Genomic DNA, 51315 nt, shown 5'->3' with positions numbered 1-51315 from the left:
TGAGGTACAAGTAGTATCTAAAGTAATATTTAGTTATTTTTTTAAACAGCTTTTTTCATGTTAATAGAAAAATTCATCTAACCAGGGCAAAACCATGACATTTAAAAGCGCTTTACTTTCATTAGAAATTTGATCAAAACTTTTAATTACCTATTTTTAAATATCTTGAAGTTTAGTGTTCTGCATTTACAATATTTACATAAACTATTTTATTATTACAATTATTTGAACAGTAAGCAGTAATTGTACCAAAAAAGATGCCAATATGTTAAATGGCTTAATTTACCTATTTAAAATAAAAAGTCAGTAATTAATGTATACTTGTTTTATTAAATTATGGATGCAAATTATTTAAAATAAAAATGTTTTGATGATGCCTTTGTTGCTTTCCATGTACACTACACGATCAACATAAAGTATTTTAATTGGGTATCTAAATTGGTTTCACTCACAAATTCTAACCAAAAACTATGTAAGACGAATTTGCCGCTCTTGGAGATGATCTCTCCCTGCTTAGTAGTGACAGCTTCAGTATGTGGCAGAAAGGTTATTGATTGCTTGATTAGTACAACAAACATGAACATGCTATTGAACCACTGTATAAATATAAATCAACTCAAGGAGTTGGCAATGAAAAGCTTGTTTATTTCAAGTAATATAATAATGGAAAGGAAGGTGTTTTTAGTCCTGAAAGTGAATAGGCTCAACAAATGACAGAATACTGTAAAGAATTTTTAAACCTTATATTTAGTGAAATTCCACTTTTGACCTGATGAAGTTTCTTGACCACAGCCTTTTTAAGGATTGTAGCGGTCAACACAATTCCAAGCAGCCTTTACTTTTCCTACAGCAAGTCAAGTACCCATCAGAGATGGGAGTCCAACAAACTGAGATACAACTTGAGACTTTTGGATCAGCCATCTTATTTAATTAAGTAGGTTAATGGAAAAATTAAACCTAAAATTGTGGAAGTGATTTATCATTTTCATATAGCAGCATATTTTAACTTAAGTGTTGTCATTACTTTTTTTTTCTCTTTTTTAAAATGTTGTAGTTGGTAAGAAAGCAATTGAAAAACAACTTCTAATAGCTGAATAACCTTTTTAAAAAAAAGGCTCACAAAATAATTATTTTTACTCATTTGACATCACAAATATAAACAGAAACATACAAAGCAGGCAAATATGATTTCACTAAGTTTAGTATTAGTAAGTCTTTTACTACACATAATATATTACATGACTGTACAAAATGTCTTAGAGCAAATATCAAGTAGGTACTTCTACAATAGCCAGTAAACCTTGTACTGAAAATAGCATTGCATCCAATTTATTGTCAGTTGCATTTATCAGAGCCATAGAAATAAACTATGTGGTTCTTAAAGTACCAGTACTGATTCTTTCTTAGTTTAATTGAACTTGTTACAGATCTGTAAAAATATAAGACAAGACTGTTAAATAATACTTAATTGATACTACTATGAAAACTTTTGAAATGCTAAAACATGGGGGGGGAGAGTGCAGACAACACTTGTTGAAGTATATAAATTCTGTCGAAGGAGGGGCAATGAAGAGAAGTCAGCTAGAAACATCAAGTTGACAGAGGTTGATATCAGAAAAAGATATAAGATTATTTTTAAAAGTCTTAATTACAAGCACTTAAAAATTGAATGATGATATATTTTTAAAAATCCTTTATAATGTAAAATTAAATATAAATGGTCAAAAACTCACACTTAAAAATTGTAATTCTTAATGTCCCTTCATGCTTGTCTGGCTGCTACTTTGATCAGAGTCCATTTTGACTGGTTTATGCAGCTGAAAACAGTTATCATAAGACTATATTGTACCTACGCTATGAGAAATTTTTTAATCTACATCATTGTTATTTATTAAAAAAGTAATAATGTTTCCTTACAGCGGAGGAGATGTCAACCCATTGCAAGGCCCTTTGTATCAAATCATCAGAAGTTGGTTGTTTGTCTAAATTCCAGTGTGTAAATTTATCAAATGAGTGTGTAGCTATCAATTTTCTCTCTTCATCTTCTGTTGTTCTTTTGTGATGTTCTTTTAATACTAAACCTACAAATAGAATTTATAAAAGCTGAAAACTTTTTTTTTTAATAATGATCTATTAAGAAACAAAATAATCATTCTTGCTACACATTTCAAGAGGAGAATCATGAGGTCTTGCAAATTTTTCAAGATGCCTGTATTTTTACTTTTTCAGTTACATCATTGTAGAATGGACGTTTAATAACTTAAAGAAACTGTTAAAAGAGAAGAAAAGCAATTGAGGCTGAATTGAAGCAAAAATTAATAAAGTTTCTCAACTCACTGACTGATTACAGTCAAATTTTATGGGTTGTTTTGAATTGTTCTACTGTATTGTAAGCTAAGAAAATATTTTTCTTATTGTATTTTTAATGAATTTTTTTTTTTTTGCTATTGGGTGCATGTCAAACAATGAACCACCTGCAAAAACAATTTATAAAATCAAAACTTACATACTAAACTCAATTCTACTTTGCCAACCCGTATATGTAGCCTATATATAATAGCCTTACAAAATTAGAACCATCCATGATAGTTCATTACAGAGAAATGTTCTACAGTGTATAATTTTTTTACTAAAAAAGACAAAAATGATAAAGAAAAACAATAGCAAAATCAATTGTATAAATAAATTCATATTTAATAATATTAATTAATTTAATAATAAGGATAACATTTGAATCAACGGTGTCCAGTGGTAGATATAAAAACCAGTAAATTAACAAACTGCTTTCAAGAAAGACAACAAGGGGTCAAATTACAAATGTGTACCCTAAGAAAATTAAGGCCGATGCTAGCCGGAATAAGATACGCATGCTATACGCATGCGCAATGGAAAGAAACTACAACTTGACTGCGCGGCGATGTTTTTGATGGTACTGCGCTTGCGTGTTTTTACAACAGCAGAACCCTAACACCAACCCTAACCCTAATCCTACCCCTAACCCTCATTCTAGCTCTAACCCTAGCCATAGGCCATCAGAGATGGGAGTCCCACAAACTGAGATACAACTTGAGATTTTTGGATCAGCCATCTTATTTAAGTAGGTTAATGGAAAAATTAAACCTAAAATTGTGGAAGTGATTTATCATTTTCATATAGCAGCATATTTTAACTTAAGTGTTGTCATTACTTTTTTTTTCTCTTTTTTAAAATGTTGTAGTTGGTAAGAAAGCAATTGAAAAACAACTTCTAATAGCTGAATATACTTTTAAAAAAAGGCTCACAAAACCTGCAGCTTTTAAATAATTATTTTTACTCATTTGACATCACAAATATAAACAGAAACATACAAAGCAGGCACCCTATATTATCTCTAACCCTATCCCTAATCCTAACCCTAGCCATAGGTCACTGCACATGCGCAGAACTAGATCTATCTTTTGTTGACTAAGTGTGGAGACTTTGGGGAGAAAAATCCTTTTTCGAGTAGTCACTTCGTAAATTTAAATTACCAACCCGTAAATCCAGATGGCAAGTTTACTTCTACCCCATTTAAAGGTCGTCCTCTGAATGTGGCAGCAAGTTCTTTATTTCCTAAAATAAATTTAAAGAAAGTGTTGATTTTTTTAAAAATAAAATTGGTAATCTATCGTTTTGGGTACGTAAAATCGCCCGCGGCTATTAATGTACGAAAAAGTTACCTCATTGTCAAGGCTTTAGTAGAAGTATATTGTGATATATTTGTGTCAAATATTATAGATAAATGAATAATAAACCTAAATCAATGGCTAAATATATCAATATATGCCAGAAATTAACTTTAAACAGCAGTGTTTGCGAGCAAGATTTGCTATATAAACAGCAGCCATTTGTAAAATAGAGTGACTTCCGCCTGTCTCGCGCTATATCCGCTATAAAAAAAAAACTTAAACAAGATGGCTGCTATAGTAAATGAGCATGGTTGCATCTGTTGGAAACATCGCTAGTCTTCATTTATTACTGAAAAGTTTTAATTCAATTGTTTAAAAACAGGTACATAAATGAAAGAAGGAAACATTTTTGTATTTTTCAAAACATAAATCCTCCTCAAAATGTGAAATAATTATTAAAATTTAAGGAGTCACCTGTTTTTCACATTACTAGTCGCGGGCGATTTTACGTACCCAAAACGATAGATTACCATAAAATTAAAATATGTTACCCACAAAACAATGAGAACAGGTGAACATGAAGCGGCGAATAAAATACGCTCAACTAAACGAAAATGGAGTTTTGTCACTTTTTTTTAGGCCTAGATCTAGAGTAAAGTTCCGCGTGTGGTCACACATCGCGAAAAATTCCGAACTCCCGATTTTCATCGGGTGCTATTTTGTAACCGTTTCACACAGAAACAAACCGAAAGTACTTTATTACTCCACTGCCATTCTACTCTAATATGCATGAGTTATTTTGTATTCATACGCATAGTATTTGAGATATTCATGTTTTACTGACGAACCTCCTTGTGATCTACTTTTCCCCCTTTTTTTTTTGCTTGTGATCACCTGTCCCTGCTTGTGGTCACTAGCGTATTTTTTCGTTTTTATCCAATTTTAATAATTGAAATAAACATTTTACTCATTTAAACGTGTTGTTGATTGTATAATTAATTAATAGATTTGCAAAACCAAATAATAACACGTTAATTAAATTTATTAACTACAAATTACGGATGACCCAGTGATGACTCAAGGGACGCAACCAGAATAATCATAACAAAGGGACATAACAATCACTAACAAGACAAAACTTAACATTTGCTTCGATTGGATTGTATGTAGAGACACAAACTAGATTTAGAAGAAGTAGATGATTGAAATAATTTAAAACAACAGAAAAAACTAGAAATTATATAGGTTCTAGACTTAGCTTGAAATATAGAGCATCTAGATCTAGGCTAGTCTAGCTCAAGTCGTTGGTGACCACAGCGAGGGTAAAACACAAAAATCGTAACCCCAGCTGTGGTCACCCCCATTTCACCACTAAGATTCTTTTAATAGCCTTAACTACAGTATTTTCAGTGTCCCGCACATAAATAGACCTATTTATAGTTAACCTAGTTATAAAAAGCTTTGATTGGTTGGTTTTATTCATCTCATCCGGGACATAGTGCTTTTCATACGGGGGAACTAGAATCGCCTACGACGTCATACCTCGAAACTTGAAAATTTAAAAACTCATCTTCCAGAAGGAGGGAAACAAAAGAATTTGACCTGGATATATTTAGAAATGGACATGTTTACAGCAGATATTGGTAGTTTCGTATAAAACATCCAAACAAATATTATACGAAGCCATAAACATGAATGTGACTACACCGTGGTTTTGACCACACGCGGAACTTTACTCTAGATCTAATCTAGATCTACTGTAGTACTTAGATCTAGGGCCTACTTGTTAATTTTAATTGTTTGGACTCAGAAAGGCGTTTACCCGACCGGCTTCTTCTGCTAAAAAAATCCCAATTTAATAATTTTAATTGTTCTTACCATTTGATGATTCGTCACATATTGTTTTTTGGAAGAAATCAGATACCCTTGCTTTTCCATCAAAGTGTATTTCACACGGTATATAATGACAATTTCCTTTAGATGTGTCAGAAAGAGAGAGTGTGCTGTTTACATCTATCGTAGTAGCCATTTTTACCCGCGTAAAATTGCCTCCCCTTAATTTGAAATAAGTTAAATAACTTTTTAATCACCATCCCAAACAGCTGGGGCCTTAATCGCTTAATGTCGGGGAAAAGTAACCGCGCGAAGTTATAGACATAATTATAGATCTATATAATATTATTGTATAAGTATGAGTTATTTACTTAAATCTAGGCATAGAATCTATATCGGATAGACCAATGCACAAACTCTGCAACTGTGAATAGAATTTTTTTTAAATTATATTAAATTATTTTTAAAAGCCTATGAGGAACAACATGTAGCCTCTTGCTGTAGTAAAAAAAAATTAATGTAGCCTAAAGAACAAAAAAAAAAAAAAACTTAAACCAGCATCCCCTCTCAGAAAATTGTTAGTATACGCCCCCACCTCCTCCCAATAGTTGTACGTGATCCCCCCCCCCCTCTCCCAAGAGAGAAATGCCTGATAAAAAGAACCCAGGAAAAATATTAATTCATCGAGGCCTACCTGGTGACTAATCTCCAACTCTTAGTTGATTTGGGAGCATGGAGGTGCAAGGTAGCGCACCATTTGTTATAAATAACTAGGCCTAAATTGGCATATAGCGTATCCGTCGTAAATTGACGCAACTTTATATGAGGGAGGGTACATTGATACGATAGCCCTTGCCGTAAATAGTGATGTAGATCACCCCTCGGTGACCTCCCTTGAATCACGGGCGTCACGCGGCACTTTCGATGGCCGCCTATTTTACTCAATCGGAGTAGCGGCTCACCGTGTACATAGTGTAGGGTGCTCTTTAAAAGGTATGTAGGCGCTATATAGCTAACAGGGGAGCCCGAGGTCACACTACCGCCCGGGCGTTTGTGTATGCCTACTTTTGCATTTTGACCATTGAATAAAGTAGTACACATGACCACAGTGCAGGACGCTCAATTAGCGGACCACGGATGCTAAGATAGCCGCCGTGGCACTGCCCCTCCAACAGTTAATTTTGATTTTTTAAATAACAGAAAGCTTTTTATGAGCATTCTCAGCAACTTCCAAAAGTTTCATTGCGATCGGATGAATGGTGTACAAGAACCCGTCCCACGCGTTGCTGCAGTATTAGAAGATAGGTTGAATGGGCAGCATTGGACGCCACTTCGCCAGAGGCAGGGGCGGATACTATTTTTAAAGAATCATGGATTGTTTTAACTTATAGGAACATTTGACACCAATATTTACAAAACTGCTAATTTAAAAAGCAGTCAATTATGTTCAGAGTTTCTTTCAGGCATCTCTTCGGGGATTGCCCCCCCCCCTCCCCGAAGAAAGTCTACCGCCCCCCCCCCCCCCCGAACGAAATGGAATTTATATAGAAAATATATACTTTTGACAGTGTCAGGCCCCTCCCCCGGAAATTGTTGTCCGCCCCCCCCCCCCCCAAGTACACCCCCGGAGAAAAAAGTCTGGATGAAACACTGAGGACGACGTCCCCCGGCTGGTGGTGAGGGAAGTAAAGCCTGAATAGAGCCTACGGATGAATAAGCGACCAACATGTAGTGTTTCAAACCAACACCTTCGTGGGACTGATTCAGTCCACTATTTGTCAGTTTGTTGGAATTGACCTCCCTGGCTAATGGGAGTCAAACTCAGCCGGTATATCCGTGTCACGATAGTTAGTGAACAGTCATTCACGAATTTATATTGGGCGTGAGAAAGCTGGAAATGCACACTAACATTGAACAAATATAAATATTCATGAGAATATTATAATGTCGTTATAGAACAGACGATAAAGACTTTTGGCACTTGTTTGCATGCAATCGCGAAAATAAAAAAGAGAATTTCAAACCACTCTATGTAAGAAATTATTAATAACATACAGAGGTTAAACTAGGCCCAAATAAAACTATTAAGCACGGCATAAGCGTCAAAAAACCACACCTCGAACCTCTTAGGTGTTATCCATTTATAAGGCATACAAGAAAGTTGAATTTCCACAGTCGCCCTTTAAAGAACGCCATCCCTGGCCTGTTTCTGTCTAGGCCTAATTTAAGCCTAATTGTCAGTTACCTTATTATAGGGCCTAAATAGGTTTGCCGCGACATAACTGCCCATTGAGTTGGGTTAAAATAACACGGTTACTGCCGTATTTGTTTTTAGGACTACAATGTTTATTCAGCTTTGTTTTTGTTATAAACAATACAGAGTATAATTCATTGATTGTGATGTCCACATAGCCTCCCCACCTCCACCTATACCCCGTCCACACTTTTCCACAATTGTCTAAAGTTTTAGATCCATAATATAATAGATTGACGATAGAAGCATGTGGTTGTATATAACGTTTATTGGGTCTAACTACATGATGGTACCACACAGAGAGAGACGGAAGGAAGTACAATGCACAAGGGACATCACTCAAGATAACAATATAAATATAATACTAATACAGAAGAGTGAGTTCCCTTGACCTCACAATTATCTCAATCTATTACATCCCTTTACCCTTAGAACACAACAACACATCTCTCAATAGAACAATTGATAGTATCCTAAAATCACCAATTATATTGTAACATGAACACAATGGTAGATTACATCCTTCAAACAATGCACAATATGCTACAACATAATCAAGATACAAAACAATGATGTCAAAGTCCTTTTGACCTTTAGAATCATAGGTCTAACTTATTTGGGACTTTGATTGTCCTGCTTGACCTTCTCAGTGGCTTTTGATTTGGTGACTCAATATTCTGACCATTTGGATTCTCTATCTCAGGAGGTCTAGGATTTAAATCATTAACTCCAGAATTTACATTTTCTGACTCCAGACAACTTGGTTCACTCATATCAACAGAACTTGGTTGTGGAACAAACTGAGTTGGTGTGAACTGATCAGATTTGGTGGGATTGACAGATTCACACTTATTATCTGCACAAGTTATTTTTAACTTTATAAGACACAGGTCCTGTACATTGAACAATTTGACCTGGTATCCATTTTTCCTTTCTCCCATAATTTCTCAGATACACATTCTCCTTAACACCAAATTCTCTTTCAATGAATGTTTGTCATGATTTAATGGAACTATTTTTGAATTGGCATCTGAAAGTATTATGCTGTTATTCAGATCCTTGACTGACATAGATTTCTTTGATTGATCAATTTCCTCAGGTAATCTGATAGTGCTTTTTGGTAACCAAAAATACTGTTTAAAAGTAATATCCTGGACCATATCACTTTGCAACTGTGATCCAGTATTTGAAGTGGGTGTATTAAATGGCAAAAATCTTTTTTCTTTTCTTTTGATGTTACCCTTTTAGTTTCTGTAAGTGCTAATGATGTTAGCAAGGTTGTTTGATGATCACATTCCTTCTTACTTATGTATTCTCTTTTAAAACATTTAAAATTGCCATATCACCATAATCATTTATTAAGTTACAAATACTTTGTTTAGGCAACTCTAACTGATAATGGACTGCATCTTCTCCATCTTTTATATTATCTTCACAAAGGTTTTTATTTCTTATTTTATATGGCCTTAAGACATTATTCACAGACTCTTCTTACAGTACTCATATACTTTTATTAAGCACTCATCTTTGTATTTCTCTTTTAATATCATTCACATTTATATTGGAGTTATCCATGATAGTGAAGAGAACAAATACATCTTCTGGTACATAGCTAAGGCTTTGGTTTTTTAAAGGTAATCTACTAAGACTATCTGCACTATTCTCAGATCCAGGTTTGTATTTCAATTCATAATTGTATGCAGTTAGTGTGATAGCCCATCTTTGAATTCTTGGTGAGGCATGCTCAGGTAGGGTTTTGTTTTCTCCAAATAAACCTAGCAATGGTTTATGATCTGTAAAGATGGTGAACTTCCTACCAAACAGAAACTTATGAAATTTCTTAACACCAAAAATGATGCCTAAGCCTTCCCTATCTAACTGAGAATAATTTTTCTCAGCCTGGTTCAAAGATCTACTGGCAAAGCAATGGGTCTGTCACCCTTCTCATCCATGTGGGACAAGACTGCTCCTACACCATCTGGTGAAGCATCACATGTTAATATAAGTCTTTTCCCTGGGTCATAGTGAGTTAGTAAGGTGTCAGAAGACAAAGCCTCTTTTGCTGTATTAAAAGCAGTATCTTGTTGTTTACCCCAGTGCCAAGTTGCATTTTTCTGTAGCAGCTTGTACAGTGGTGATAGTTTACCAGACAGATTTCCTATGAACTTTGCATAGTAATTTATTAAGCCCAAAAAAGCTCTTAGTTGTTGGGTATTTTCAGGTTTGGGTGCTTCTTTAATGGCTTTTGTTTTCTCAGGTTGAGGTCTGATACCTTGCTTGCTTAATATATAACCAAGAAAACTAATTTCTGTCAGCATGAATTGACATTTATCTTTGTTTATCTTTAAACCTTTTTCACCAACAATTTTCAATACTTTATCAAGTGTTTTAAGATGTTCAGTGTCATTCCTACCAGTTATGTACACATTGTCAAAGTACACACAAACATTTGGAATATCCTTAAAAATACTGTCCATGACAGCTTGGAAAATTCCAGGGCTAGATGATATGCCAAAACATAGTCTTTCATATTGGTAGAGTCCTTTATGTGTGTTTATTGTCGTATAGACTTTTGAATCTGGATGCAGTTCTAGTTGAATGTAAGCATGACTAAAGTCTAATTCAGTGAATTTGTCTCCTCCTGCCAAATTCAAAGAAATTTCCTCCATGTTAGGTATAGGGTACCTATTTAGCTCTATTTGCTTATTCAGTGTAGTTTTATAATCTCCACAAATTCTTATAGAACCATCCTTCTTTAACACTGGCACAATGGGCGTTGCCCAATCGGAATAGTCTACCTTCTTTATGATGCCATTAGATTCCAATCTACTTAGCTCATTTTCAATTTTATTCCTCATTGCATAAGGTGGAACTCTAGCTTTGCAGTATCTTGGATTTGTGTCTTTAATGCTTAACTTCACTGTTCTATCATTTAGTAATCCAGAGTTACCAAAAACACATTTATTTTCAGATATAACTCTATCTAGTGAAGTAAGACTAGATTCTTTTACATTCTTCAATGAACAAATACTCTCCCAATTTAACTTAAGATTACTTAACCAGTTCCTACCTAGTAATGGTGGTCCATTTCCTTCAACCACAAGAAGAGGAAGTTTAACACTTTGACCATTATAACTTACATGAACCATACACTCTCCTATTACCGGAACATTGTCACCAGTGTATGTTGTTAGACACTTGTGACATGGCTGTAGAGACACTGATCCTCCTGTGACAGCGTCAAAATCCTTCTTTGTGATGACTGTTAGAGATGCTCCAGTGTCAAGTTGGAAGCTGATGCTCTTACCGTTGATATTAACTTGTACACTGATGGGAGCATGACTTATTGATTTCACAGAGAATAGGTTGAAATCCGGCTGCGAATCAGTTTGAGCATTTTCACAGGTAGAGTGGTTCATTGGTTGGGTTAGGTAGTCTTGGTGAGAGTTAACATAGTGCTGCCTTTGGTTGCGGTACTGTCTTGACTGGCTAGATTTAGCAACAGACGAAGACTTTGCAAAGCAGGCCTTGGCAATGTGACCTTGCTTACTGCACTTATAACAAGTTGCAGACTTGAACTTGCACCGATGAGATGCATGGGGACCTTTGCATCGATGACATTTTTGATAATTATTACTAGATTTAGATCTAGGATTTGAACGAGCAGGCTGTTTAGCATAAGTTGGAATGCTCTGATGGGGTTGATGTTTATTGACTAACCTGCTGTTTACTGCATGGATCTCTGAAGGTGCTAAAGATCTCGCCGCATCTGATGACTGCTGGAATGACATTGCAAGTTGTATTGCTTTTTCCAATTTTAGATCTGACTCGAGCAGCAACTTTCTTTGAATATCAGGGCTGTTTACACCTGTCACAAACTTTTCACATAATCTGTCAGACAGCATGTCTCCGAATTCACAAAATTCACTTAAATGACGTAAAGCAGCAACATATTCTGATATTGACTCGTTTGGTTGACGAGTCCTTCTGTCAAATCTAGCTCGACATAGAAACTTTGATGGGGTAGGCGCATGGTGGTCTGTTAGCAATTTGCTCAGCTCGTTAAAGCTCTTGGTAGTTAGACTAGCTGGTGCGCATAAGTCTTTTAGTAGCCTAAATTGTTGAGGCCCTATGACTGTTAACAAAATAGCTCTCTTTTTGGCTTCTATCGTCACGTTGTTAGCTTCTAGGTAAAAGCTTAACCTATCTAGGTAATCCTGAATGATTTCATCATTCGAATCAAATTGTTTTATTTGGCCATACAGCGCCATTATTCTAGAAATACTTAGCCAATAAGCTCTAGCAAACCTCTTTTTTTGCGTAAGTAGGTGCTCTTTCTAGTAGATTTTCATCCTCGTCGCCAGATATAATAGATTGACGATAGAAGCATGTGGTTGTATATAACGTTTATTGGGTCTAACTACATGATGGTACCACACAGAGAGAGACGGAAGGAAGTACAATGCACAAGGGACATCACTCAAGATAACATTAACAATATAAATATAATACTAATACAGAAGAGTGAGTTCCCTTGACCTCACAATTATCTCAATCTATTACACATAAGTTGATGATTTCTTATATTCTTACGATACATCTGTCTTGACGCCAAGGGAATTACAAGCTAATTAAATAGGCCTAACTCTTTTTGGCATATTATGATTTTTTTTTAAAAATTAAAAGTTTCGAGTTTACAATAGGGGTAGAACGCACGACTCCTGGCCCAAAAGTCCTGAGCTCTAATCCCAGGTTCATATCCAGAACACCAAACACAGATGGGTACCTAGATCAATCTCAAATTTTAAAACTACTAAAGGAAGCTAGGCATAAATCTAGAACTGAACAGAATGTCTCATTTGCTGAGAACAACTAAATATGTGAACTCTACCTAATATTCCCAATGCTCACCAGGTCCTGATGGGCAACTAAGATATTAATCTAAAGAGTTTTAATCCAAATAACTAGATCTGGATATCCTGTACCTAAAAAAAAATAATATCCAAAACATCATTTCTAATGACAAAAATGCAAAGCATCTTTCATACATTTCTTAGTAGTGTAGTGGGTAAGCAAAAACGGCCATGCAGTTTTTCATTGATTGCTAAGGCTGGTCAATAATGTTGCTTGTCTGGATGCTTGCTAGTGAGACCTAATTCAGCATGTAGACCCTATGCCTAACATTTGTAATATTTTAATGTTTGCTACCACCTCGCTACACAATCTGAAGATATCTGACTAAATAACTTTCAAGTGCTGTGCATTTTTCAAAAGGCGTAAATCATAAACTCATGTGTCAGAACTCGACCGCTATTTAAACTAAAGTGTGTTCTCGAATATTAATACATTGGCTTTTATAGTAAAAATTTAAATTAAAAAAAAACAACAATTTAGCTTTAAAGGGAAATCTACTATGATTTAAAAAGGAAATTTGGGGGCCCCTAAAAATCAGGGGCCCCTGGCTGCAGCCCTCTCAGCACCCTCTTAATCCGCCACTGGCTAGAGGACTTGCCTGATTCAATCCAGTGAATGATTATAGTAGCCCATCGCATTCATTTTGCACCCTGGGCTCCCCCGTGAGCATTGTGGCACCTGCAGCCGTTCATAGAGTGCGATACACTATGGTTGCGGTTGCACACCCTCCCCACGCAGAAAATAGAAAAAATATTTTTTTAAATTTATACAGAAAATATATGATTTCTTTTAAACCTTCCAGAGTAATTTGAGCGCCTTCGAAACAATATCTTACTATAATTGAATTATAAAGTCGGTACAAAGATTACTAAATTCAATAACAAAAGGGGGAGATAACAGGAATAATATGAGCCGACGGCAATGAATGATGGTTGGTTTCACGCATTAGAGCCTACCACAGTTTTAGAAGGGGCAGATAATTGTATTCTAAATATCTCTAGCTACTTGATCGCCAATTTGTATTTAAATACTTTTTAACTTTAATTAATCATTAATTGAATTGGCAAAAATAATTTTTGTTCAGTAAATGGTGTCACACGGTCAGAGTTTCTTTCTACCGCCCCCCCCCCCCCCCCGAACGAAATAAAATTTATATAATTTATATAGAAAATATATACTTTAACAGTGTCCGCCCCCCCCCCCGAAGAAATTCTACCGCCCCCCCCCCCCGAAAATTTCAAGTGCCCCCCCCCCGGAGAAAAAAGTCTGGAAGAAACACTGCACACGGTTCGGTCCGCACTGCACCCTCGCGGCTCCTCTGAGTTGTATATTATTTTTATAAAAACGTAAAGATTCCTCTTTAGATCTAGAGATTCATATGCCAGATGAAGCAGAGTTGGTATGTTTCTTGACCAAGGTCTATGAATGTATGTGGTCAGCACTTGATATACACAGCCGCCCAATGTTTCTTCCAGACTTTTTTCTCCGGGGGAGGGGGGGGTACTTGAAATTTTCGGGGGGGGGGGGGTGGGGGCGGTAGACTTTCTTCGGGGGGGGGGCGGACACTGTTAAAAGTATATATTTTCTATATAAATTTCATTTCGTTCGGGGGGGGGGACGGTAGACTTTCCTCGCCGCGTTTACTAATCTCTTTCTCTAATGTGAGTTAGGTATCCATCTAGAGCTGTGTGGACTCAGGAACGTACCACTGACTTGAACCCTGATTTGAACTCAGGGTTGTAGGGCCTATATTATATTACGATAAGGTCTATATTTTATCGAAATCCTTAATTTGTATTATATTAAATTTATATATATAGTATAAATTATATTATATAGTGTTTATGATGACTATATTATTAATATTATGTAGATTATCACTTTGTCATCTAACATAATATTTGCAAAGGAATCTTTTTTTTATCACGAGCTGTTTATTGTTTGTTTGTTAAAGAAATAGCATTGTAATCCTCTGCTTAAAAATAAAATTATCTCTTATTTAAACAACGTTCTAGATCTATACTGTAGATGTAGAATCTAGATCTAAGTGAGGCCATTTATTTATTTTTTCATTATTTTTCTGCACTTAATTTTAAGTAGGCCTAGGCTAACTTGATACGACCCACAGATTAAAAACATAACAATGAGAAATAAAAGAAACGAAACAGAAACAACATGTAATGTAGTCTAGTGTTGTGTAGTAGATGCAGTAGTTTATGACATTGACGCTTGAACAGTGAGTATGGACTACTAAATTAGTAGTTAGGTCTAATTTATAATTAATAATATTAATATAGCCTATTTCTGAAGCCACGATGCGCCACTACATGTGATGACTTAACCAATAACCAAACCACTGCGACTTTGATTGAAGTGTAACTCCCCGCCGGGGAGTCCCCGGCGTAACTCAACTTTGAACTTACTCAGTGGGTGTAACTTACAGTACTTAGAGAATCTAGATCTAGATAACTTACTTAAAATTGTTAAAAATACTAATTTGTATATAAGAATCTAGTATATAGTATAATATATTATAGATCTAGGTAAAACTCCATTTTAGCGTATTTTATTCCCCGCTTCACGTTCACCTCCAGTTGACAGTTGAGCGTATTTTATTATAAACTAGGCCTATAAACTATAATAAACTATAAACTAAACACAACCGAAACACACAAAAACATTAGGAAAACATTTGGCTTATTTCTTTATGAAGTTCTGATTTAGTTTTGATAATTTACTTTGTCAAAACTTGAGAAAAATCCAAATATGGAATATTTAATGCTAAAACTATAGGCTAACTTTAAATAAACTTTTATGAACTCACGATGACCCCAAAACTGAGAATATCTATTTCCCAAGCTATGTCGTATGCTGAACTCACGGTGAACCCTCGACTGTGTAGGGATTTTTCTCCCGCTGATCACACACTATTTAATTGGAAATGTCCTAATGGTTTTTTATGTTACTTTTTGTTATCTTTTCTAATTAAAACTCACATTCATTCATTTGAATGTGAAGCGGCGAATAAAATACGCTAAAATCGAGTTTTATCTAGATCTAGAGATCTACTGATCTCTGGTGTATATAAAATTGTATAGGCCTATAGATCTACCTAGTATTAGTATTTAGTAGTATATTACTAACTAACAAGTACTACTAACAACTAAAATTACTATTACTAAATGTAAAAGGAAATCTGACCCGAAATCACCTTGAGTTTTTTTTTTAATAATTAAAAAATTATTAATTATAGGGGCTAATATGATGATTTTTAGAATTTTAAGGGATTGCATTATGTTTTAATCTAGAATTATTTATTTGGGGTAGCTTAGCTCAAGACCAGGACAATTTTTGGTAATCTATAATTTTAAGCACGTAAAATCTGCAGAGGCTAGTAATGTGAATAAAGGTGACTCATTAAATTATAGCACTTATTTCACATTTTTAGGGAGGATCTATGTTTGAAATTTACAAAAAATGTTTCAAAGATTCATTCATATACCTCTTTTTAAACAGTCATTTTGTATTAAAACTTTTCAGGTATAAATAAAGACTAGAGATGTTTTTATCAGATGCAGCCAAGCTCATTTACTTTAGTATTTTTGGTATAATTATAGTTAGAGATTCAGGGGGAACCACTCTAATTTACAGATAGATTACCAAAATTGCACCAATAAGCGTTAGAAATTGAGCAGAGAACAAAGTGTCATCAGTCTCTTGGGGTTAGGGTATATAATTCGTAAAGTCTACTTTCATGCGCACTACACCTGCGTTTTTTGTTGAGGAAAAGATACTATGCTCTTCCCATTGCCTAATTAAGATTTATGACAATCATCATCCTTAATGGGATCAAAATGGTTAAAGGAAAACATTACAATATTGGAGTCTGTGTGGTCTTTGTAGTTTGTTCTTGGGTAGACATAGGCTAAGAAAGAAAATCTAAAAAGAAAATCAGGCAGAAATTGGGAGTCAATTGGCACATAACAGGTTGACTCGTAATTCTTTATCTTGTTGGAGGAAATCGCATCCAACATCACAATTAAGAACAAAGAAGAAGAATTACAATAATTGGCTTATGTCTTATACTTATATACTGACTACATTTAATTATATTTTAGATTAATTCTTTATTTATAGAATCTAGTTAAAGTTAAGTATTTATTAAGCTTCAGAAAGTTTCCAATTTAAAAATAATATAAAATTAGGTTTAGCTCCTAAAATAGTAATATTAAAGTGGACCCCCAAACATTTTCAGTATGATATTTTTTCTTGTATGCATATGTTGTTCTTGAATTTAAAATATGATAATAATTTGCTTTAATATGTTCAAGATTTTCAGCAGTAGAGATTTCAAATCAATAAATATTAAAGTAATAAAACAAATAGAGTCTATAAATTGGTATAATTTATCCTTTTGCTTGTGCAATTGTTGATATTTTGCCATTGCTTTTTTTGAGAACTGATTTAACTTCAGTCATGCTAGATCTTATAGTGTTGTTGATGTTTTAGCAAATTGTTTCTTTTCAGGCACAATAGACAATGAAAAGATTTAGATATGATGATCCCTCTACTGGGTCATTTTTCAAACGCTACAGGAACTACATTTCAGCATTTATTGGTTGGAATTTGTTTGGGTATGTCATATGGTCTTACATGACTAAACATGCAGCAGCCAGAGACCCAGACTGGGACAAAAAAACACAAAGTAAGAATTACCTTTCAGTTTAATGGTTAGGGATCCTGCACATTTTATGTTAGAGGTCATTTATTTATAATGTTTAGAACAAAATGGCCTTTCTTAATGGAAATGTCTGTTAATTAGCCATACTATAAAAATTGTTTAGAAAAATTAAATATTTTAATACTTTTAAATGTTAACTGACCATTTTTACATTTGTCTGGGTGCAATCTTGCAATTTTTATTAGAAACAATTGCAAAGCCATATATTTTGTGATCTCACATGATGATAAAATCATCCACTTACCTCCATTGTGTTTACAATATGTACACAATTTGATTTTTAAAATTAACACCAGTGGTAAGTTAAGTATCTGAATTGTGATTAAGTTCTGGGTCAACATCCAAAGCACCAAAATTAAAAACGTTTTATTTACTTTAAAAAAATGTGTTACTTTAAGTTTATAATCGTGTTTTTGAAAACCAGTTTTAAAATCATATTAATAGTGTTAATACTGTAATTCTGAAAAAGTAACAAATAATATCTTTGTTTTTCAGATGAGAAAATAGCTTATATGGCAGGGGTAAGACCGGAAAACACTATTTACCTCAAGTACACCTTATTTAACTTCAACAAAGAAAAGGAGAATGAAAAAGCATCTGAGAAATAATGTAACTGTTGATGTATGGGGAATGAAATGCATCAGACTATAATTAAAGTGGGTGATAAGCTGGGATTGCAGTACCATTTTTCACTGCCACTTCTGACCTGGTCCTCAAGAAGTCACAGAAAATCTAGAAAGTCACTTCACAGACATTGAACAGTTGAAAGTAGTATAGAATTTTCTTAAAATAAAATACATAAAACAAACTAGGTTTTAATCAAGATAATAAAAAGATCAGCTGTAAAAACAAGCTTTAAAAAGTTCTTTAAAATATATGTTGTATCACTTCGTAAACAAAAACTTGCCTAAATCACTTGATCATTTAAACCATAATGTTGCAGTAATTGATTGTAAATGATCTAGAGTTGCACAACAGTAGTTGAACTATGTAAAGAAAACAAACTATTTTGATTAGTAATTCAAATATTTAATGAGTGCTGTGTTGTTATCATATCTACTTGATATATCTTGGTAGTTTTGAATCATGTGTAATATTTTGACTGTAAATGTTGTGTCATAATGGCGATTGGATGTGAATGCTGTAAATCTGATTGTTTTGCAATATTTGTGTGAGAAGAGTCACCTAACAGATATTCGCTAAATTTGTATGAACGTTTTCTTTTTCCTTTAAAATTATATATAGGGATACAAATGCTGTTTAGCACAAAATAAAATGCTTAAGAAATGTTATATGTAAAAATAAAATTGAAAATAAAAGCATTAATAGAACACTAGTGCTGCATTGCTTTTACTTTTTAAAAATCTTTTATGGGATATACTGGCAGGAAGTCTTGTTTGTGTGTTAATTAATAGAATTGATGCCCATATCTTATCTAATATCAGTGACCAAAAAAATTAACTTCCTTGGACAATCTTACTACTGAAAGTAATGGGATAAAAGGTTGGTTGTGTTGTTAATTTTAGTTGCAAAGCTGGCATAGTGTATACAGGGTCTCAATCTACAACTAATCCAGATTACTGACAAAAAAAATATTGCTCAGAGTAACATTCTAACAAGCTGCCCTGTGGTTGTCTAAATTGTGTCTTAGCTGCCTCTAAAGCATTAAAAACAACATCAGTTTTCTTGTATTAATTTTGTATTGAATATCAGCTTTTAAAGTATAAATATTGTATGTTGTTTCAATGGTAATTTACTAATGAATGTTTCAGTAGCATAGAAAGTGGAGGACCTTACTAAAGACAAACATCCAAGCCAAAGTAGAGCAGTGTATGAAGATATTGCTCATCAGATATCATTAATCATCATAAATTAAATGAGAATGTCTGACTACAGTTTGTAAATAATAATAAAACTTAAGTACTCTATTATAGCCGATGGTCCGTAAAGTAGTACTAACTACTAGTGCTGGGTTTACTGCCGCAACTGCAAGAACCTAAGAATACATTTGCAGTAAACCACAAAAAAATTATTTGAGTGTCATCATTAAGGTGAGACATTCTCTTTCTTAAGACACCAGAACTCAAAACATTGAACTAGACCTTACTTTACCCATTGTTTAAATCCAAATAAATACAACCCTAATTTAATTATCAGATTTGGTAGCCATTACTAAATTTAGATATAGAGAAAAATATTAACAATATTGCCTCCCTTTATATGGATATTTCAATATTAGGTTTCATTAATACATTTTATGTGCACAAATAATTGAATTTTAGACCACTCTGTTCCCTTTCGATGAATGCCATCAACTGATTGATGTTGACATCAACGCAAATGTAATAGTCCTCTCAAAACGTACCTCTATTATAGGCTACTAATTCAACATGTTGGCAAATTCTGTATGTGTAGGTTACCCCAAAATGATTATCTTTAATCTATGTATAAAGAAATGAAATGTGGGTCAAATATCATTACTACTATGTCCATACGATAGCCATAAAACTTTGGGAAGTTGTAGAGAATACTTTTGGAAAAAGAAATTAAACATCCCGCCTGCCCCCTTTGGATATTAAAAATAAAACAATAACAAAGCTTAAATTATTTTGCAAAAAATAATAACTTGGTTACTTCCCGTAGTCCATAAAAATTGCTTGCATGAAACACCTAAAGACATTCATGGGATGGCCCGCAACATGCGGACCTTTTTCTCCGGGATGGGGGAGGGTACTTAAACTTTCGGAGCGGGGCTGCAATTAAAATGTAGGGTGGGGCGCGGACGCTGGTTAAAGTATATATTTTCTATGTAAATTAAACATTTCCATTTCGTCGCGACTCCAGTTTGGGAACCCATGATCTCGAATCTAGTCTAGGCCTAGTCTAAGTCTACTCTCCTGTGAATAAATCAGATTTAGTTAAAATGGCGCTTACCTTTCGATTACTTAAATTACATTAGGCCCGATATGAGGTCTAGATCTAGGTCTATATAATACATTAAAAAAAAACTATTAATCTGTTATGAAAACACTAGTCTAGCAGAAAGCTTCAGCCATGCATTACCAAAACGAAGAAATATATAAATTTAATCTTGATTTAAACCCTAAAATTATTACTGCCCTGAAGAAAGGTACACCACTCCAGTTTAGTTTCCAAGACTTAGACTCACTTAGACTCGTTAGAGTGTAGATCTAGATCTAGAGACTAACAGGAAGAATAAATTTATTTTAGAATTACTCGGAAATTATTAGATCATTAAATCTATAAATTAACATTACAGTTATAAAAATGATGATATTAGTTAGAATATAGATTTATATTTAATTATATTTAATTATATTATAGGCCTAATAAAGATCTAGAATCTAATTCTTAAATCTTCTAAGTTCTTAGTCGACTAATAAAAATTATTTTAAGTTATATTTATATATAGCAGATGGGATGGAAGGGGGGGATATATGTCCCCGGGCACCGACCCTAGGGGCGCCAAAATGGGATGGAAAAAGTAATTGAAAGTTTGAGGAGGGGGGGTGCAAATCGAAAGTTTGTCCCCGGGTGCCGGGAAGGGTCGCGAAGCCTATGATATAGATCTATATTATTATTATATAATAAGTTATAATTATAAATATTCTCTTTAACTTTCTCACAACACCAGACATAGAGTATAATAGAGGAAGTATTGTAATGAAATTTTGACAGTTTTCACTGTCTTACACCTAAGCACATCATATAGATCTTCAGAGTATAGGGAACTTTTTTTTAATCAGGCTAAAATTCTAAATTCAGTCTTATAAAAATGTAGGTGTTTTACGCGCAATCGAGTCGGAAATGTGATCCTGAACTGCCCAAACTCCCCCATGAGCACTCTGGTGCCTGCAGTAATTTAAAGAGAACAAATAATTAGGGACATGGTAGGCTACTAAAATAGATGAATAAATTGAAAAAGGGTCATCATCTGGTGTCCGGAAATATAGTATGGCTGGGCACCCCCAGTTTCCCAGCGGCTACCTGAGCTCATGGGGTCCATTGGGCGTCCTGAATGGGGAGTTGGGGATAGTACTTGATTTAGCTGTTAAACCAAAATAGGGGTGGCCACGGCACAATGCACCCCTACGGTAGTGTAACCGGTGGGCTACAGAGAGTGTCCCTGATACCAGGGAGGTCGTTGTGGGATGTTCATCCTTACATTTACAGAGTGTGATTAACGTAAACTGAAAGTCTGGCTTTCTTCCTGATGAAATGTGCATATTGCAACAACAGTGTACACTAGTATAATAATATATATCATAATTGGTTCATGACTATGATAATAATGATATATATATATATATATATATATATATATATATATATATATATATGTATGTATATATATATATATAAGGTGATGTGAATTGTTTAAAAATAGTGAATCTACTTCAGTTTTTTCGTATTCTCTTGTACTAAAGATTAATTATTAGAGTAAAAAAAATTAATTTGTCTCGACAGGGTCTAGTGGGCCAATGTCTACAGATTTATACAAACATAGAAGAACTCAACTTCGTTATTACCTTAATACGAAGATCAAGATAATTTCCTTTAAAAATGCTTTTTTAAAGTAAATTTAAAAAAATAAATCCTGTCAAGTTTACCACTTGTTATACTATCAGTACATAAAGCATGTGAAATCAAATGTTTTCTTTGTTTTCCAGCCATGCTAACAGACTGCAGATTGATACTAAGTTTATCAAATCCAGACATCCAGCGCCTCACTAGTCTTTCACTTACAGAAGTCTCTGCACTAAAAGACTCATTAGCAGAAAAGTATATACTTAAACCATTCAATGGTAAATTTCAGTTTTAAAATGACCTCCACAAAAAAATCATTTAATAAAGTTTATTTGATTCATTAGATACAAGACACAGGTACTCATTGTAAATAGTGTTTTATCCACTTCTTGTTTACCTATATTTACGCACTTAATTGTATTCTGTGACATCCTCTAGAGCAGGGGTCTCCAAACTATGGCCCGTGGGCCGGATGCTGCCCACAATGTCCTCTCATTCGGCCCGCGGAGATCTTTTTGTCCACGGAAAAAACGTTTGTTGGTGATGGCAGAGGAACTTTGCCCAGAAAAATCAAAGACATGCCTGGAAGAAACTGGCCCCCGAACTGAAATTTGATAGTTTATGCGTCCCTCGGACTGAAAAGTTTGGAGACCCCTGCTCTAGAGTAAATAAATAAAAGTGCAAAGTATTACTCGACAGCTTCTCCCATCAGGTTGTTTAGTCTGTGCATAATATACACGTTTAATTCTAAATTAAAAACGTTTTTCTTTTTCCATTAATCCATAGGCCTTGATGGCGTGGGCCAATGATAGAGTATTTGACTACTAACCCATGTCTCAAGTTGCGATCCCTGGCTAGAGTCGTAGCATACCTGACTTACATTTGGGAAAGTAAAGGTGGCTGTGCATAGTGCTGACCAAACTATCCTGTGGTCACAGACACAGGTGAACTCTACTCCTGCCCCTTGGTCATTAGGTTCAGAGGAGAACTTCACTTTCTTTACTTACAATAGGCCTTACTAACAAAAATCTCTCCAAAAAATATTAAAATTGCTGTTTTATAATTTGCTGATCACATAACAGCTTGTTATTCTGTGTGTTATTGCAGTGTATAACTTACAAGGCTCAGAAAAACAGTTACTGTATTTTAACTATTACTCATGGAGCAGTCCTTTTATTTTAAAGGAACACCAGTATTTTTTCAAATATTGTATACTATAATGAGGTCAGCATGGTCGAGTCGTTAAAGCTGAACCGAAAAGTCTTGAGTTCGAACCTCTAGGTAGATGACACTCAACAGCTGGGGGCAGCAACTCTTCTAGGAATGACAACTCCAAAATCAAACAACTGTTGCCTTGTAGTTTGTTCTTGGTTGGACAAAGGCTATGGAAGCAAATCCAAAAAAAAAGCAGGCTGAAATCATAGTCAATGGCCTATATGGCCATTAAATGTAAATGTAATGCTTAATTGTGTTGGAGGGAATCCCTTCGAACACTAAAATTAAGAACGAAGAAGAAGTATAAGTATAAGAAAAAAATGCCACACGACTCCAGGCTTTAAAAAATTGTTATTTGGCAACTAACTTGATAAATAAAAAATACAAGTGTTAAGCCCTTTTGTTTTTTTGTTTGGCAGTTTTAGATATTCTCAACAACAAAGCTGACAGTTCCTTGCAACATTGGAAGCTGTCATCATTTTGCAAAGTAATTGATATATCTTTGAGAGGTTAGTTTTTAAAGGCCTTTAAAAAATGATGATTATGTTCTATAACAGAAACAATGATGCTGAAATACTTTTTATTCTTAAATAGGTATTTCTTATGTAATTTTGTTTGGAAATATACTATGTTTATCTTGCCTGTGTAAATATCTTTTAAAGTGGACTAGTTAACTGGATACATTTGACTGTTTATTTCTGGTCAGTGTGGTTGGGTTGGTAACGCTCATAGTTGCTAACCGAAAAGTCTCAATTTTGAACCCCAGGGCAGATAAGGTTTTATAGAAGAGGGCAACCCATCCCCAAAATCAAACAAACTGCTGCCTAGTAGTATGTTCTTGAATGGTCAAAGGCTATAGAAACAAATCCAGACTATTTTAACATGCAAAGTTACAAGATTTTTTAAAATGCTTTTTATTAAGTTTTGATTATTAGTTTGTGTTGTAGGTTGTTTGTACATTAAATTTATACTTTTTAAAAGTTTACTTATTTCTGTATAAGAAATCAGCTTTTAAGACATATACATTTACTCTCTAAGTAATAGCTTCAACAGATTTTCTTTAATGTGTATCTAAAAATATAGTTAACAATAACAGAAATTGCTTATAATTAAATTTAGCTTTATTGTTTTTACAACTTTTTTTTCAATCTCCATAGGTGGTTTTCTATCTGGGTTAATTACAGAAATTTCTGGTGAAAGTGCGTGTGGAAAAACACAACTTTGTCTTCAGCTATGTATTAGCGTTCAGTTGAATAACGAACATCCTGGAGGTAAAAAATAGAAATGTCCAAACCATCAAACAATGAAGTGCCTTTTTAGATTATAAAGACCTACAATTTTATAGGGTATATAAATCAGCGCATCTGTTTACAATATCAGAGTAGATATTTTTTTTTACTTTAGGGCAAGTGCCAGGAATATTAAGCAAACTTTTTGTACTGGCCAAAACACTATGAAGATTTACTGAAAAGCATAGGCACAAAAATTAAGATATTCATTAGTTATGTTTCCTCCCATTTTGTCTTGAGCATTCACCAGTCTACTAATAGTTGTGGTTTTCTGAAGTCCATACACCTAAAAAAAATACAAACACCCTTCTCAAAAGCTAACTCTAATATTTCAGGGGCTGTTTACATTTGTACGGAAGATGCATTTCCAAGCAAGCGTCTCCAGCAATTGATTCAGTGCCACTCTTCTAAATTACCGTCTTGTAACTTGGGAGATAATATATTTATAGAACATGTAGCAGACTTTGTGAGTACACATTTAATGATTCTAGACACTACCTGATGATCATACTATAAATAAGTAGCAACCTTGTAAACTATTTTAGGAAACGCTGGAGTTTTGTGTAAATAAGAAATTACCTACCCTCCTTAAAAGAGGATTGGTGCAACTGATCGTGATAGATTCAGTGGCTGCTCTATTTCGCTGTCACTATGATCACACACAGACTGTAGAAAGGGCAAAACACCTAACCAAGTTTGCGTCTGTATTACGGCACCTTGCATTTCAATACAATATCCCTGTGATTTGTGTGAATCAGGTGGGTACCCTAAGGTTTTTATTGAATTCTGTATAATTTAAAATACAACGTATTTTTACTGTTATCATTCATGCACTTTTTCTGTTATTATTTAAACCTTCCAACTTTATTACCTATTTTTACGTGATTTAAATATAAAATATTGATATTATATGTATACATACACATAACAATGATAGCTTGTTTATATTATGATTAAATGTCCTACTTTGAGATATTATTGCTAATATATCTTCTAATTAAAGGTCGTTAATTTTCAGGTTTCTGCTAATTTGAGTCCACCTTCTGGACAGAGCTTAGTCATTCCTGCATTAGGTCTAACATGGTCCAATCAAATCACAAGCAGAATAATGCTTTGCAAACCATATTTTACTCAAGGTTTAGAACATCTAGACACAAAGTCTTTGAAGAACAATGAACCAACACATAGAAAACTCAGAGTAATATTTGCTCCACATGCACCAGAAAGTGAAATTGATGTGTATATTGATAATACTGGAATTCATGGAATATCAAGAAAAGTTGTTTAAAAGATGTAGTGTTCCAAATGTAAATTGATTTGTTCTAGAGTCTTATGACTATTTTAATTCTAAATATTGGTGGCTGAGAATGTTTAAATATCATTAAATGTACGTAAGTACATGTAGTGACTTGAAATAAAAAAGTGTAAACAAACTAGTAGTCTTTTAAAAATTGGTTTTCATTTTTAACAAATGCATGATAACTGATGAATGGTAGAGTGCTCAAAACTTCTAAATGAAGAAGCTGAATAGAAATATTTCAGCCAATATTACAAAAACGAAAAACCACAAAATAAAAATAAAAAATCTAGACATTTTCCATGAAATTTACTGGGTTTCAATGTTAGTGGACAACACTACAAGTGGCCATATGGAAATGTCAAAACTTACACACAATGTAAAACATTCTTAAAATTACTTTCAGCCCACAAGTAAGTTTTTTTTTAATGAAAAAAAAAATGTATCACATGACCAGTTCAAGCAAACTAAACTTTTTGACACTTTCAACTTTTCAATCACACAACTGATATATTATTTATATTAATTTAAGTGCAATTAAATTGGAAAAACAGTTTGATAATCCCCAGGTTAAGGATTTTTGCAAACCATAGACAATGAACTGACATACAGGTTATTTTAATGCAGAAGAAAGCCCTTTGCTGGCAAACAACACACAATTTGAATTCTACCACAGTAACTCAATACATCACAGAGTTGCCAATATAGGTATATCTTTTTACAGTTTTAATACCAATATTGTCATCTGAATTCTGCTATAGAAAATTGTGCTTGTTAGTACCATGATTCATCAACACTTCTAAAAATTTGATGTCAATATGTATAAATGTTATTATTGCCTAGTTCTATTTTCATAATTGTGATCTAAATTAGATTTTGTTTTCAAAATATTTTAATTTCATAAATTTTTATTTAAGACATGAAATCTCTGATGAGTAATTACTAAGGCAGACAACTTTTTTCCAGCCAAGTATTACACACGTGTAAAGCAACTTAAAATCCTAAAGGCCTATTATTTCTCAACAGTTTGATAATAAATCTTTTAAAGTCTGTATTAACTTCCAGCTCAAAGTAATATACAATGATCCAATTCTTTTCTTTAAAATAACTGTACTTGTTCTTTCAGCATTCCAACAATCAATAGGTAAAGAAATAGGTCTACACACAACTTCTCACATTCTAATATTTAACAATGAAATGATAGATGTAAATTCTTTTTAAAGAAATAAAAACAATCAATTATCTGGAATTGGAATCTTTTTCATTTAAAAACTTCAGGTATAAGGAAACATGAAAAATATGACGACCAAAACCGACCACACAATTTGATCCAGAGAAAGTTTTAACAAAAATATTCTCTAGGTAACCAAGAACTTAAAACAAATTAAAAATTTTGCAGTACATTTTCATGTGGACTTTAATACTCAGAGTGCCAGTTTAAAGGCATTGAAAGTACAACTATATTTAAAAACTGCTTGATTCCAAGCTAAAAATGAATTTTTAAAAATCTTGGTACATATGCCCAAAATGACAAAAAAAAAAAAGCAAAGAATCTATTTTGCATAGGAGGGGAAAGAAAACAGTGCTGGAGTTAGTTCAGCTACAAATAAAAATGTTTTAATTAATGACTTGGAATTTCAGTCAGCAATACAATTTACCATTAAATCTACTTTCATTAGAAGTGGAAATGTGAGCTTGATTTGCACACACTAATTTAAAACAACCAGTGACAATACTTTAAAATGTGCTCATCCATACAAAACTAATCATAAATAACAGGCTACTTAGAACAAGCTAAAATATTTTTTACAGCTCTACAGCTTGGTCAGCCATAGTAAGGGTACAGATTTTCTTGGCATACATACCTATACACATTCACTCAGCAATTAGTATGAGTATTTACAACATCTGACAAGAAATGTTCTAACCCTAAATGTTGAAATAATTCAATTAGCTTTTTTTTAATGAAAAAAGTATCAGCCTCCTGGTAAATGCACTATACAAGACTGGGAATAAATCACATAAAAGAACTGTCACATCACAAAAAAGCAACCATACATAAAATATAATGCAAAACCCAGCTGGGTAACTACAAAATAGTTTGAACCTAAAAGGAACTTTTGAATTTAAAAACCCAGTAAGAATTTGTACATGAAAAATGTAATAACTTGCCAAATAGGTATGTTGTACAAGAACTACACTTGTTTTTATTTTAAAAAGGTGTCTTAGTTTTTTTAAATGATGTAACTGTGGACAATTTTATTTTGTTTATTATTCTCTCTAAATTTTGATATTTTAAAGTTTTAATGGTGAATTGAATTTTCCATTAACTAAAAAAAAAGGACTTGCATAAAAGAATAATGAAGTCACACTGACCACCATCAGCCAATCTTGTTTACCAAAAAGACAAATATTTGCTAAAAGCAAAATAGGTGCATTTAATATAAAATCTAAATTCTCATTTTTCTAGTACTTTTCTTTAAATACAAGTACATGAAAAGACCAGAAACAAACCAAGAAATTAACTTCATACATTGCAACCAATCCAAACTTTTATAGTGCTGTACAATGTGAAATAATAGATTTTTCTTTATACAAAATTTACATAGGTCCAAGTGTATCAAAGTACAAAATGTCAAATAAACAGATGCTTGAAGGAAAAAAAACTAAATTTTTCCATTTGAATGAACCAGAAACATCCGTTAAAAATACCTACTTATTCAAAATTCATAAGTTATTTTTAATCAACTTTAAGAAGTAGAAGTTCAAGTGCATAACTACAAGTATTACTATTGTCTTTCAGAATTGGTTAGTCAAAATTGCAAATCTCCACAAAGTTGTGGCAGGCTATTTAAATTATTTCTTTTATTACCATGTGACCAATCAATTGTGAGTCATCTCAACCTGAATTCACACTTATAATGTAAAAAAACTTATTAAAATACTAAAACTAGCTTATACCATTAAATTAAAGAAGCACAAACTGGACAAATTGATAAGCAAAGTAAAACTTTTACCAGTGTAAAATATTTTAAGTGCAAGATTTTGACATCTAAAAACAAACATTACCAAAATGAAATTACTGAATGCAATTAAAAATATAATCAAGTTAATTTTCAACTGTAGTATAAGTAGTACTCTATAGCTAAACTATTCAAGAATATTTTTTTTCATTCTTAAATTTAAAAAAACAAACAAACATTACTAGTGCACTAAAAAAAATATAACTGTCAAGAAATATAATGTTGTGAGCTGTTAAACACAACTGTTTTTGTTAGCAGTTTAAACAATATTGAAATTAAATGCTACCTTAACAATGCAATTAATGTATAAAAAATAACATCACTGTTATAAAAAAGTGTTTGTCTAATAAATACCATAACATTCTAAAACCAGTTTTGTGTTTTTATACATTTATTTGTATGTGTGTGCACATCATTATAAAACTTTCTTTCTCTTCACATAATCTAAACATTTAATTTCAAATTGTATAGTTTTTTTTCCTTCAACCTCTACCAATCAGATTAATATGCATAAGGAAGTTTTTTAAACACTTTTTAGTCGTGATAGTCCAACAAAATATGCACTATGTTATTGTTCACAGCCGTAAAAGGTTTGTAAGATGGTACACAGTTTGTGATTATCAGTTCTATGATTGAAGACAGAAATGAAGTCCATCAGCTTGTATTGTTCTTTAATAAAATAAAAAATGTTAAACTGATGCACCCCACAGTAGACAGTTTGGTAGTTTCCATCAGAGGCCACTGATTTCTTCATCTCAAGCCACATCATTAAAGCCATCTAATCTAGAAGAAGAAAAGATGACAAATAATGTAGCTTTTTGTGATGAAATGAAAATAAGGTGACCTTGGAAACTAATATTGGTCGACATAATAGAAATTAAAATTTGCCATATAAATCACCATTTGTTCAACAAGCAGATTTAGATTACATTTATTTGTACATGTATATTAAAATAATTATACACTGTAGCACAACTATTTAGAGAAAAACTAATCACTTGATAGTCAACCCCCACCCACCCAAATCAAATTTAAAACTAGTACAGGTGGTATAGTCCATTAACAATAAAAATGTAGAAAAAAGTCTACAGAAAGAATTATAAATATAAAATATTTTCACCCTCACTTTAACAAGGAGTAGCAAATGATCCTTAATGGACCAAACCTGAGAAGTCATCTAAGGGGCACTATTGATTCTTACACACACACAAAAAAAAAACAACATACAACAAAAAAGAAACATCCTCATTATGTGGGAACCACAGACATAAAGACAACAATAAATAATTGCTAAAAGAATGATTGCTAAAGTTTTAACTCGTTTGCTATCTTGGATGCAATGTTCTTGAATCCTATTGATGTTCCAGATATGCGCTTGAAACGAACACCATTAAGTGACAAGCGTGGCAGCTTGCAAACTTCCATTTCCCATTGAACAAGGCTATCTGTGTTGGGGTCTCCATGTACACATAACAAAAGGTAACGTTCCCTTTGCTCATAGTCACAGTTATTAGCATCCAGAACCTGCAGAAAGTATACTTGTTACCTTGCTTTTTAACATGTATTAAAATATGAATGAAATTATAAATGATTAAAGATAACAAATGATAGGAATATTTTTAAAAACAAAATTTTAATTTCAGTCATATGTAATGATGCTAAGGTTTCCTTCAACCAACCAACAAACTGTGTAGTAATAATAATATACCAGTAATGTAATAATGATAACTGATAAATATATAGCATTTTTTTGCATTCATATTTAATTATTCAATAAATAATTCAAATTGTTTCAATCTTATAAAATTCTTATGGCGATTACAATTACAACAAATAATAAACAAGAGGGGAGGGGAGATAACTGCTTTTTAAAAGAATTTTTAGAAAATTCGATGGAAGTTCATTTCAGTGTTCTAAAAAGATGCATTAACCAACCTTTCTGATTTCTTTCATCATATCATTGGGATCCATTGCACTTGTGGTTTTCATGCTCCATGTAAAACGGAGTGATCTGGGTTTGACACCCTCTGGGTCCCGTGTTTCCCCAGACATAGACCTGCGAAAAACGTGGCTGCAAATTAGAAACAAAAACAGCTATTGGCAGTGACACCCGAACCAAGCATGAAGCTGAAGCGTGGGTAAAAATACTTTAGAAAAACCATACTGAAAAAGAATAGTTCTATGTACAGAGTAATAGAAGGAATATAAATCAATTAGTAATAGATTTTGGGATGAGACAAAATGAAACAACATCTACAAAACAATATGCAATTATGGATTATTTGCAAAAGCAGGTGTTCAAGACTAAAATTGTAGTGCCTTAAGATTTTTTTTAAACAAAATACTAGTACTTTGCATAAACACAACTACCCCTCTTTCCATACAAAATTTTACAATTTTAAGCATTCGATAAGTTTTCATTTTATTTCCTGCTTTGACATTTTTAACCCTTATTACATGTGTAAATCATGAGAATGGAGGTTGTAAAACCCACAATGTTTTGGAACCATCTGAATCTTCTTTTGTAAAATTGGTAATATGGAACTGATTTCAAACATCAGGAACATAAAAACAGTAGGTCATGTACTAAAGAAGTAGCATTATCCATACCTCAAAACAATTCCATATACTAAAAATGTCAAAATGAGTTGTTGGTATCTAAACACCAATATATACTGAAGTAGTTTATATAAATTTGGAAGCGTTAGATTTCATGGCACAAATATTTAGGATTTAGCTATGCACACAAATCTAGGTGGAAAAAAAAATACAAGACATTGTGAAAAATTTCAATTTAACATAGGAAGGGTATTCATGCACTAATAAAAATAAAATAAAATTAGTATATTTAGCAAAAAAGCAGTTAAAAAATGAGTGTCACTGCACAGAAAATGTTATATGTATATTACATAAAATTACAAACTATTTTTATTAGAATTATAATTGATTACAATAAATTACATTCTTAAAAGTATGCATAAGCATGACAATGCAAGGATACATATATGCTTTTGGGGCCCCCACACTAACTTCAATCATAGAATACTAATTTTTAAACTAAGTGCTTGACATAATCTAAATTAACGTTATGGGTATAAAGAAAGACATTTAATCTACTCCACAGGCTGTAATAAAATAACATGAGAGCTGATCAACAGCACCCAAATAGTCTATGTGCATTCATGTGACTGGGATAAGTTGGACTGCATATCTTCTGGGAAGAATCTTTTCTGAATTTATTGTGTTGATGTACTCACGGTGACAGGGCGGGAGCCCTCCCGCTGGCATATGCATGGGGAGAGGAGCTCTGCAATCCACCTTCAGGTCTGAAATTTAGTAGTTGGCATTGGGGGAAGAGAAAGACATCAAGTCAATGGAGGTAGAGAAGCAACAATGACATTTTTTTTTCTATTCTGTTAAAAAAACAGCAATTAAAGAACAAAACCATGCTAGCCACAAAGTTATATCTGTTGCTGTGAAAATAGAAGAGGGGTAGTAAAGTTAATGATTATGAGAGCACAGCTTTTCATGCTAGTAAGGATGCACAAATTATCTTAAAATGATTAACATTTTGAAACAGTCTTGGGTGGGTTTTTTTAAATAACAAGGAGTGAACAGAATTACCTTGTATCAATAGCTTTTGAGGATAAATAAGCTATTTAAAAAATATAATTTAACTATTTTGAGGATGGATAAGCTTTTTAAAATAAAGCATCTTTAACAAATCAGTAGCAACACATGCAAGCCTCATATAATACTAATCATATTCAATCATGATGCAACATGAACTTTTTTAAAAGCTTAGGTCAAATAATTTAAAAACTGATAGGAAATGGCAGTGGTAAAAAACATTTTAAAAAACAATTTCATACACATGTACAAAATGCTTTTAGTTTTGGGAAAACATTTCACAGTCGATTCTCATGTCTGAAAAAGTTACTTGGCCAAGTTTATTAATAGAATAACAATAAGCACTCAAAGAAAATGGTCACAGTTTGCTAAGAAATTTCAAGAATTATCAAAGCCCAAATAATTTTTTTGAGGATATTTGATCAGAATTATTTTTGTGTAAAAAAAAAAAACACCTTAAATATTAAATTTCAAAACCAAAATAAATTATAGAAAGAACCAACTGAAATTTTGATAATACATAAACAGTGTTTAAAAAAAAAGAGCAGCCCCAGTTAGTTAAAAAATGATATAACTAGCCAATAAAGATACAAATTATTATTTTGTTAGTTTTTTACTCTACAAGAAGGTGCTTAGACGCTAAACACCCAGATTTCTTTTTATAAAAGTTGCAACAACTTAGTTTTTAAACATGTTTCTTATGAGAAAAGTTAAACAATATTTAACATATTACAACTCTTTATGTGAATGGGGGAGGATGAATAAGACTGGTTGAAGTTTGATAGTGTTTATGGTTTGGCACACATCTACTAAAATTTCTTATCTAGGAAAAGGTAAACAATTTTTACAGGAACAATCTGATCATTTTTTTATATATCAAAATTGCAAATGACATTAAAGAATTTGTCGATTTACATTTTATTTTAAAAATGCATCACTAAATAAAGGATGTATGATTAAAATTGAGTGGGAAATACATAATACTTTTGAGAATGTAGCTTCAAAATTTATTTTATTTAATAAAATAACCTTAAATTAAGTAGAATATTTTTTTTAAATGTACTTTTTTAAAGCTCACTGGATAGTTGGGTAAAGCATTATTGACTGAGACGGTGAAATGAGCTATCAGGCTCTCTGATAAACTTATTATAATTGGTACCTAATGTCTAAGCAATTTATAAATATGTGGATAAATATGCACAAAATTTGAAAATATCCATGATAGTTTATCCTACTCATTTTTATATTAAAGAAAATTTCATAATAATCACACTGACACACAGTAAACAACAAAAAAGTTTACTGATAATCAGACAATCAGTAAGATGTGGACATATAGTATACTAAATTGAGGAATATAAGCAAAATATACATTTTAGTATGGTGTATCTGAATTAAATGGGTTTCATGGATCATATTATATTTATCATGTAATCAATTTCATCGTTCCTCTAACTATACAAAAAAAAACGGTGTTCACAAAAAGCTAGTTTACACTTGGATTGAAAGTGCAAACAAACAACATGTCAAAGCAAAGAAATCAGACATAAATACCTCATTCCAGGACTGAATAAGATAATAAAGAAATGAGAGTTTGAGAGAATTGTTTTTAATAAATTTCAGTTTAAAAACTTCATGATAAACATTTACATGGGTTTCTTTTGCTGGTGAAAATGAATGCTTCAAGAAGTTTTTTAAAAATTGAAACTGATTTGACAGAATGAATATTCAACCTTTTCTGTTAAATTAAACAAAAACAAAAAATAGAAATACTGAATGAACAACTAATAAGCAAAGATATCTTATTTACATACTCACCTTCGACTGAACTTTGAAGTTATCCTATTGAAAAAGGATGGCCTTTGTCCAGCCATGTTTGATGAGTCTGCAGGATGTTGAGTTACTCCACCAGGTCCATTATAAGGATTTACCACTTGTTTACGTGCATCGCGGCCATGGAATGTGTTTCTTGCCTGTGTACCTCTTGTTAAATTAGGCTTTACACCAGGGGATATGGCAGGCGTTTTTCCAGGAGCAGTCCTAAATATGAGTAACCATTTTAACATAAGCAAAAACATAATCAGGTATGAGTGTACTTCAAAATATCTTTAAAGAAAACTTAAAAAAGAACTTACGTAGGTCTTTGATCACCATCACTTATAGTTGAAGGCAATTCACTGGCTCGAGCCGATTGGGACATGCTGTTAGATTTTGCATGTCCTTTCGGTCTAGCTGATGATGGCGTGGGAGTTGAACTTGTACTACTTGGGGGTTCTGGTGGTGTTGAACTTGCGTTGCTAGAATAGGTTTATAAAAAGTGAAAATTTGTGGTACAAGTATATTTTAAAGCAATAGAATGGCTTTTTAAAAACTGTAATAAATTTACAATTAGCACAATAAAACAATAGTACAGACATTTAAGTTATTTCAAAGTTTTTATTAATTCAACATAATTTTTAAAAATGCCAAAATTATTAAAATTTGGGATTTATTGGAATCCATATCAAAGAATCATATTATGAATTTATGCAGATTTCCCATTACTGCGAAAGCTTTTTAACAGAATAAAATACCTGCGTGTATCTTGTCCATTAGTTGGCCTTGGCTTTTCACCAGGTGTAACTGCCCTGTTATCTCCTGGACTAAATGTACTACGCCGAGGAATGCTTGTACTGTGACTATGGCTCATTATAGTTTTTGGAGTTGCAGATGATGTAGCAGATGCTGAATGATTGCTCTTCCTAGTGGGCATTGTTGCTCGTATTGCAGTCTGACCAGTGATCTAATTTTAATTAGAGTTAACATTTTTTTTTATTTTTTTTTTTTAAATATTAGAAAGAATAAAAAAAAAAAAACAACAACTGATACCAAATCAAATTTTTTCAAATGTATAATTATGCCAATTTTTGCGGGTTAAAGAAGCTAGATGTGGCAACAAGTATGATGCACAACACACCCATCTTCTTTTTTATTTTAAACAAGTCGTGATAGTGTTATTGAGTGTTTTGTAGTTTTTTAAGGCCTTTTGCCACTTAATTTTTTAAAAGATAATTATTCTTTGCATCAATGAAAATACAGCATCTTAGCCAGAAAAATGCCACTTAATTTAATGTAATTTTGTAATTAATGTGAATAGAGAAAAATAAAATTAAACAGCTGATTAAATATTATGCTGCATTGTTAAAAATGTTTCAAAGCTAGTTTTAAATCATTTTAAAAATAATTTGAACAGAAGCTAAAAATTGAATTTCTAGGAACTATAAAATACATTTAGGAAATAAATTAATTAAAATCAGTTACTTTTATTAAGATAAATATGATCTACCAAAATTTAAAAAAATAAATGTCTTTATTCTACTTTTAAAAAGCATTTATAAAAACTTTATACAGGTTTCTGTTACCAAATGCTATTACAGTTACAGCATCGATAATTTTTAAAAGGCTTGATGAAAATAAAATATTATGTTAGTAGAAAAATAAGCATAATAAATTAGCATGCAAGCATCAAATTAATTAAGGCTTCCATTCCTTAAACATGCAAAGTTTTACTGAAAATTTTAAATAAAAGGGTTGCAGTATTATAAATAGGCTTTAATTTAAGTATATTATTATATAATTATAGTATAAGTACTATAAGCTAAATGTTCAGCTGCAAATATTTGAACTTTTTAAAAAACTAATAATGATTTCCAAATACATACTGATTAGATCTTGAGTTACGTCTAAACAAAGCTAAATATTATTTTTTTGTTGTGAATATAAATAATAGTTAATTACACAAAGGGTTGGGCCATCAGACTAATTTAGATTTTAAATAAGGAGATTGCATTTTTTTTTAGCTTGACTACCTAAAAAGAAATTAGTCAAACTGGATAACTGACAAATTATGAGCCAAGAACCAGCTTTCTTGACCCCATACCTTCATGCCCTCCGTTGAGCCCCTAGGAGTCTTAGGACGCGAAGATGGGACTGTGTTCTCTTTAGATGATGAAGTGGAATGATTTGAACCTTTTCTGGCATGCATCTAATAGAAAATATATATATAAATGACTCTACTAATCACTACTAGAGTTGCCTTTATAAGTTGCAGAGCTACAGTTGTAATATTTCTTTACATATATGTATTGTATGAAGATGACCATCAGCTCATTTGTTAAAGAATGAATTTTTTTTTTGTGTGGAAATATAAGGTACCTTGAGTATTTATTATAAAATGATTTCTGGATAAATTGTTTAAAATTAGCTGGGAAAGTGCCAAATTTGTTAATATAATGTTGATTATGGCAGGATTGGTGCAAAAGGACTAATACATAAAAAAAAAAGATTTCTTGAATACTCATTAAATTAGTTGTATATTTTCAGAATAATAAGCTAATAAGGAGAAACTTGTTTTTCCAGGCAGGGCCATACTAAAATTGTTGGTATGCTCTCCTCATTCGGTCTTAACCCTAACCCCCTTCCATCTGTATTGTATTGCATAGATGTCAGGGCTGCAGCACCCCCACTTAATTTTCAGTAACAGAAGCATTTATTTTCCATTGTAATGCACTTTAACTGTATTCTATCAATTTTTTTTACACAGATCATATGAACATTATCTGCTTATTTAAATTACCATTTACAAGATAATTATTGCCAAATTTATCATCTGTAAACAAACAAGCAGACTATAAGCCACCAGGCACAGGAAACAAAAGTTGATAAATATTTCAAAATTTAAAAGCAAAAGGCTTGTTGCCTTTTAAATATACTTTTACTCATTTTTACTAATTTTCCGAAAACTAGATTTTTACTTTATGACAAATACATAAAAGTTTCAACCTAATAACACAGTAACATAGTCTACACTGTGAAACTACAGAATAAATGGTGAAAGTAGGCAGCCCTAGCATTACATAATATAAATTTAATTGCAATTTTTAAAAACTTAAATTATATGTATATCTTTTACACCCTTTTAAAATCTAATTAGATGCAAATTAACTTAAAATTACAATAAGAATTTCGCTGCCTCTCCAAATTTATCTGTAAGCTTAAATATTTATCAATCTGTATTTTGGCTGTTTTAAGTGATGTTTCCCAACCCGTGATCCACATTAAAGAAGATATTAGTAAAAGGAGTGTCTTGTATAATATTATTAATGTTATCACACACAGATTGAAATAAATAGGCGGTCAAGTACTAGGGTTTTATTTTTAAAACTTATTTTAATATTTCATATTTGAAAGTAATGTTTTTGAAAAATATGTTTATAGCTAACTAAATACTTTGTATGGTTTAAGTGCATGACCAGTAGATTAATAAATGTAGATATATATATAAATATGTATATATCATATAATACACACACATTTTGCTAGTAGATAGTGTAATTTATAATAGTCAACCACACCCCAATAAAAGCATAAAACAAAGCAGAAAGATATGATCATTTCACAGTACTTTCCCCATACCTTAGGAGAATCTATGGAGTTTTTTGAAGGACTCTTTGGCTTATTGCTGAGTGAACTAACAACTTCTGTACTGTCTGAATGATTTGCTGTGCTCTTGCCTGTTTGAATCTGAGAGACGTACAGGCCGTGTAAAGGCATGCATACTCAACAGTTGTTTCTATAGCTGAACATATAGCATTCACTCAAATGTTTTTTTTTACAATTTTATACAGTTATTTTAAATAATTTCAGCTGTATTCCATGGTGTTAGTGGCTAAACAAAAATTTTTAAAGCTTTTTTCAAGAACTAAAACTGATTCCAGAATAAAAGTGTATTTAATATAATACTCAAATTTCACTGGTTGTATTAAAAACTAACATCTTGAAAAGCTGAAAAGCTAAAATGATTTTTATGGGAAACTAAGCAAAAAACGTTTCAGGAGTTATTTAGTGGCCACTTTAAACTTTATTCAAAAAGAAAAAAGGGACATGCAATGATCACCTGAAAATCCAGAGCATCATATTTATTATTGAATAGTGTAGAGGCTTTTTTATATTTTTAGTATGATGCATGTTTAAATGGCTGTAACTGTACTTCAATGTAGTGAAATTTTGACAATTATTCAACAAAAGTATTACCAGCTGCCATGGGTTTGTAGATAGTGTGATTAAATTTATAAAACTATCTATTGATAAAGAAATTGGCAGAGATAAACTATAAGCTGATTTTGGAACTTATTAAAATTTTTTAGGTTTTGCAAGCTGGCATTCATGCATTTGGAGAATCAGAAATTATAAACAGAGCATTCGAACGTGTAGTACAATAAAAAAAATAATTAAAACAAAGATGTTTTTGAAAATGTGCAGTTACTGGTTGTTATTTACACATCAAGCCATAAATAGTACCTTTATTTAAATAAAGAGGGATTTTTCAAGTTTTAACCCCTTGCTAATACAAAAACAAAAGGTCAATTTAAAAAACGGGGTGGAAAAAATAATTGTACAACAAACATTCTAAAATTCACATGACAACCAAATACTGTTACCTTTGGAGAATCTGAAGAAACTACAGGAACACCACTGTTACTATTTCCACCCCCAACTGAAACTTTGCCCATTCTTTCTTCTAAAGTACTCTGTTTGGTGGCAGCAGATTCTGTAGTTGGTCTCCGGGATGAATTTGATTGTGTCTGGGATGCACTAACACTCCCCGAACCTTTAAAGGCAAGCACATAGTATAACTTTATTATAATTTAAATAATTAAGTTTTCAGAAATTATTTTGCTTAATGACTTTAATGTTTTTATCAAAGAATACATGCAGGACTGATGTATAAAAAGCTAAAGGAATTTTAAAAACATTTAAGAAATATATATTCCCATTATATCTTTTTTATTTTACAAAAAACAAATTACCATTGCCATTATTTTCTCCACCCTGACTGTAACGACGTGGCTTCTGATTATTTGAGCTGCTGGTGGCTGACTGGCTTCGAGGCACCTTGTTTGGAGATTGGCTAGAACTATTATTATCATGAGGTCGTGATGATGGAACCCGTATCTGCTGGAGAGATAAGTTGCTACCTGATCTATCACTGCCTTCCAACTGAAAGGTAGATCAGACATAACATGCTGTTAATACATATTTAATTTCTAAGATTAGCCACCAATGTCTTCATGTATAACTATATATTATCGGTTTCTGAACTAGATAATGCGTCAAGATATATTAATGCACTGAACAGTACATAAATATATTTTCAAACCTGAATCATGCCAACTAACACAATTAAGGCTAGAAGGGAAAAAAAACAGTAATGTTCTTGCTATACATATGTGTTATTTGTACCATGGAAAAATTCATTGAAAAAATAAAACGTTTGTTCAGCAGTTATGGCACATACTATCTTCAGCTAATAAATATGACAAACTTGATTGAAAAGGAGGCTGCATTCCATGAATTCAATTTAACTAAGAAGATTGACACTTACTAAACTACTTACGTCTGTTGTACGTCTGCCAAGAAGCAGATATGTAGCATGGATATCATCATACTTTTGCATTTTAAGAGACTCTTCAATATCCTTGCGATTGTAACCCATGTTGATCATAAGTTCTACAATAAAAAAATCAAGTCATAAAACAAGTCTAAATTTTAAAAATGTTTTATCAATTATTTAATTATATTAATGAAAAATATCTAATTAAATTTGTATTAAGTCCACACACAGCCCTTTTACATAGAGAAGAAGAATTAAGATAGAGCACAAAAGAAAATTATTTTTGTCGCAGGTTATTGAGGACCGTGCAATGCTGAATTTTTTTTTTCAAATCAAGATTTTTATATTCTTACTTGTGCAGTCGCTAACAGTTTGAAATATTTACAAAGTGTATGGTTTGGTAAAAAAAATATAGCTGCAAAACAGAAACTGAAAAACATTTCATGCACATTTTTGGGCCATGCACACAACTGTATATTGAAGTTCCTAAAATACCACTGTACAACATTTAGCTAATAAACATGAGCTTTTAAAAATATGCTTTAAAAAAAAAACACTATTTGTTATGTACATCAGGAAATATGCAGAGTATATTTTAAAATGACAGAAAACAAGTGTCAGGTTTAAAATTAATTTGGAAATAAAGATAATGTATATTTTAAGTCAAGCAGACAATTTAAAACTTTGAAAGTTGGATAAAAATCTCCATTTTTTATGATTACATCTAAATTGTTCAACTATACTTGAAAATAAATCAAAACAGTACAAATAAGCATGCATTCTTCACACATTTTCTTACACAAAAAAAAAAACAACCCAATTACTATGCTACAAGTACATGCCTTTTCTTACATTAGACAAGGTGACAAAATTTACCTTTCATATGGTTTTACCTTACTTTCTGTAGTCTCAGGTGTAACTAATGCTTTAGAAATCCTAACTATTTGGAGTTTTGAATGATTCATGATTATTATAGTAAAATGATTGATGCCAATTGGTTGCACCAAATGCTCTTTTTTTTACCAGAATGAGCAAAGGAGATGGATTGTAGGAAATCTCAAGCGAAGGAGTGTCACACAACAATTACCTATCCGTTGTGAGTCTAGTTCGTCTTTCGACGGCTCTCTGAATGGCTTTAATTCTCTATCTTCATAACCCATATTGATCCAGCGGTCTTTCATTATTGTCTGAGCAATAAAATAAACATGTTTTTCTGAGAAAAAGCATAGTAAAAATTTTCCAGAAAAAGGAGGGCCCTTCTACATCAAACCTGGGTACACAACTGGAAATCTAGAAAATAGGGTGAGCAATGGAAAAAACTAAAAACAGTACCTGATGCAAATTTCATCAACACCTGCCAAGATGTAACATGAATGAAACAAAACAAAATTCCAAAGACTTAGGATTAGTTTTTAACATTAAACACCCTAGCATGCACCATGCAAATGGCCCTCCTTACAAACACATGACAAAGTTGTATTAAAAAGGTGTTAGGATACATGAAGACATCCAGTGGAAGACCAACTATGCAACAGAAGATGTAAAAATTCTTGATAAAAAGTCAGCGCTCAAAAGAATAAAGCAAGAGCGCAAGGGCTGTGTGGTGGCAATGATGCTGCTGTCATTACCTATCCTCATTGGTTCATTTATGTCTGGAGGGGGCTCTATAAATGGTTTAAGTTCATCATCTTCATAACCTATATTCATCCACTTGTCCTTCATTATGGTCTGAAGTTATAATATAAAGGGAAGAAGAGCATCAAAGAAAGTTTTGGCGAAAGAAAAGAAAATTAGTGAATGGCTATGTTATATAAAGAAAAATATTTAATTTTTTTACAACATTAAAAAAATAATATTATTTGTTCTTTTTATGCATTTTTCTAGGCTTTTAAAAAAGCCAAAAGATCTCTAAAATTATGTAAATACTGGTCTTGAAATAGTCTAGTTTATTTTACCTTAGAGCTGAAAGAAAAATATATTAAAAATATATATTTTTTAAAAGGTTCAAATGCTCTGAAAAGTATAGTTACTAGTAATAATTGCTCTTTGAACTCCCTCTGTGCCTAATGTCTCAAAAGAAAAAGTTCATATAAGCGATTGACAAATAATTACTATACACTTTAAGCCTTGTCATAGGGCAACAGCAGCCTGCGTTACATACAATAGACTACAAATATCTGTATTAAACATTGCATACTATTTATATTAGGTTTTATCTTGTTTCTCGGGCAGGTTGAAAAAAAAAATCAGACGGACTGAAAGATCAGAGGTAAATGATTGGATTTCCAGCAAATATTGTAAAATATAAGACTACAGTACTATAATTTTTAAAGAATGGAGAGCTCGACATGGATGGAAGAAAACAAGATAATCAGTCTTGTTGCCAACCATTTTATATGGTCAGCTTACAATATGTAATCTGACAAACAATTTACTTTTTTTCCTTTCAAGAAGGCCAAAAATAAAACTATTGCAAATAAAACTTCTCAGTTGTGCCTGTTATACAACTCACCTCCAAGCTAGCCCTTTTTAAAGGGTTTAAAACCAGAAATTTTTTCAATAGATTTTCACAATCCGTTGACATGTAGAAAGGTATTCTGTACTTCCCTCTAAGAACTCTCTCCCTCAATTCCTGCAATTAATTTTTTTTTCAATGAAATCAAGGCTTTTGCATTTTATAAATTGTTTTTACTCTCAGTTATTCAATCAGTATTTCAATGAATTTGATATATAATTTCCAATAGCCAAAGCACATTCACAGCATCAAAAAGTTCACACTTAAGACCTAACGTCACCCGCCCATCATGACATTGTATTAGAAGAGGTGGGGGAGCTGTTAAAGAAGACATGTTATAGAGAAGAACCAGATAATATCAGCTGAACTTTTAACTAACACTATGTAAAACTCTTGCCCAGAAACTGAAAGGCAAAACAGTAACCAAAACTATACAAGCTGATAACCATTTTAATTTTCTTTTGAAGGCGGCAGCATAACCTTTTAAAGACAGCCAAAGGGCAAAATCTCTTTCCAAATAAAACAGAAAAGCATTTTGTGTATGTGTACTTTGAAATAGTTATAATTTACACAAGCTGATATACCCCCATAAATGTGTTATCTAAATATTAAAAGTAGATACTGGAAAGAGGTTAAGTAAAATAAATAAAATATTTTTTTAAAAAAACTATAACTAGTTAGTGCATCTATAATTTTCCCTTTAACAATTTTCCCTATGTTGACCAAAAACTGAAGGTGGATATAGTGACACTGTTTCAATAATTAACTTTTAAATGTACTAAAATATAACTAAATTGCTTTCTTAAATCAATGCATTGGTTGCTAAAACATGTAACAGATCTCATGACCAATACTTTTATTAAAGAAAGTAAATTAGTTTAATTCTTATTTTCATTGTATTTACACAAAGATTATTATAAACGTTTTTTTATGTTTTATTTTAAAAAACCATAGTCCTGTGAGCCATTTATTTTAAAAAACACAGGCATTGACTGTGTACATTCTGTAGGAAGGTTTATTGCATTTTTATGTAAACAATATGCAGACATCCTGATTGACTAAGCTTAATTTTTGTACCTCAAGTGGATGTCCTAAAATGATGAACCCTTTATGGTATTACATTTAAAAAATGAAAAAAATACAAAATTACCTTAAGGTTTTGACCATCAAATGGAAGAGATCCACTCACTAAAGTATATAATATCACACCTAAACTCCATACATCAACTTCAGGGCCATCATATTTTTTTCCTGTTATAGAAACCAGAAATTGCATATGTAACAGTTTATATATAGTTTATTAATAGTTCCGATATTAAAAACATTTTATTTAAGTTCTCAGATATTTATAGGCCATTACTTTTATGAACATTTTATGGGACAGAGGGCATTACAAGGTTTGCTTAACTTTAAAACTATTGTACTAATTAACATTATTTGTATGTATCACAATTTTAATTTTAAGTTTAATGATTTTTAGTAACCATTTTATTAGTTTACTTAAATACAGAAAACATTAGTGCAATAAAAAAAAACTTATGCATACTATCTAATATTGTCAAGTCAGGAAGAAAAGACAGCCACTTTAGCAGATTGGTTTACCTTGAAAAAGTTCTGGTGCAGCATATGGAGGACTACCACAAAATGTATCTAATTTGTTGCCAGGAACAAATTCGTTGCTAAAACCATAATCTGCAATTTTTATGTTCATGTCACTGTCTAGCAATAGATTTTCTGCCTAAAATGTAGGGGGAAAAAACATTAGACACAATTAAAGAAATCATTAGTGCAGCACATTGAATAGGATAATTTACTTCTGTAAATAAGGCTATTTAAAAAAGATCATGAGCTCAAAACTGAAAATAGTTTTTTTAATTACCTTTAAATCCCTATGCACAATGTGTTTTTGATGACAGTATTGAACAGAAGAAACTATCTGTTGGTTGAAACATTAAATAATATATTTATAAATTTTAGTTATAGCAAATTTCAGAAATTTTAATGCAAAAAAAAAAAAAATAATTAAAAACATGGAAGTAAGGATAAAAAGTTATAATACAAAATAATAAACTGAACAAATCATTGCTATAAAAAAACTAGTTAACTACTAAAATATGTGTTACACAAATTTATACTATCACCTGTCTAAATTTGGCTCGCGCTTCTTTTTCTTTCATTCGTCCATGAGCAACTAAATAATCAAAAACTTCACCTGTAATTAAAATAAGCATGTTATATTTTTTAGTTAAGATCAATTGTTATTAATCAGTGTTTTTTTAAATATTTGTAAAGTAATTGTAGTGTTGTATTAAGAAATTCATACTTCGCTAAAAGCAAAAATTCACGTGAAATTTATAAACAAAAGTGCATGTGAAAACAAGACTCACCTCCACTTGCATACTCCATAACAAGATATAGAGTCTTTTCTGTTTCTATAACCTCAAAAAGCTTAACTGCAAAGTTATTTTTAAAAAGTGTTAGTATTGTGACGTTTTTAAAACTATTACACACAGTAGCTATTTAGGTTAAACTCACCTATGTTGGGATGATCAAGCATTTTCATAATTCTCACCTCTCGAAAAAGCTGAAAAGGAGAAATACATTTTATTAAAAAAATTCTTATTTAGGATTATGACAGTAAATGCCAACTTATGAGCTTCAATACAAATATGTTGTTAGTCTCTTTTTAAAAACCTATAACTTAATTTGTTTGAAAAAAGATACGTGAAAGCAAAACTGAAAGTACTTTTCTTTCAAATCATCTTTAAATTCACTAAGAATAAAAATTAGTATACTTAATTTCACACTATGACAAAAAAAAATGTATCCTCTTTTAACAGTTTTTTTTGTTAATGATATCTTTACACAGTGTTTAATTAATTAATGCATTAAAATCAACAATATGTATAATTATTACAAGTTTATATATTTCTATGACACAAATATTCTTATTAATTTGAGTTTTTCCCTCTTCTTAAAAGTTTGAAATATCTACCTTTTTTTAAAGAAATAATACAAATTCATTAATTAATTTGAAATAGAGACTAATTAGTTGATTTATAAGACATAGTAATTACATCTCAGTGTAAAAGCATTTTATACAGCAACACGGTTAGCCAATGCTGATTTATGATATTTAGATTTATAAGTTTAAAATAAATAGCTGAATTGTTAAAAAACTAGCTAAGTGTGATATACTAAAAGTATTGACTAGAATAACTTAACACTTTCTATACGACTATGACTCTTTTCATAAAAATCTCTTCTGAATTTAAACAAATTACCATGTAACTTAATAATTAGATTTCCAGCTAAGTGAGCAGACAATGCAATAAAAAGAAACTGGTTCACTTCATAATAATAATAAAAATGAAATAGCTGCTGATAAGGTAGAGGTAATATTATTAGCATTTCCTAAATGGAAGCATAAATTAGATAATTATTAAATGTCTAACCATCCAATGGTTATAGATTACAAGCATTACTGATTACAAGCAAGAAGAAGACTAAATAATGTAAATGTAAATTGTGTTTCTAGAGTGGCAAAGAAACTTTTTAAATTGTTAATGGATTAAAATAAAATTAAATGAAAACTATTGATGGAAAAGTTTCTAGCTGCACGGTGGAACAGTGCAAACTGCATCTAAAAATTCAATTCTGATGTAATATTCAGAAATCAACCATAATGTGGAAGTCATTTCCCTGATTAAGCATTTAGCACTTTAATTCATATAAAAAGCTGAATTAAAATACATTGTTGGGAATGTATCTTACCTTTTGCAAACTTGAGGGATTCAGTTGTGTTTTGTCAATTATTTTAATAGCAACCTGTCGATAAAAAAAAGATACAAATTTATTTTTGTTTGACATTAAGACTGCCTATTAAATAAATACTTAAACTTTGGTCAAATAACTTCAACAACGCTCTCTAATTACAAACATGTTCTCAAGAGAATTAATATGTATCTTCAGTAGTTGTTAACTTTTAAAATTCTATTAGTCTGGTTGTTTTAATTTATGAGAAAATAAAACATTAAATGGAAACATAACGGGAGAATTTTTGTAGTGACTAAAAGCTTTAGATACTTGATTTTGGTGCCAGCACACAAACTGATTTTAACTGAAAGGATTAAAATATTTTGCCAATTTGTATGTAGATGTGATTCCCCTAGATTATTATGCATCTTGGAAATTAAAAATATTAATTTCAAGTTGTGTTTTTGTTAAAAATATTGCAATACTAAAATTAGATAAATATTTTAAGTTGTATATAGATGTGTATAAAGTAATTGGTACTCACCTCTCTTCCTGTAGGAACATGTTTAGCGAGTTTTACTTTGGCAAAATTTCCTTTACCAATTGTTTTTATGAGACGGTATTTTCCTATGTGAGGTTCATCATTAGCCCTAGACCTTGATGATGAAACTCGTGTTGATGATGGTGTAGTTGTATTTTCATCAGTACCCTTTGGTAGAAGAAATCAAAAGAAATTACTTATTATTTTCTAAAGCTTCAGATGCTTTCAGTGAAACATGCCTAACTTTTAATTTACTGCATAAATGATTACTTCAAAACCACATACAAATTTTACCAAAGGAGCCAAAGATGTATTTAAACAAGTTCTTAAATTTAAAAGAAATGACCATAAAAAAATCTACATGAAAAAATAGTTTTCTTTAAAAGCCTTGAATAAGTAAATTTACAATGTGAGACTTTCCTGCAAAGTGAGCAGACAATGCAATAAAAAGAAATGGGGTCACTTCACTATGATAATAAAAACGAAATAGCTACTGATATGTCTAGGTTGTTCCCCCACCCCAGAAAATAGAAGTTAAAAGTTATTTAATAAGTAAGTTGAAAAGTCGAAATAAGAGTACTGTCAGTAAAAAAAATATACATAGGCCTAACAGATTATTTTAAATGATGTTTCAGATCATCTTTATGGCCTTTGCAATAGATGCATAAGGTCCCATTAGAAAATTAAACGTGTAATATAATTTTAGGTTACTTGATCTATAAACACAACAAGCTAGCAAGGATGTTGAATTTTTTTCTGGGGCAGAAAAGCAACTAACAAAGGAACAACACTTGTCTAGAAAATTACCAGAGACCAGTAAAGTGACAATAACTTTCTATGGCGGGCCCATGTGTCTTGGGCACAAAAGGGAAAAGATGATGACTGTCATGTGATTATCAGTTCTTAGCTTTTATTCAACATAAAAATGTATATTGCAGTTTAGTTTTAATCTGAGTGTTTGTAGTCTATAAAATTGACTAATTATTAGTAAAGCTGACCTGCGACGTAGTATACGCCGCCATCTAGTTGTTTTATTTTCTGCTTATCAGCAATTCATAATTTGTGAATTCAACACTAACCCCCACGTCCTCCCTCTTCCCCCCCCCCCCCCCCCCCCCAGTGAAAGCAGCCATTTACAGTTTACAGATAAAGAAAAGATCAATCAGAAATTGTTATCTCCTCTTCATTTCAAATCGTTTCATAGTAAATTATCTACCCCTAATAGTCGTCACTAACCCTGTTCTATGATTGTAAACATTTGGGGTGAACCACAGCTCACCGGACAGGTGGGGATGAGGGTGTTGGCTAAGCTGCGTGGTGTTTTCTAATGTCTCTACGAAGAGAATTATATACATAGATAACTGTGGATTCAGTGCAAATATCTCTACTAAAACTTGTGTTTATTATTTTCATCATCTGTTCACAACAGGTTGAAGTAACTATAGCCAGATAATTATATCAAAACCATTGGCCTATGAACATTTTTACAAAAAAACTTAGCATGAGGTTGTAAATTCCCCCCCCCCCTTTAATTTGAGAGTGCTCTATTATTAGATGCCTCGTTTGCACAGACACCCTGATAATTCATTGTAAAACAGCTAATGCAAAAGTAAAAACTATGGTCATTAAAGTAAAAATAAAGTACTAAGCCACTAAGCCTAGGCCAATAGTAATGTTTGATGAAATCAATTATTACGCCTATAAATAAAACAGGCCTATTCTAGACTCCAGTACAGAAAAAAAATATGCACTAGACCTAGAATAACTGAAGAGAGTAGGCCTAATCAGAATGATTTAAAGCTAATTAGTAAATTTTTATAATATTAGATGATTTAGGTAGGCCTACAATCTAGTCATTAATAAATAAAACTCAGTAGCCTATCATCAAAAGATGAAGTGTTCATTTCTTTATGTTTCCTACTTTTTGGTTTTAATATCATGATTCATTAGGCGGCTTCTGCTGGTAAATTCTAGACTTCTAGATCTAGAATAGACCAGAGTCTAGACCAGACTGACTAGAGTAGAGATGACAGATCTCACTACTGAGTGACATGGATGATAAATTTCTTGTATTTCTAGATCTCTATCTAGATCTGGTACAAGGCCTGGATTCTGACTTATAGGCAAGAGGGAAGACTAATACAGTTGACTACAAAAATGGGTTACAAACTATAATTTAAACTAGATCTAGAATCTAGATCTAGTATTTAGTCTAAAGTCTAGTAAATGAAACACTACCTCTTTTCCTTTGGATGAACCCAAATGCCGATCATGCCTATCGACCACCACAGATTCGTGAACTGTGTGAAGTGTTGCTGGTCCTCTTGCGGTTGCCGACATCTTGAATTTCTTAATTCATTAACTGCTAAATGTTCGCCAAACACTTAATCGTTCATCACAGTTATGTTTAATGCACGCACATAAACGTATGAATCTGTCGTGTTATGTGAACAGAGACATTAATTAGACAGACTTGAGGATTTGTTGTCACTAGTCGATCGAGCCCGGAAACGGGTCGCTAGGGCAGAGATTGGCTCAAAACTATTGTAATTTAGCCTATTTTTCAGTGATCACAGCACTATCCAGCGACCAATTTAGAAAAATGACTGTTTAAGCTATATGACACATTTTTAAGATCCATTTCATGTCGATCTATTTTTCACACATAAATTTGCTATTAAATACTTTCTTCGCCCAACAAAATGGCTGACATCTCTCCACGCCAAAACGAGGGTGCTTGCGCATGGAGGTCAAACCCGACGACTCCGTCTGATTGGCTCCCCTGAGTCGTAATGACATCATTCTGGGGGAAACAGCTGAGTGGCGATCGAAAGTCTTACTTAACTTTTACTTTAGTCATAGATTTAGATCTAATATATATTCACGCATTTCTCTAAATTTAATAGTCAATAGAGTATTTAATCTCAAGAAAATGACTTAAAAGTGACTAAGAGAAAAAATGTATTTTATTGTTTTGCATATTCTAAACACACGGTACTTAAATGATAAATGCATTCCAATCATTTTCAAGCGGTGACGCCCACATTTGCAGCATGCGCTAACTGTATGAGACAGTTCAATAGTCTTATCAAAGTTACGTACATATTCATATTCTATAAATTAAATGGTATCCACACAAAAATATCAAGCCATACTCTTAAAATAGCTTCGAAATTTGGTCTTTCAATTAATGGTTTTTATTGAAGCATAATTAATGGTAGATAATATCCTAAAATATTTTTTTTTAAATAATCCTGCTTTTAAGAAATTATTTTAACGTAAGCCTTAAGTTATGAGCCTATTCAATGGGCACATACTCTGAGACTTGCCTAGCCTAGCATAGAAGTAAAACTATTGGTCTTATAAGCTTTTGCAACCGCAACATTTGCGTTCCCATCTGCTGGCTTGTGTTAAACTAACTGATTAAAACAAATGACGTTTTTGATAATGTGCATGACTGTCTGCTAGAGTTGATGTCAGTGGGGGGGAGGGAGGGGTTTGGGGGGGGGCAATTTTTTACACCCCCTCCCCCTATCCTTGTCTAATTACGATATTCAACCAGCATAGCAGTTGTTTTCAATGTAACAACAATTTCTTAAAATATTGAATTGTCTCCCTTTAAGGTTGCACCCCTCTCCATCCCTTATAACAAAATAGGCCATACGACCGGCGGACAGCATACGTCAAATTTCAGCGATCCCGAGTCAAAATAAAGTCTATTGATCATTTGTAATATAATTTTCAAAATATATCTGCTTAAAGTGCTTGATAACTGCAATAATTAAACTTAAAACTTTAAGTGACGTCACATTTTCGCAACACCGCTAAAGGCTGACCATCTCTAGAGAAGTGTGACAATTAAGGGCGATCCTAAGTGAGCCCTAGTCAGCAGTGTTTATTTCAAACATTTTTATTTTAAGGGGGGCGGGGAATGGTTGAAGTATATATTTTGTATATTAATTTCATATTAATTCCCCCTCGAAGATAGAGATGCATGAAAGAAACTCAGCTAGTTTGTAGCATCACAAGACGAGAGTATAATCGTGCCCGTTGACAATGAGGCGGGGGTTTAACTATTACATTGTTAACTGATTAGAGATAAATACACCGTTAAACATAGATTCGCAGCATCTAACAAGACGTGAGGGACCCAAATGCGATAATGTCAAACAACTAGGTTGGCTTATGTCAAACGGTCGAAAATAAAAAAAAATGTAGTAGCCTTTCACTTCATACAGAGTTTCTTCCAGGCATCTCTTCGGGGGGGGGGGGGGGGGCGAAAAGAGTCTACCGCCATCCCCCCCAACGAAATGGAATTTGTGTGGAAAACATATACATTCTACCCCCCATTCCACCCCCACCCCTACAAAAAATGCGTAAAAGACTAAATGTTTTACGTTCAACAAAACGAAAGAATTGGCAAATTAATATGTGATTTTGACACCGTGTAAATTTTTATATAGCATTTCAGAATGGTCGACCCTTTATTTCATTTAATAATTGAATATAATTTCTATGCATTGCCCAAAAAGGTCGAGGTTTACAAAAGCTAGAGCGATCATTAAAATCGTTGCAGAAAATAACCGGTTTCTTAGTTAACAATACACCAACAAGCTTTTTCTAAATTGACGTTAGCATGTTTTAGGGGCTTAATAGTTCAGCAAAAGAAATAAAAACATG

General features: G+C 32.3%; 4 protein-coding genes across 29 annotated transcripts; 2 read left to right on the top strand and 2 right to left on the bottom strand.

Annotated features, from left to right (window-relative positions):
- Nucleotides 1-1360: 1360 nt before the first annotated feature.
- LOC131946806 (ribonuclease H2 subunit C-like) lies at nucleotides 1361-5754 on the bottom strand. 2 transcript variants are annotated; one of them, XM_059307772.1, is made up of 5 exons: nucleotides 5525-5754; nucleotides 3514-3596; nucleotides 1918-2081; nucleotides 1734-1817; nucleotides 1361-1429 (listed from the first exon to the last, which is right to left on the bottom strand). In XM_059307772.1, exons 1-4 carry the CDS (start codon nucleotides 5674-5676, stop codon nucleotides 1752-1754), a joined length of 465 nt encoding a protein of 154 aa, XP_059163755.1. In that variant the 5' UTR covers nucleotides 5677-5754; the 3' UTR covers nucleotides 1361-1429; nucleotides 1734-1751. The 2 variants fall into 2 exon arrangements, with proteins under 2 accessions (XP_059163755.1, XP_059163756.1); XM_059307773.1 differs by having other exon boundaries at nucleotides 3514-3591; nucleotides 5526-5754.
- A 9298-nt stretch (nucleotides 5755-15052) lies between these two features.
- On the top strand, nucleotides 15053-18719 carry LOC131946807 (uncharacterized). 2 transcript variants are annotated; one of them, XM_059307775.1, is made up of 3 exons: nucleotides 15053-15078; nucleotides 17176-17353; nucleotides 17885-18719. In XM_059307775.1, the coding sequence occupies exons 2-3, from the start codon at nucleotides 17188-17190 to the stop codon at nucleotides 17995-17997; spliced, it is 279 nt and encodes a 92-aa protein (XP_059163758.1). In that variant the 5' UTR covers nucleotides 15053-15078; nucleotides 17176-17187; the 3' UTR covers nucleotides 17998-18719. The 2 variants fall into 2 exon arrangements, with proteins under 2 accessions (XP_059163758.1, XP_059163757.1); XM_059307774.1 differs by having other exon boundaries at nucleotides 15057-15074.
- Nucleotides 18720-19201: 482 nt separating this feature from the next.
- LOC131946804 (DNA repair protein XRCC3) lies at nucleotides 19202-25875 on the top strand. 8 transcript variants are annotated; one of them, XM_059307765.1, is made up of 7 exons: nucleotides 19202-19440; nucleotides 22081-22215; nucleotides 23572-23661; nucleotides 24310-24423; nucleotides 24777-24907; nucleotides 24987-25199; nucleotides 25460-25875. In XM_059307765.1, the coding sequence occupies exons 2-7, from the start codon at nucleotides 22083-22085 to the stop codon at nucleotides 25727-25729; spliced, it is 951 nt and encodes a 316-aa protein (XP_059163748.1). In that variant the 5' UTR covers nucleotides 19202-19440; nucleotides 22081-22082; the 3' UTR covers nucleotides 25730-25875. The 8 variants fall into 8 exon arrangements, with proteins under 8 accessions (XP_059163748.1, XP_059163751.1, XP_059163746.1 ...); XM_059307768.1 differs by lacking the exon at nucleotides 19202-19440 and adding an exon at nucleotides 20091-20183; XM_059307763.1 differs by lacking the exon at nucleotides 19202-19440 and adding an exon at nucleotides 20313-20519.
- Nucleotides 25876-26030: 155 nt separating this feature from the next.
- On the bottom strand, nucleotides 26031-49370 carry LOC131946802 (MAP/microtubule affinity-regulating kinase 3). 17 transcript variants are annotated; one of them, XM_059307744.1, is made up of 23 exons: nucleotides 48874-49370; nucleotides 46639-46803; nucleotides 46113-46166; nucleotides 44874-44922; nucleotides 44726-44791; nucleotides 44480-44550; nucleotides 44218-44274; nucleotides 43941-44076; nucleotides 43489-43589; nucleotides 42336-42455; nucleotides 41452-41551; nucleotides 39815-39939; nucleotides 39240-39429; nucleotides 38871-39040; nucleotides 37846-37953; nucleotides 36311-36415; nucleotides 34965-35173; nucleotides 34527-34688; nucleotides 34210-34431; nucleotides 32019-32087; nucleotides 30697-30832; nucleotides 30080-30285; nucleotides 26031-29544 (listed from the first exon to the last, which is right to left on the bottom strand). In XM_059307744.1, the coding sequence occupies exons 1-23, from the start codon at nucleotides 48973-48975 to the stop codon at nucleotides 29517-29519; spliced, it is 2751 nt and encodes a 916-aa protein (XP_059163727.1). In that variant the 5' UTR covers nucleotides 48976-49370; the 3' UTR covers nucleotides 26031-29516. The 17 variants fall into 17 exon arrangements, with proteins under 17 accessions (XP_059163727.1, XP_059163729.1, XP_059163735.1 ...); XM_059307746.1 differs by having other exon boundaries at nucleotides 39827-39939; XM_059307752.1 differs by having other exon boundaries at nucleotides 39240-39387; nucleotides 39827-39939.
- Nucleotides 49371-51315: the final 1945 nt, after the last annotated feature.

This window comes from Physella acuta, unplaced genomic scaffold (assembly GCF_028476545.2).
Source record: "Physella acuta isolate Inbredline_101_S28 unplaced genomic scaffold, ASM2847654v3 ptg000571l, whole genome shotgun sequence".
NCBI lineage: Eukaryota > Metazoa > Mollusca > Gastropoda > Physidae > Physella > Physella acuta.
This window is presented reverse-complemented; position numbering and strand designations above follow the sequence as displayed.

Bases quoted from the DNA above. Each gene is read 5' to 3' on its own strand.
- LOC131946806 (XM_059307772.1), bottom strand. From the start codon at position 5,676: ATGGCTACTACGATAGATGTAAACAGCACACTCTCTCTTTCTGACACA. The intron at 3,597-5,524 runs TAAGAACAATTA...CTTTAAATTTAT, and splicing joins TGTGACGAATCATCAAATGG to TTTAGGAAATAAAGAACTTG. The intron at 2,082-3,513 runs GTTGGTAATTTA...TTCTATTTGTAG, and splicing joins CTTGCCATCTGGATTTACGG to GTTTAGTATTAAAAGAACAT.
- LOC131946804 (XM_059307763.1), top strand. From the start codon at position 20,444: ATGCATTACCAAAACGAAGAAATATATAAATTTAATCTTGATTTAAAC. The intron at 24,908-24,986 runs GTGAGTACACAT...AAACTATTTTAG, and splicing joins TAGAACATGTAGCAGACTTT to GAAACGCTGGAGTTTTGTGT. The intron at 25,200-25,459 runs GTGGGTACCCTA...GTTAATTTTCAG, and splicing joins CTGTGATTTGTGTGAATCAG to GTTTCTGCTAATTTGAGTCC.
- LOC131946802 (XM_059307744.1), bottom strand. From the start codon at position 48,975: ATGTCGGCAACCGCAAGAGGACCAGCAACACTTCACACAGTTCACGAA. The intron at 44,923-46,112 runs GTAAGATACATT...TCTCCTTTTCAG, and splicing joins ATCCCTCAAGTTTGCAAAAG to CTTTTTCGAGAGGTGAGAAT. The intron at 32,088-34,209 runs GTGAGTATGTAA...ACTAAATTTCAG, and splicing joins ACTTCAAAGTTCAGTCGAAG to ACCTGAAGGTGGATTGCAGA.
- LOC131946807 (XM_059307775.1), top strand. From the start codon at position 17,188: ATGAAAAGATTTAGATATGATGATCCCTCTACTGGGTCATTTTTCAAA. The intron at 17,354-17,884 runs GTAAGAATTACC...TTTGTTTTTCAG, and splicing joins CTGGGACAAAAAAACACAAA to ATGAGAAAATAGCTTATATG.